Raw genomic sequence first — 72,089 nt, 5'->3', positions numbered from 1 at the left:
TTGCAGCTGCATCTATAGCAGGAAGAATAATAAGATAATAATTGGTCAAACATCAAAAGCACTTGGGTGGACCTTCTACAGACGGCTCGTCTTTCTCCCACTGAAGCCCTGCGCTCAGGTTCCCCACCTTATTAATGCATTCTCTTGATCGCTTGTTTCTTCTCGTTCCTTTCTCCTGAGTAACTACTATGAATTTTTGCCAGGTCAGGAATTTTTCTCACAAACAAACCTTAGCTAATAAAAAAAAGCAGACAAACAATGTCTGAAGACCAGATGTGAGGCCTTTGCAGGCACACCCCGCCCTTTGATTTCTTTTCCATATTGACAGGGATTCGTTGGTGGAATTGCACGTCCTTGATTTTGGACAAAGAAGAGGAGATTCCCCAACCTGAGCTATTCAAGGAATTTCCTACGAATTTCATGGCATGAATTTGGAGCTGTCCTTGCTGTCCAGGATTTGAAGTAAGAACTACACAAATTGCCTGTGTGGGCTGGGACTCTCACATGCGTATATACTTCCAGCAAATAATTCATGATGCTAAAATGTTAGGGACAGGAAAAGCATTAAAGGTCATTCAGCTTGACCTCTCTTTCATGTAGGAATGTTCCATCACTTTGCTGACCAGCGGTCGTCTGCTGAAGCTCCGTATTTGTTGTAACCAGGCAGACATTGCTGGACAGCTCTCGACACAACCCTTATCTCTGGTTGGACTTCCTGAGAGGCTCTCTTGCAGGCAATGTCTGCCTTTCTTGCACATCCCCACACTTTTGATATCTACCCATCTGTCCCAACTAAGTTATCACCAGGCCTTGTTCTGATTTTTCAGGTCACATGGAACGAATGTGTATATGTAAAAGGAAATGGTAGGTCAGACCTGGAAGTAAGATTATGGTTCTAAGCCAGAGGTCACAGATCAAACCAGCAATCCCAGCACTGAGGAGGACTGAAGCAGGACTGTCAAAAAATTTGAGGCTAAACTGAACTACCTAGTGAGTTCTGAGCCAGACTGGGCTATATATAGCATACTTTGTCTCAACTTATTAGCTAACTCAATTTAAAAACATGGTTTTGCAATTTTGTGTGTGTGTTTTGTTTGTTTGTTTGTTTGTTTTGTGATGGGGAATATTCTTCTGTATGCTGTGAAAATATTGGTTGATGGATAAAGCTGTTTCAGCCAATGGACAGGCAGGATTTAGCCAGGCAGGAAATCCATACAATGATAGAGAAAAGTAGTAGGCAGAGCCAGGGAGATGCCATGTAGCTGCCAAGGAAGTAAGAGACCCATGTAAGCCAAGACCACATGGAAATACACAGATTAATAGAAATGGGTTAATAATTAAGAGAGTGCTAGCCAGTAAGAAGCCTGAGCTATTGGCCAAACAGTTATAATGAATATAAGCCTCTGTGTGTTTATTTGGGAATGTGCAGGAATGTGCAGGACAGAAACTTCCATCTACACTTTTGGGCTTTCTATTTGTTTGTTTGATACATGGTCTTTTGTAGCCAAGGCTGGTCCAAAACTTACTATGTAAAAGAAGTTAGCCTTGAACCCTTGATCTATCTGTCTCCATTCCTACCAAAGTGCTGAGATAACTGGTATGCACCACCATGCTTGGCCCATAGTTCCATTTTTATTCCCTTGCTTGTATATAAACTCTGATTTTTCACAACAAATATTTAATACTAAAGATAATATGAAGTGTTTTTTGTTTCTCCTGAATGCTAGCAACTAGCATATATATGTATGTTTATATATTTTTTCATCCCCAACTTCCGATTATTTCTTTATTTATTTGCTTATTTATTTTGAGACAGAGTTTCTCTGTGTAGTCCTGGCTGTCCTGGAACTTGCTTTGTAGACTAAGGTGGCCTCAAATTCAGAGATCAGTCAGCCTTTGCTTCCTGAGTACAGGAATTAAAGGTGTGTGCCACCATACCTGGGTTTTTGTTGTTATTGTTTGAGACAATCTCTTTCTATGTAGCTCTGGCTGTTTTGGAACTTACTGTGTAGAGAAGACTGACCTCAAATTCACAGATATCTGCCAGTCTCAGCCTTTCAATTATGGGACACACCACCATGAACAGCTCAATATATTTTATTGTCTAAAACTATCAAGGTCGGATTGTAGATACTCCTCACTTGATAAGAGTTCTTGTATAAGATGCACAAAGACACAGGTTCAATTCCCAGGACCATACAAACCAAAAACATAGGGAAGTAGAGGCAAGAGAATCTGAAATTCAAGGTCATCTTTTGCTATTTCATGATCTTGGGTCCGGCCTTGGCTACAGGTCCATCCACAAAAGCAAGGTACTTGCTTGCAATCTCAGCGTTTGGAAGACTGAGGCAGGAGGGTTAGGAGTTCAAGATATCTACATAGTGAGTTTGAGGCCTGAAAACTGCAAAACAGGAGCAGAAAGATGTCAACAGGTAAAAGGTGTTGGCTGACAGGCCTAATGACCTGAGGTCTATCCCCAGATCCCACATGACAGAAAGAATTGATTTCCACAAATTGTTCTCTGACATCCGTACTTATGTGGCACATGAACCCTTCCATAAACAAATAAAATGCAAAATAATTTAAAACAAAATAAACAGAGATGCTAGTGCATGTAGATACAAGAGATGCCGGGCGGTGGTGGCGCACACCTTTAATCCCAGCACTCAGGAGGCAGAGGCAGGCGGATCTCTGTGAGTTCGAGGCCAGCCTGGTCTACAGAGCAAGTTTCAAAGCAGACATGGCTACAGAGAAATCCTGTCTCAAAACAATAAAACAAAACAAAAAAAGAGCATAGTCCATCCAGATGACTCAGAGCACAATGACAGTGCACAGTGCAGTGTCATGGAGGTACTTACCCATCGATAATGCTGAAGGTCATCAACAAAATGACAAAACACTTGCTATATTAGAGTTCTCCAGAAGAACAGAACCAGTAGAACGTAAACACAGTGATTTCTTAAATGGACTTCATGATTGGCTGGGTAGTATTACAATGGCTATCTGTATGCTTGAGAACCAGAGAACCCAGGAACTTCTCAGTCCAAGAAGCCAGGGGTTTCAGAACAAAGGAGACCAATGACACATCCCCAGTATGAGCCTGAAGCAATACTCCCTGGTGAGTTGTTGGTGTGAGTCCATGTTGAATGGTTGAAGAGACTGGAATCTGGTGGCTGTGGTAATGGCAGCAGTGGTAGACACACTGGTTCAGTAACAGATGAGCTTACACAAATGGGATGGCTTCCTCTTCTTCCCATTTTGTTCCATCCAGACTCCAGCACACTGGACAAACCTTTCCCCATCAGTCACTGTACCAAGTGTCAATTGTCTCTGGAAATACTCTCACAGACACACCCAGAAGTGTGCTTTACTGACTCCTTAGATGGCTCTTACACTTAACATTCACTAGTAGTCACTATCCTGTGTAGTAGGTACAAATATCCCCAACTTACAGCCCAGAATTGTTAGGACTCAAACCCAAGACAAAAGGCTACCTGAGGTGCCTATTAACATATCAAAGTGGGTGCTGGTCACCAGGTTCTCCCAGCATCCCTGTTACTGGGTCCTCCTGGCTGGCATTCCCCAACCTAAACTTCTCCAGCCCAGGAAAGGGCTGGGCTTCCCTTCCCCCAGCTTCTCTGATCCCTAAATAACCCAGTCATTTTGGCTATGGTGTCCTTTTTACCTTTGTCCTTTTGCCCTTTTGGCCACTGCTCCTGGTTCCCCTCCTCACATGGCTCAGTTCAGTTAGCTGGTCATGTCAATTCTGGACGCTCCCAGATGTCCCTGCCTCTGGCTATGCTCTCCCTCATATCTACAATGAACCTTCCCCTCCACCATACTTACGAGCAGTCATGTCCTACTTTTATTTCTTTTCTTTTTTTTTTCCATTCAAGAGTCACAGGCTAAGAAACTTGTCAAAGTCCACATGTCACTAACAGAAGCAAGATCAAACTTACCTGTCGACTTCAAGACTTTATTCCTCATTATTCTACCTTATTTCCTTATATTCCGATCTTAATTACTTACTTATTATTAAAAGGGCTAATTACATTCCATATTGTTTGATAAATGGCATAGGAAACTATGTAACATGCTCTGTGACATGTTAAGTTCAGTACATAAATGAATTTGGTGACATCTTAAGTGTTTGCTCAAGGCAGGGTGTAGTAATATATGCCTTTCATCCTAGCACCTGGGAAGCAGAGTCAGGCTGTGAGTCTGAGGACAGTTTGCAGATCTACTTGACAAGTTCCAGGGCAGCCAGAGAGACCCAATCATCATCTTCTTCTTCTTCTTCTTCCTCCTCTTCCTCCTCCTCCTCCTCCTCCTCCTCTTCCTCTTCCTCTTCCTCCTCCTCCTTCTCCTCTTCTTCTTCTTCTTCTTCTTCTTCTTCTTCTTCTTCTTCTTCTTCTTCTTCTTCTTCTTCTTCTTCTTCTTCTTCTTCTTCTTCTTCTTCTTCTTCTTCTTCTTCTTCTTCTTCTTCCCCTTCTTCTTTCCCTTCTTCGTTCTCCTTCTCCTTCTCTTCCGGCTCCTCCTCCTCCTCCTTGAAGTACAGATTCTCTGTGTAGCCCTGGCTGTCCTGGAACCTGTCTGTAGACCAGGCTCAGAGATTCACCTGCCCCTCCTCCCCAGCACTAGAATTAAAGGTGTGAGGCACCACTCAGCGTCCTCTGACTTTTCTGTTGTTGCTGTTTTGTTTCCTTTTTTTGAAACAGGGTCTCACTATGTAGCCCTGGCTAGCCTCGATCTTGCTGTGTAGACCAGTCTGACCTCAAACTCAGAGATCCACTTACCTTTGCCTCCTGGTACTGGGATTACAGGACTGTGCTACCACACCAGGCTGTCCTCTGACCTGTACTCATGCCACCACCGATCCAAATAAATAAGTGTGATAACACTAATTTAAGAAAAAAGTAAGGCTCAAGCTGGGCATGGTAGGCCAAAACTGTAAGGCTGAATGAAGCCGGTGGATCCCTGCCAGTATGAAGTCAGCCTGGGATACATGGTGAACTAAAGGCAAGCCTGGTCTACGTGGTGAAACCTTGCCACAAATGAATAATGAACAGACCGAGGATAAAAGCAGATATAAGGGCTTACCGAGTAAGCCTGATAAATATTCCCAGAACCCATGTAAAAATCCAGATACAGCCGGGTGTGGTGGCGAATACCTTTAATCCTAGCACCAGGAAACAGAGGCAGGCAGATCTCTGTGGGTTCCAGATTATCCTATCTTACATAGTGAGTGAAGGCCAGCCAGTACTACATAATAGACCCTATATTAAAAAAAATGTTCAAAAGGGCTGGGACTGTAACTCCACTGGAATAGTGTAATCTACCATGCACAAGACTCTGGGTTCAATCCCCAGCTCCCAGAATACCAGGCTTAGTGGCACATGCCTGAAACCTTGCCATTTGGGAGGTAGAGGCAAGAAGTTCATGGTCATCCTTAGCTACCTAGTGAGTTTGAGGCCAGCCTGGACTACAGGAGATAGTCTTAAAAAGTGAAAACAACCCCCGCAAAAAAACCCACAACATATCACAGATTTCATAGGTAAGTCTCCTGCAAACATTTCCAAATAGGAATAATATAGAAGCCTTCCAAATCTATTCCTTTAAAGGCAACAACACTTTCTTGTGTGTTTATTAAACTGTCAGATAGTTTAACTTGTTAGTCAAACACATAAGCTTTGGCCCGATTAACTCTCAGTTCTGGTTCTATTTCTTGCCAAGAGTTCAACTTCAGACAAGTTTATTAGTAGTTAGCACAGTGATAGCATCTCATGGGAGCAAAATGGAGAAACAGCTGGGTGTGGTGGTCCCCACTACTCAGGAGGCTGAGGCAGGAGGATCACTTGAGCTCAAAAGTTTGAGGTGTATGTCTAGGTCTGATTCTAAAATTAAATAAAGGGTGGCCTTTAATCTCAACCCTCTGGAGGCAGGGGCAGAAGGCGCTCTATAAATTTGAGGCCAGCCTGGTCTACAGAGTGAGTGCCAGGACAGGCAGGGCTGTGTAGAAAGACTCTGTCTCAAAAAGAAAATAGAAGAGCTAGTACATGCTGAGCATCTAGTATGTTAGGTACCACATGCAGTGCTTAGCATGCTGTCTACTGCCTCCAAAAAGTTACTCACACACACACACACACACACACCAGTTCATAGATGAGAAGAGACAGACAGAGAAAGACTAGAAGATTTGCTTAAAAAGAAAATGGAGGAAAGGAGGTACACAAAGTCAGACCTCAGACCAGGATCCCAAACACAATCATGTCCTGCTGGTCCTTGAACACTGAGGGCACCCTCACTGTGCCTGGGACTGTAGGAGTCAAACTAGCAATCATCCTGGCTACTGCCTAGTCAAAGACTTTCTGGTCCCTCAACAGGTCCTGTGTGGCATGATTTCACCACGGTGAGGTTTTGATTCTCAGTCATCTATGTTTAGAAATGCAATCTTTCTTACTGGGTATGGAAATTTATACCTGTACTTCCAGCACTTGGGGAATTAATGCAGGAGAATTGTTGTAAACTTGAGGCCAGCCTGGGACTGGAGAATGAGCTCTGTTTCAGAAAATGATGAAATTCAATCCGTTAACACATAGGCAGTGAATTTGTTTTCTAAACTGATTCAAAATGCCAGAGGCTAGTATTTAAGGTCATAATAGCCGTTTATTCATAGAATTACGAATAGATACAGAACGAGGACCAAAACATTCATGTCTCACAAAGCAGCACTAAGGAAGCCTGATGGCCAAAGTCATTTGTTTGCAGAGCTGGGAGTCAGAAGCAAGGGAATCTCTTTTCTCCTTTGCATCTAGGAAGTCTATGTTACGTCATGTGTGTTGCAGGTCATGACAGAATCAGGTCTGCTAACCCCAAGGTATCAATTTACTTGCCTTAAGAACTGAACAGGTGAAGACAAACACACTCAGTATTTACTCTGAGACCCTCTCTGTTCCTAAGCCTCCAGGTTCTCCACCAGCTTTGGTTCTGAGTGCTATGTTCTTTCTTGAATTGAGGTCAATTATTATCCACATTACAGCAGCATCTTGCTGGTCATGGGGCCATGCTTCCCCTTTACTAACACTCTGAATACTATACAGATCTATTCTGCACTGATTTTTCAGTTTTCTGGGCTTGAAAGGGCAAGTTAGTTCCAAGTTCTTGAGGCTCCAAACCCTGACAACAGCCTGAGAGACAGGACTGGCTGTCTGGTGGGTGCTGCTCCTTCATTTCTGAAGGCTTTGCTGGGTGGGCTCCCAGGCTTCAGAAAAAGACTGTCGCCATCAGATTTTTGCCTGTCTACTGAAAACCAAAGGATAACAAACACTGTTTCTGTAGCTACTGAAGAGACAGACTGCTTGGAGAAAGATTTACATGGCTCTGCAGACTCCCTGCCTGTGCCAGGCCCAGGGGAGTCGCTGCACACAGCAAGAGGAGGCTCTGGCTTTTGGCTCTTGGCCACAATCCCTGCAGCTACAACAGCAGTGGCAGCGGCTCCTGCTCTCATGCAGAGCTTCCAGCATGCTGGGAGTCTCCTGCTGACCCCCCAGTGAAAGACAAGGCTCCAAGTCTACCAGCTAAGGCAGCCAGGACTTAAAGGAGAATTGGCTGCTGCCAATTGCCTGGAACCAGGTCATGTCAGAGTTTAAAACACACAAGGAAAGGATGACCCCCTGCCTGCGTATGTTATACAACACTTGCACAGTGGGGAAATAGTATAGACAAACCCTTCACCTCTCCTGAACTCTCAGAGTACAGGGAAGGAGATGGAGACTCTGGGGGAGCAGATTTGCTTTTAGTTTTATTTTTTTATTCTTTGGCAATCTCATATATATGTTCATAATGAATTTTGGTCAATTTAATGTCTCATTACCCACTGTTTCAAAAATATTTTTTATTTATTTAACTAGTCTAATTTATTTATTTAATTTTGAAATAGGGCCTCACTATGCAGCCCTGGAGTCACTGAAACTTATTGTGTAGACCAGACTGGTTCTGTCTTAGGGTTTATCTGCTATGATGAAATACCATAGCCAAAAGCAACATTTCACAGTCCATCATGGAAGGTTGAAGTCAGGGTAGAAACTCAAGCAGGGACCTGGAGGCAGGAAATGAAGCAGAAACCATGGAAGAGTGCTACTTACTGACTCACTCCCCCTTGGCTCACTCAGTCTGCTTTCTTATAGTACTTAGGACCAGCAGGGTGGCTACATCCACAGTGAGCAGACTCACTCACATCAACCAACAATGAATAAAATTCCCCACAGGCCAGTCTGGGGAGTCTGGGGGGTCATTTTTCAATTAAGGGCCCCCTCTTCTAGCTTGTGTCAAGTTGACATAAAACTAACCAGCACAGCCCTCAAATGAAAGGAATTTACCAGTCTCTACCTATGGAGTGCCAGGATTTAAGAAGTATACCACCACTCCTAGATTTTGTTTTTATTCCTTTTAATGTGTCTGCTTGTAGGCACGTACACATTAGTGCAGGTCCTCCCAGAAGCCAGAAGAGGGTATTGGAGTCCCTGGAGCTGGAGCTACGGGGTTGTTTGAGCTGCCTGATGTGAGTGTTGGAAACCAAACTCAGGTTGTCTACAAGAGAAGCAAGCACTCTTCCACTCTTAACTGCTGAGCCATCCAGTTCAACTCTCTCTCTCTCCCTCCCCCCCCACACGGTCTCACTATGTAGTTTTGGGTGGTCCAGAACTCCCTATGTAGACAAAACTGGCCTCAAACTCAGAGTGATCTGTTTGCCTCTGCCTCCCAAATACTGGGAGTAAAGACATGCAACATCACACTCTACCATTATTTTTCTCCCATTCCCTCCTCTTTTCAAGTTGAGAGAGAAGAGAGAGAGAGAGAGAGAGAGAGAGAGAGAGAGAGAGAGAGAGAGAGAGAGAGAGAGAGAGAGAGAGAGAGAGTTTAGATAGGGTTGCTTTTATGAGCAAAGTTGGGTGAGCAATTTATCAGTGATTATATCACTGAAAAAAATGACTTCCTTCTCCAGCAACCATTAACTGCCAATAGTCCCTCAGGGAGTGACAGGGCCTCATGAGCCCTGGGGGAAGTTTTTTTCCTGCACTTTTGGGCTCTCACACAGGGCAGTGCAGTGGCAACCAAAGTCTTGCTGTGGTGGTTCTGTTCTGTTTTGCTTTGTGGAGGCATGGTCTCACTCACTATACAGTTCCAGGTGGCCTCAAACTCAACCCTCCTGATGCAGCCTGCATAGTGCTGGGCTTATAGCCCTATGTCACTATTCCCCAGTCAAGACCCTGCCTTTTGAGACTCATTCTTCCCAACTCTTCTCTCCAGGGTGGAAAGACTCCTAGGTAGATGCAGAGCTCCCAGTCACAGAATACTAAATACACTCCATTATCCACAGCCTGTTCTTGGAGAGATCTCTAGATTTTGCTGGGAGAAGCACTCAAACTATCCTCCTCACTGAAGCCCAAGCAGGGGTCTAGACTGTCAAGCCCACTTACTCAAGACAAGGAGACTTATTACCATTTCCTGACTCCATCCATCATCCACTACTATCAGTGCTCAAGGGTTAACTAAATGGGAAGACTTGGCCTCTTTGGGATCCTTCCAGTAGGTTTGTTTTTTCTGAGCATTCCCTACAGTGCACTCCTCTTCATCTTAATGGGCCCTGCCCATGGAGGTAGATTCCAGATTTTTCTCCTATATCTTTGGCTTGGCTCAAGCCTCTGACCCCTCCACAGCATCGTCTCAAAGCAGGGAGATGGCCAAAATAGGCAGTCAGGGAAGAGCACAGGCATTCCTTCCTATTCCATCTGCTCAGCCTCTCAGCAGCCCTGTCAGGGAGCCTCTCAGGGTTACAGGCTTCTTCATTCACAGTGTGAATGGGGTGAGATACAGAGCAAGGTCCTTCGGAGGTTGTCTGCTGACTGCTGAAAAGTCAGAGAGATGCCGCTGCTGGATGGGGGGCTCTGCACAGGCTCCTTTTGCTGTGTCAGTCTGAACTCGGATCTGACGACAGCGTTCTTCACACGATTCTTTACCCTTTCTCTCTGCTCGTCATCGGCTGTCAGCAGAGTTGTTAATGATTTATTACAAGAAACTACTGCTGTCACTTTTTTTGTCTTTTCTCTTTTTCTGGTGGAGTGCAAAGAGCACGTGCCACAGCACATGTGCAGAGGTGGAGGTCAGAGGATGACCTACTCTCCTCCATATCAGCTCTGGGATCAGACTCAGGTCGCCAGGCTTTGCAGCAAGCACCTTTATCCACTAAGCCCTAATCATCACTCTTAACTGTTAATGAGCTGGCATATAGGAACGATACATTTTAATAAAACCAGGCAATGCTAACAGAATATTCTACTAAGGTTTGGCCAATCGATTGACTGAATAAAAACATTTTGTTGAGCACTGGCATGTGTACTGCAGAATTTGATATGAACAGGGAATACATAAAAAAATGAATTCTTGATCCTAACTCTAAGAGTTTGTTTTTGGCTTTCCAGTGCGGAGGATCCTACCCAGGACCTCACATTTGCAAAGCAAGTGTTCCACCACCAAGCTACACCCAGAAGGCTGCATAGATACCCACACAAGTCACTGTACTACGGAGGGAGGACAGAGGGCAGGTCAGTGAGTCACTGGACGTGGCAAAGGTCAGGGAGAGCATTTTCACTTACCAGGCTACCAGGCAGATACTTAGACATTTCTTGGGGTGGCCTGATTCTCTTTGCACCTAAGAAGGCAAGGGGGCACATACAGTAAGCATTATAAAGTAAATACTTCAAAAGTTCCTGTGTGCACCTAACAGGAGCTTAGTGTGCAAGCTCTTCCTTCTCACTTGGTAAAACAGGTTGACTGCCAATCATTTCCTTTTAATAGCCGGAGAAGCAGAAGTTGCATTTCTTTCCCTGTTCCTCAGGGCAACTAGTACAAGAACAAACAGGGTTCAGTACCAGGAATAACGTTGACTCATACTCTCAGGCTTTCTCTCCTTTTAGAACACACTGATTGAAGACCTGGAATGGGATGGCATTCATTCGCATGGAGAAATGAATGAAGTAGCCGAAGGCAAGATGTCAGCAGGAAAGAGGAAAACAGGAGGTGAAGGGAGGCTTTGGCTACTGCCCTTTTCAGTTTGGATGGCTTTTGGTTTTTGCATTTTTGAGACAAGGTTTCACTCTGCAACAGTCAGTCCATGAACTTTTGATCCTCTTGTCTCTTCCTTGGAACTACAGGCATGCCCACCATTCTCAGATGTACTTACTGTCCTGTTTTAGGCAAAGCCAAGCCTCTTCCACTGAAAGGGTGCTAATGGGAAGGCCACATTGTAGGCAGAAAGTTAGGAATGTGCAGAAATAACATCCCTAACATCCTGGGAGCAGAAAGTGCACATTGATAACCCAAACAGCTTTTTCTTCTGTTGTGCCTTTTTGATCTCTTCTATTATTCCTAGTTGTCACTTAACTCTGTACTCATTATTTTGATATTCATATACCTGTTTTTATATCAATCCTGTACCACTTGAGGGTAGCAATAGTGACATCTTATCCTCACTGGTCACCAGTTTGGTGACCACTCTTGTTAAATCATTAGGCAATGTTGTTGGATTTGATGTTATAGGAGAATTGGGCTTCAAGGGTAAACAGCTGCAAGGTCTGGCAATCCATAGGTCTGGCCAAGAATTTCCACGAGGCAAGCAACATTTGGCAATGACAGAAGCATTCCACTGAAGTAGAGGAGGACGGGGTTATGCAACAGTTCTGCAAATAAAATGGATTTTCTGGAGTGGCTCAGTTCTTTGGAAAGTAATCTAGGATATCAGCTTTACAGATATCACGTACTATGTATCTCCTCCAGGTTTAAATAGGAAGAGGCACAGTTAGTTTTCTTTTCTGTTACATGGCATTATGCTACCTATTGTGCACATAGAAGATATTTATTTTTTATTTTATCACACTGAGGGGCTGGAGAGGTGGCTCAGTTGGAGAGTGCTTGCTGTGTAAGCATGAGGACTTGAGTTCAGATTTGCAGAACCCATGTAAAATCTGGTGTGGTCACACTATCTGTAACTCTATCACCAGGTGATGGAAGAGTAGTGACAGACGGATCCCAAAAGCTCAGCAGCCAGTTAGTGTAGCCAATTAGTGAGCACCATGTACAGGCAGGCTCTCTGTAAAAAGATAAGGTGAAGAACGGTGGTAAAAGATACTCAGTGTCAACCTCTGGCCTCATACATTCATACCACATATGTTCACTGGCATGCACACATGTACACAGAGTATGTGCACCCACCTATACAGATCTCAATGGGGAGTAGGTATGTCTATAGATAAAAATAACCAGAAAGTTGAAGTCAGTTACAAATGAAATATTACAACATTGTTATTGAAGATGTCTGGATATCCTAAAAGGCTCATGTTGTAAAGGTTTGGAACCCGGTTAGTGAATCTAAGCATTGACAGGTGTTTGGACTTGAGGACTTGGACTAGTCCATGGAATAAAATACTAATAGGTTTCTAATTCAGTGGCATTATCCATGGAGGGCATGTTAGCAGTGGAGCCTAGTTAGAGGAAGCAGGTTACTGGGGTCATGTCTTAGAAAGGACTGCCTTTCCCCGGGCCTGGTCCTGTCTCTCTTTCTGCTTCCTGGCCGCCATGAGGGTGAGCACCTGTGCTCTGCCTCTGCCTCCCCTTCTAGCATGATGCATCTATGCTGCCTTGGATCTGAAAGCTAGCTGACCACAGACCGGAACCACTGAAATTGTAAGCCAGAGTAATCCCTCCCTCCCTTTAACTGTTTCTCTTAGGTATTTGTTACAGCGATTAAATGTCTGACCAGAGTGTCCTAAAGAAGGCAGCTTTAAGATGGGTCTTTGGAGTCCTCAAATCCTGTGAAGTTTTGCTCCTTAACTCTCTGGACATTTGAAACAGTAAAAAGTCTGCATTTATTTACAGTATAACATAAATTGCCTCTTAGTTTGGATCTATAACCCTAATTTGAATATTGAATATTAAGTGTCATTCTTTTTTTTTTTTTTTTTTTTTTTTTTGGTTTTTCGAGACAGGGTTTCTCTGTATTGTTTTGGAGTCTGTCCTGAGAACTTGCTCGGTACACCAGGCTGTCCTCGAACTCACAGAGATCCATCTGCCTCTGCCTCCCGAGTGCTGGGATTAAAGGCTTGCGCCACCACCGCCTGGCAACATCCTGTATCTTAATGAGATTTCTAACCACATGGAAGCTTTTATTTTATTTTATTCTGAGACAGAGTTTCTCTGTGTAACCCTAGATGACTTGAAACTAGCTCCATAGACCAGGCTGGTCTGGAACTCAGAGATCTACCTGCCTCTGCCTCTGGAGTTCTGGGATTAAGGCGTGTACTACCACCCATCTTAAAATGGAAGGTTTTAATCACAGAGGAAACTGCCACACAAGAAACATGAGGAGACAGGTACTTGTTGCAGGTCAATCTCAAAGGCTCTTATAGGAGGAGGGAGGGCTCTGCTTTTACTTCTATATATGGTACTAGATTTCTTGTCAATAAATTTCCCCATGAGTAGACTTTTTTCTTTTTTAACCTTCCTTCCTTCCTTCCTTCCCTCCTCCCTCCCTTCCTTCCTTTCTTCTTTCTTTCTTTCTCTTTCTCTCTCTTTCTATCAACAGGGTTTCTCTGAGTAGCTCTGGCTGTCCCAACTTGCTCTGTAGGCTGCCTCAGAAGCCCAGAGCCTCCTGCCTCTGCCTCCCAAGTGATGCCACTAAAGGTGTGTGCCACACTATGGCTGGCTCTATAGTCAGTATTTTCTAGTCACCAACTTTTTGTGTTCACAAATCTTTTTATAAACTGTCTAAAGGCCTTTTAGGTCAGCATTCTGAATCACGGAGTCACTGTAGTTTATTTTGTTGTTATTGTTGTTGTTGGTGGTGGTGGTTTTTGTTTTGCCTTTTCCCATAAGTATAACCTTTCTTGGCTAGAAATGCTGCCTAGTTGGTAGGTAGACTACCTATCTAGCATGTGCAAAGCCCTGTGCCACACAGTGAGACTCTGTCTCAAAACAAAAACAAAAACAAACAAACAAACAAAAAACTTAGACCAGGTGGTGCACACCTCTAACCCCAGCACCCAGAAGACAGAGGCAGGCTGATCTCTGGGTTTGAGGCCAGCCTGGTTTACAGAGTGAGTTTTGGGACAGCCAGGGCTACACAGAAACCATCTAAAAAAAAATAAACAAAATAAAACAAAAAATAAATGAACAAAAAGATAGGAAAAAAATACCAGCAAAAACAAAAACTGTGGAGACCTGCCTGAGGAAGGTTGCCCCGATGGTATTCTTGATGGCATGGGTGGCACTGGGCTGAAATACAGATATCAGAGACTCAGAGACAAAAGTGACTCACAAGACAGGGTGGCTAGGAAGACATTTTGAATGAGCTCAACTGAGTTATTTCTTTTATATCTTGCTTTTACTAATGCAGAAGTATGATGTACGACAAAAAAAAAAAAAAAAAAAACAATGTACATAGGCCTGAGGATGCCACTCAGACAGTGTGTGCTTAGCATGCTTAAGCTCCTGGGTTTAATCCCCAGTATCACAAAGGATGAAAAGAACGATGCCAGTGTGTGTGTAGGTAAGTCTAAACAAGCCCTGTCAATAAAGGCCGAGTGACAAGAAGCAATAGGCCATCCTTTAACCTGCAGAGCTTCTCAGTGTGAGTAGTGTGTAACAGCACTTCACGAGCAATGATGTCCTAGTTCAGGGTTTCAGTTTATACAGTTAGCTCATTTAGATTATCATAATAAACTCGTGCTGTTAGTAGCAAAATATTATCTCCAGTTTTACTCACAGGAAAAAAGGCAAATTAAATACTCTTCCCTAATACCACAGACCCAGGGTCTGAATGACTCATGGATCTCTGTCTTTTAGCATAAACCTCCAAATCTTTGTTTTTCTCTCTAAAATGTCACAGTTTGCATCAAACTTAGAACTATTATTAAAAGAAAACAGAAGGAAGGATATCTGGCAAGGGTGGATGTAGCAGCTCATAACGAATATTGACTATGTCTCCTTTTGGCAAGAAAAGTGACTTTTCACAGCTTTGACAACAATAAATCACGATTACATATAGCCCAGTACTGTGCCTAGCACATGAAAAGGTGTTATAAATAACAGGGCAGAGAATGCTGGTCATCCCAGAGACCACAGCCTGAATTCCCAGCATCTTCAACAACAAAAGTGTACTTCACATGCCATCCATCTAGCCCAGATACCCTGGCAGTCAGAGCAGGGCAAGTGCTGCTGGATTTGAGCATCTTTGTCCTCAGAACTTAATCTGCAGCAAGATCTATAATATTAAGAGCTGGGCTTGTAGCCAGGTGTAGGGGCACACACTTTTAATCCCAGCACTTGGGAGGCAGAGGCAGGCAGATCTCTGTGAGTTTGAGGTCAGCCTGGTCTACAGGGCAAGTTCTAGGACAGCCAGGGCTACACAGAGAAACCCAGCAGGGAAAAAAGAGGTAGGCTTGTAGGTGATTACATCATGAGGATGGAAGACTGTGCTTTTGTGGACAGGACTAAGACCTTGCAAAAGAGGCTTCACACAGCATTTCATCACTTCCCAGTATGCCTCTCTTACTTTGTAAGCACAAGGAACCATCTTGGAAGCAGAGACCTGGCTCTTGTCAGACAACAAGCTTTTGAGCACCTTGTTCTTAAACTTCTCCACAGCTGTGACAAGTCGTTTCCATTATTTATAAATGACTCAGACTTGGATGCTTCATTTACTTATTTGTTTGGTGGTTTTATGAAAATTGTGTGTTTGATGTGTGTGCAACACTCGTGGAGGTTAGAGGACAATTCAGACTTGTGAGGGACTAGCACCTTTACCCACCAACACATCTCAATGTCCCTATTGTTTGATCTTCCTCCCAATCCCCCAACAGAGTTTCTCTGTGTAACAGCCCTGACTGTCCTGGGACTCAGTATGTAGACTGGTAGGCCTGGAACTCACAGAGATCCCCCTGCCTCTGCCTCCCAAATGCTAGGATCAAAGGCTTGCGCTGCCATCCTCGGCTTCTTTTGTCTCTTTGAAACAAGGTTTCACTATGTAGCCCAGATTGGGCTTAAACTTCTAGGTTATTCCCTTGCCTCTGCCTCTGTCTTAATTAGGGTTTCTATTGTTGAAATGAAACACCACCACCCACCGAAAAAGCAAGTTGGGGAGGAAAGGATTTACTCTGCTTACATTTCCATATTGCTGTAAATCATTGAAGGAAGTCAGGGCAGGAACTCAAACAGGACAGGGTCCTGGAGGCAGGAACTGATGCAGAGGCCATGGAGGACAAAGTGCGGCTTACTGGCTTGCTCTCCATGGCTTGCTCAGCGTTTTTATACAACCTAGGACCACCAGTCCAGGAGTGGCAGCACCCATAACATGCTGGGCCTCTCCTATCAATCGTCAATTAAGAAAATGCTCTACAGTCTTGCCTGCAGCCTGATCTTATGTAGGCATTTTCTCAGTTGAGGTTCCCACCTCTTGGATGACTATAGTTTGTGTGAAGTTGACATAAATCTAGCCAGCACAGCCTTCTAAGGTCTGGGATTACATATATATACAAAAACTACACCTCACTTTTTTTTATAAAGATTTATTTGTGTGTGTGTGTGTGTGTGTGTGTGCGCGTGCGTGCATGTGCGTGTACATGCATGCAGGTAGCTGTGGAGACCAGAGAGCCTCTGAAGTTGGAGTACAGGAGGTTGTGTGTCACTCATCAGTGCTGAAACTGGACTTGTGTTCTCTTCGAGAGTCTTAGACTCTTAATTAATGAGTCATTTCTCCAGCCCTACATCTAGCTTTGTATTTATTTATTTTTAAATAACAGCCCAAGGGACTGGAGACATGGCTCAGTGGTTAAGAACACTTTTTGTTCTTGTAGGTAACAGATTTGGTTCCTAGCATCCACATAGTAGCTCCAACAAGCATTCATTTGGTACACATATGGACGTGCAGAAAAAAATATTCATATCGAGTAAAATAAATGAAAAATAAAATAATAACAGCACAAATACATTTAGAGGTAAATTGGTATTGAGAGTAGAATGTTTCTAACAAATATCTGAAAATGGAGACCCAGCTACAGAAGTAGGTGAAAGGCAGAGGCTGGAAGAGTTGGGTGGATATTTTAGAAAAAGCCTAGCTTGCTGTGGATGGAGTGCTAAAGGGCAGTTCTGGTGAGAGCCAGAAGAGCCACAGTGAGAGCCTAAACCTTAGACATTGCTTAAGTGGTTGTAATCAGAATGCTGGTAGCAAAGTTGGCAGGAAAAGGTATTTTGATGAGGTCTCAGATGGAAATGAAGAACAAAGTATTGGAGACTGGAGCAAAGAGCATTTTGTTGTAAAGTGACGAAGAATTTGGCTGAGTTCTATCTTTGCCCTAATGCTTCATGCAAGGTGGGATCAACTAGATTTTTTTACATTTATACACATGTATAGTATGCTCTGTGTGTGTGTGTGTGTGTGTGTGTGTGTGTGTGTGTCAGAGAGAGAGAGAGAGAGAGAGAGAGAGAGAGAGAGAGAGAGAGAGAGAGAGAGAGAGAAGACACATGTGCGGAGGTCAGAGGACTGTGGAAGTCAGTCTGTTCTTCCCCTACATGGGTCCTAGGGATGGAACTCAGGTTGTCAGACTTGGTGGTAAGCCCCTTTACCCACAGAGTCATCTTGCCAGCCTGAACTAGAAAATTTGATGGAAGAAATATCTAAGCAAAGTACTGAGGAGGTTTGCATGGCTTCTATTTTGTTTGTTTGTTTGCTTGCTTTTTCCAGACAGGGTCTCTTTATGTAGACAGCCCTGGCTGTCCTGTAACCAGGCTGGCCTCTGTCACAAGAAATCCACCTGCCTCTGTCCCCTGAGTGCTGAGATTAAAGGTGTGTACCATATTGCCAGGCTGCCTGAGTTCTTTTGACTGCTTGTAAAATGTGAGAAGACAAAATAAAGATGGACTTTATAAAATGGAACAGAACTGGACTAGGCTGTAAAAGTCAGCTGGGAGGTTACCAGGGGTGTAGTCCAAGCAATTCTTTGATAAGAAGGGTTAGTGTGGCTGGAATGAGGCCAGAGGAAGACCAGTGGTGAGGCATTTCAGAAATCTTCCAGGTTGCTAGTCCTAGCACAGGCCCAGAGAGCCAGGGCCTTGAGGGCAAAAGAGTTAAGAAGGCTTGTAGAACAATGAGACCTCAAAGTCACTGCCCAGTACTGCCTCATCTCTACTCACATTCCAATGCAGCACTCCTCGGCCACCCAGGCTGGGACTCAAATGGGCCTAGGGGTGGTTCATCATGACCCTTTAGAAAGCACATAAACTTTGGCAGCCTTCTGCAGGGCCAGCCCTTTAGGTATGCATAGCAAGAGCTGTGAAGATGCTGCTTCACCCTGTGTCTCAGAAGCTGTCCCCAGAGAGCCTTGAGAACCATGTAGAGAGCTTTTCTAGGGGTGAGGCACTCAGTAAAGCAGGGAGGTTAGGGCCACTAGAGACAGGCTCTGTGTCTAGAGGGGTAATAGAGGCTGGGAGAGACACAGGGGCTCATCTTCAAGCAACTGCTCCCTAAGAAGCTGAGGAGGTGGAGCTACCCAGGGCCTAACCTCTGCTCCAGTGTGCCTGGGAAGTGGGACAGACAGTCAAGGATCATATCCCAGCCTCAGCCTCAAGGTTTAAGACTATTTTCTTAACCGGGTTTTAGATCTACTGAAGAGCCGTTTTTGGAATGGGGTGTGTTTATTCTCTATTTGTCTTATCTGCCTTAAGATACATTGTACCTTTAGCACCATCTGATTTAGGCTGCATTTGGATAAGACTGTGGACTTGGCTTAAAGTCATCAGTGTAAGTTCAGATGCCAGGGGCTGCTGAGATGGGATGAAGGTATATCCTACATGAGAAGGTTACAGACTTTGGAGGAGCAGGAATGGAATATTATGACTTGAATATTTGTGTTTTCTCCAAAGTTCATGTTGAAATTTAATTCCCATTACAATATTGAGAGGTGGGGCCTTGAGGGGCTTAGGCTGTGATTTACCAATCATTAATGGATTAGGGCCTCATAAAATGGCTTGAGGGAGCAAGTGCATTCCTCTGCTACCTTTTAAAATGTGAGGTCACAGTCCTTATTCCTGTTGGAAGATGCAGCCCTCACAGAATGCCAACCCGCCCTTATCTTATCTTGAACTTGACAGCTGTGAGCACTTAGAGAAATGAATTTATACTATTTGTAAGTTACACAGGCTCATTTTTCTTTTTTGAAACAGGTTCTTGGCTTTCAACTTGGAATCCTCCTGCCTCCACTTCGAAAGTGCTAAAATCACAGATACATGCCACTATATCCAACTCAAGCCTGAAGTGTTTTATATAGCTGCAAGAGTGAACAGAGAGGCCATGAGGCTCAGACTCTATCTTTGAACACATGGGCACTGAGAATACTGTGTTAGGGGGGGATCACATGAACTGATCCCTTCCTCGGCCTGAAAATTATACATGGCACTTCTTTCATAGGCTATAAGCCAGCTATAGTCACACAATCCTAAACTAGCTGCAAGAGAGGTTGTGGGAAGCAACAGAATTTGCTGTATAGCCCTGACTAGCCTGGAACTCAAAAAGTCTAGCCTGTTTCTGCTGGGGTTAAAGGCATGCTCCATCATGCTTGGTCTTACTGACATTTCCAAATACCTGGTGCTCCTTAAAAATTGTAAAGTCAATAGTCAACAAAGTTATCCTTTCAGTTATGAGCCTATTCTAAGAAATTTCTAACTAGAATGAGATATTCAGAGAGTATAGTAGTGTCTCATACCTATAATCTCAGTACTCAAGAAGCTGGACCAGGAGGACTCCTGATAACTCAAAGGCAGTTTTTACTACACAGTGAATCCAAGTTTATTGCAACAACAACAAAGCAAAAATTGAGTGAGTTCAGGTTGATATTTCAGAAACACCCAGAGTTAGTAAGTTATTTTAGTAAAAATTTATTGAAGTCAGTGAATTCATTCTCAAATGTAACTACAGATTATATGAAATATTTTCTTTAGTAACCTGATGGTTTGTTCTTGTTCTTATTGTATTCGTCTCTTCCCTTCTCCTCATCCACCTCCTGTTGTAAGATATTACTTTAACTATGTAAAGATGTGTTACATTTGTTTAATGATGTAAGGATGCGTTGCTTTGCCTGCCTGAGACATTTGATTGGTCTAATAAAAAGCTGACTGGCCAATGGTTAGACAGTAGAGGGATAACCCATGAGGCTGGCAGGCACAGAGAATAAGTAGGAGGAGGAATCTAGGCTGGAGAAAAGAGAGAAGGAAGAGAATGAGGGAGAAAGAAAAGGAGATGCCCAGGACCAGACAGACAGACAGCTGCCAGACAGACAAAGAGTAAGACTTACAGAATGAAAGGAAGTTAAAAAGCCTTAAGGCAAAACATAGATGCAGAGAAAGAGATTATATTGTTATAAGAGCTAGTGGGACACGCCTAAACTACAGCAACATATTCATAACTAATAAGTAAGTCTCCATGTCATGATTTGGGAGCTGGTTTGTGACCCAAAAGAAAGCCTACAGAATGGCTGTTCCCAATGAGGTTGTACAGGTGGGGGGGTACTCAGTGATTTATGTTTTCATATAAAAGTAGAGCACAGTCTTCTAAGACATGGTTGCTTACAGAGAGTTAGGAACAATTACTGTGACAGGAGAATTTAGATTGAATTGATGCAGAGAGGTAAGGAGTAGTCAAGGCAAGGAGAGCCATTCAACAAGCAGGATTCCTTTTGGCTCTTGTTCAATACCTGTTCTTAATTTTGCCTGCATGATCAGTATGGCACAGAGAGTTCAGGAGTGGGTTTTTCAACAAAGGCATCTCAAAGTGATTATAAGATACAATTTATCATCCATTTACTGACCAAAAGAAATTGGTGACGCATGGTACATGGTGCTGGAAGTCAAGGTGCAGAAAACAGGCACAATTTCACCCCTCATGGAGCTCACAATCTGATAGGGAAGATAAACATCGAGCAATTCTTAGGAAACAAGCACAACATTGGTTGTAAAAACCAAGACTGGGTGCTACAGAGTAACAGAGGGAACTGTCCTCATTTTGAGCAGTGGGATCAAGACAGATCTCTTCAAAAATACTTCAAAATTTCTCAACTTAAATTCAAAAGGGGAGGACTGAGTGATGGAAAAGTGAAGGGAAAAGAACTCAAGATGGGAAGAAATAGCCTGTTTCCCAGTCCTTTAATTCACACAGAGTTACAGGCTTAGCTGAACAACTGCAGATGTCGTAGGAGAAAGCAACTTGTTCTGAGTACATTGATGAACAGAGTTTAACGGGAACCACAGACTGCATTTTTAACTGTTCAGGGCAAATCTCTCCTAAGGTAAATCGTCCCTCATGACTCAAACTATAGTCGAGCCAGTTATTCTGATAGCCCCATCAGGCACATCAACCAACCATGAAGAGTCTGAAGTAACAGATACCAATTTGCAGGCTGCTTCAAAGCACGCAGGATGAGAACAGCAAGCCCCAAGTGACGACTGGCATGCAGGAAAAGGGTGGGGCATAGTGGCCGAGGGGGAGAGCCAAGCTCTACAACAGCTGCACATGACATTTCCGTCAGCAGCCTTCCCTCCTCATTGTGTGTGAGAACCAAATCAGATGTCCTGGTTTATGATTTCATCTTCAGAGTACATACCCTTTGAGATGTAAGCTCGTGTATCTCTTCCACTGGCTGGCGCCTGCTCATTAGCTGAGACTACGCTCCATCCAGAAGTGGCCATGATATTGAGACCCCTTTCTTCTGTCCTTGAGGGTAGGAAACCTGTGGATTGGTTGAGTTTCAGATGTCAGGTGCCCTGTCTCTGTATCTGCTAAAAAGTAAGAAAGTATAAGATTAAAGAAAAAAAATCCCACACAGGTGCCAGAATTCTGTCAGAGCACAAGGTCACACACCACACACTGCCACTGTCTTCCCAGGTCAGAGGACAGTATTCCCTTTCTTTTGGAAGGCACATTAGAAGCTAACACTTGGAGGTTCCAAGTAGCATTGCTTTATCTACTGGGGGGACTGGACTTAGAGAGGGCCAAATCTTTGCCTTTCGATGTCATGTTTACTTTTCCAGACAAATTAAAGTATTAGAATTTATTGTTTCTTAAGGGAAATAACGGAGAAAAGTACTTACAAGATTTTACTTCTTTGGCTCGGTTCCACTGCATTGCAAATGAAAAGGCAGGGTTGAATAGCACTTGGTCTCCATGTCTGTGGATGTCTGGTCATCTAAAAATGTGTTACTTGCCAGGTGGTGGTGACGCACGCCTTTAATTCCAGCACTCAGGGGGCAGAGGCAGGCGGATCTCTGTGAGTTCCAGGACAGCTAATGCTGTTACCCAGAGAAAAACAACAGCAACAAAGGATTCCTGGGGCTGAATAGACAGCTTAGCAGCTGAGAGCACTTTCTGCCCTTGCAAAGGACCTAGATTCAGTTTCCAGTACTGACATAGTGGCTCACAGTCATCTGCTTTTCTAGGGAATCCAACACCCTCTCTGGCTTCAGAGATCAACAGATACATACATGATGCACATACATGTGTGCTGGCAAGACAGTCATACGTATAAAATAATAGTTATTTTTTTTTAAATATACACACACACACACTTGCCCCTGGGCTTGGATAAAGCTCAATGGTAGAATCCTTGTCTAGCATTCATGAGACTCTAAGGTCAATTCTCACCATGCAAAAATATATGTATAATAAAGAAATAAGCGCTGGGCGGTAGTGGCACATGCCTTTAATCCCAGAACTCAGGAGGCAGAGGCAGGCGGATCTCTGTGAGTTCGAGGTCGTGCTGGACGGACAGCCTCCAAAACAATACAGAGAAACCCTGTCTCGTAAAAACCAAAAAAAAAAAAAAAAAAAAAAAAGGAAATAAGCATAAAAACAAATGTATTCATGCAATTTTAGAGAAGTATGTTAAGTATTGGTGTTGGAATCTGGAACTTCCAAAATTACTCATTCCTTTAATCTCTCTGATTATATACCCAAATTATCTCATGCAAACTATGATAACTATAGTAAATACCAAAGTATTTCCTTTTTAAAGAGCAAAATTGTAACCATGACGACAATCTGTTCACATCTAAATGACAGCAGCATCTGAACACCGAAGCTTTATCATCAGTTGGCCACGTTCAAATGAATTTTGTGTCAGGAATCTTTTCATAGCCAGACATGAGACTCAGTTCTAGGTTAGTTGAATTGGAAGGAGCCTGGTAAAATTCAAAGTCACATCATAGCTGGTTAGTCTACATTATTTCCCAATCTCACAAAGTGTATGTCTGAGTGGTAACCACTTAGTTCACGGCAAAGCAAGTATTCAGAGAAAACCTACTTCATGCATTGTACTGAGAAGACATTAATTCAGCCTTCTGAAGTACAACTAAGCAGAGAATCACACAGTAGAGAGCACAGAGTCAGGTTCGTGATAGGAGCTCAATAAATAAATACTGGTTGAATGACTAAATCTATCAAAAAACATACATGATGTTCATTACCATTTTTTCTTTCTTTTTAACATTTATTCTGTGTGTAATGTGCATGAGCATGCATGTGCACGGCCACATGACAGCAGAGAACAGCCTGTGGGAGAGTCAGGTGGAAATCAGGCTTGGCAGCAAGCACTGAGCTATCTCACTGGCTCTGAGAAGTGAATTTTTATTCCTTGTAGTCTCTGTACTTAAGGGATGTTAACAATACTAGCTGCACACAGAGCCAGATATTAGAGGAGGATATTGAAACCAGCATCAGCAGGCTTTGTTTTCAAATGGGCTAGTCTGCCTAGCACCATAAAGTGTGGATTTTTTTTTCTTTCTCTTTTTCTAAGTATCAATTCAAACCAGAAAGCTGTGTTACAACATTACTTAAAATGTTACTGCTTTTATCTTCAAGCTTTCTACTCCTCTTTTCAGAGGCGTAACTGCTGCTGCCAGCCACTGAATTATACATAAATAGGAAGGAAAAAAAAGGATACACTAGAGATCCTGGGAATTAAACAATTTGGCTGTTTGAGTTGGAAGCGCTGCCCTGTGTGGCCTCGGATAAACTCAGACTTTTCCATCTGTACAGTAACAGGACTTGGTTACAGTGTTTTCAACTCATCCTCTAGTTTAGTGTTCTGTGATTTCCTCCATGTTTTTGCAAATATATATGAAACAATTTTTCACTTGTAGTGTTTTTTTTCTTTCTTCTCATGGTTTGTTTTCTGTTTTTGACAAAGTTTCACCATGAAGCCTTGCCTCATCTTGAGTTTACAAAGGTTCACACTATCTCTGCTTCCAGAGTGCTGGAATTAAGGGTACGTATCGTCATACACAGTGCTTTTTTAAAAAATCACCTACCACAGATGCTTAATATAAAATAGTCATTTCTGTAGAATGGCTTCCTTTTTTCCTTCTGATAGTCATGGTACCACTTAAAAAAATCGCAGATAAACAAAAAACTAACCAACCAACCAAGCATCCAGATGGATTTAGGGTGGTGCACTCACGTAATCCCAGAATGCGGGAGGTAGAAGCAGAAAGACCAGCAATTCAAAATTATCCTGAGCTAGTACTGGCAATTCAAGGCCAGTCTGTTCTACATAAGATCTTATTGGGGGAGGGGGCAACAAGTTACCAAAGAAACCCAAATAAAAAGAAAGTAAACTGTCTATAGCCCTAAAACCAATAAACACCTTCAAATTTTGTGTTAGAATGTGCTTGTGTGCCCAAATTTTAATGGATATCTCCTTTTTGATTTTCAAGATGAATTTTTAAAAATTATGTGTGGGTGTATGTGAAGGTATGAACACATGTGAGTGCCTCTATAGTTCAGAAGAGGGGATCAGAGTCCCTGGTACTGGTATTGCAAACAGTTGTCAACCTCTAGGTGTAGGGGCTGGGAACCAAACTCCAGTCTTTTAGGGCTTCACTATGTAGTTCTCCGGCTGTCCTGGAATTCACTATGTAGACCAGATTGACCTCACTTACAGAGACCTGCATCCCTCTCCCACACACTATTGTGTGATACTATTCTCGGAGAGTTGTAAACAAATATATACTTATCCTAGATTGGAAACCAATGACAGACCAAAAAATACTACCAAAGAGGTGAACCAAGGGGTTGTGGGTCAGGTCTTACTTAAAGGAGCAAAAATGACTCAAAGACAGCTGTATCACCAAAGCCTTCCCTCGAATGGGTGACAGCTCATGAAGGCTGGTAACTAAAGCTCACTGCACAACTAGCAGGCAGCTCAATGGGTTGGAGAATGTCTTCTGACTAGCTTAGTTGGTCTGATTCTCTTCTAGCCATCTTGACTGGTCTGATCATCTCCTAGGCAATTCAACTTGTCTGTCTCTCAACAATCCTCTTACTGTTTCTATAAACTTGGAGAGGGAGGGGGATAGTAAATCTGATCAGTTTCAGAGATTTCCTGAATCTACTAAGTTGTTTACTTCCCGTTTGTTGTTGTTTTCAGTTTTTCATAACAATGTTTCTCTATGTAGACTAGTCCATCCTGGAACTCCCTTTATCGACCTGGCTGACCTCAAACTCACAGAGATCCACCTGCCTCTGTCTCCTGGGTGCTGGGATTAAAGGCATGTGCCACCACCAACAGGTTTAAAATTGTTTGTTTTTTAAAAAAAACAAAAACAAACAAAAACGTTATGTGTATTGATGTTTTGTCTGCATCTATATCTGTGTACCATTGTATGCCTAGTACCCTTGGAGGCCAGAACTGGTGTTACAGATGGTTGTTAGCTACTATGTGAGTGTTGGGAATTGAACCCAAGTCTTCTGGAAAAATAGCCAATGCTCTTAACTGCTTAGCCATTTTTCCAGCCAGTGTTCCCTAATTTATTTTTAAGTTGTAATAGTGGCGGTGGTAAGTCTGAATTGGCAGAGGGCAGTCAATTTGTTGATGATTTTTTTTTTTTTGGTGTTTTGAAACGGGGTTTCTCTGTGTACCTTGGAACCTGTCCTGGAACTCGCTATGTGGACCAGGCTGGCCTGGAACTCACAGAGATCCACCTGCCTCTGCCTCCTGAGTGCTGAGACTAAAGTGTGTGCCCGATAACTTCTGTTTTTGAGACAAGATATCATTCTGTAGCTTAGGATGACCTGGAACTCACTATGTAGCTCCAAGCTGATGGCTTCCCAAGCACTGGAAGGAACTACATGAGCACAGGTGTTGACACACGCTGAGCATTTTTTTTTTAAAGACAAGGTCTCTTTAAGACAAAGTAGTAGTGACATACACCTTTAATCCCAGCACTTGGAGGTAGAGGCAGGATATCTGAGTTTGAGGACAGTCAGGTTTACAGAGTGAGTTCCAGGACAGCCAGGGCTACACAGAGAAACGTTGTTGAAAAAACAAAACAAAAAATACAAGGTGTCTCCAAGTAGCTCTAGCTGTCACAGGACTTAATATTTAGACAAGGCTGGCTTGAACTCACAGAGATCTATCAGCTCCCCCCTCCCTTCAGGGCTGAGATTAAAGGCCTATGTGTGCTACCGTACTGAGCCAGAATCAAGGCTTCTATGAATAATTTCTTTTTATTTTCTTTTCTGCTTGTGTGTTATAAGCAAAGCACCTGCCTGTTGTGTGTTCAGATCAAGTCTTGGAGCTGGCTGGCATGGATGTACAAAGTTTCTATCTCCTTGGTGTCAAAACAGTAAAGAGAAACACTAGAATTCCAATTATTCTGGAGGGAAAGGTGAAGATTAAATTGCAAGAATTATTGCTGCTGCAGAGCCTATCGGGAGAAAAAAAGACAAGTAGATAAAAAGCACTTTCCCACTGAGCAGTTCTAGGTAAACTGTATCTTAACAGTGCCTGGTACAGAGGCATTGCCGAGTGTTAACTGCTGTGTGCCCTCACTGTACTACCCTGAACCCAACACTTGGAAATAATCAGCAATATTTAGTGACCATAACACTTACATCAGTAGAAATCAATGAGATACACTTTGAGAAAGAAAAGAGCATTAAACTGTTAGGGAAAGCAGTATTTTTTTTTTGAGACAATATCCTTCCTGAGTCAAAGGTTGAGGCAAGTTCATAGCCCAGTTGCCTAAAGGCCTTCCTTCCTGAGAATGTCCTTAGCCTTCATCCATACCTTTTTCCATTTCTGAATGTCTTTATTTCTTGGATGGCTTCCAGACTATAACCACAATGGAAGGAGAAGGAAATGGAATCATACTACAGTTGTACTGGATAATAAAGAAGTAAAGAAGTAGAAAGTAGAAGTAGAAGAACCTCTCTCTCTCTCTCTCTCTCTCTCTCTCTCTCCCCCCTTCTCTCCTCTCCCCCATCTCTCTGAGACAGAGTTTCTCCATGTAACAGTGTTGGCTATCCTGGAACATACTTTGCAGACCTGTCTGACCTTGAACTCACAGAGATCTGCCTACCTCTACCTCCTGAGTGCTGGGATTAAAGGTGTGCACCTTCATTGCCTGGGATGGAAAGTGTTCTTTTGTGAATTAAAACTGTCCTGCAATCTTCTAGAAAAGGAGCAAAAGACTTGTTAGAAAATAACCAATTTCTAGTTGAGGTTATTTTAGAAAGACTAGCTTTCCAAATTGGCAGGAAACATACTTAACACTGACATAAAATTTAAATTTCCTGCTAAAATATAGCGATGGTGTTCCTGGCATATGAGGCTCTTTTTGTTTGTTTGCAAACAGGGTTTTACTCTGAATTCCAGGTTGCATTCTGCCCCCCAAGTACCTGGATTATAGGCATAGGCCATTACCACACAAGACCTTCCTACCTGTCAGCACTTCCCTTTCTTTTTGTGATATTACAATCAAACCCAGAACCCCTGTGACTACTAGCAAATTCTCTACCACTGAGCTACATTGCCAACACTCAAGTCATCAGCATACAACTACTTGGAACTCCTGGGGATCTGACTCCTTTGGCCTCTGTGAGCAATCTGCACTCATGGGCACATCCCCTACAAGATACATATACACTATTTAAAAGATAATTTTTTAACAAGGGCTGGAGAGTTGGCTCAGTTATTAAGAGCAATTGTTGCTTCCTACAGAAGACCCTAGTTCAATTCCTACCACCCACATGGTGGCTCACAGCCAACTTTAACTCCAGTCCCAGGTGATTCGATGACTTCTTCAGACCTTGGTAGGCACTAGGCACATACATAATATACATACATATATGCAGGAAAAAGACTCGTATACATAAAGTAATTTAAAAAGCTGTTTTGTTTTGGTTTTTGAGACAGTTTTCCTCTGTGTTGTCATGGAATTCACTCTGTAGACCAGGCTGGCCTTGAACTCACAGAGATCTGCTGACCTCTGGCTCCTGAGTGCTGGGATTAAAGGCGTGTGCTACCACCCAGCTTTTTTTTTAAATAAATCTTTTCAAAATGATAATTTAAAGGGTTCTTTTAATATAGAGTCTAGCTGACTGCTCAGGTTAGCCTCAAACTTACCATCTCCCTGCCTCAGTCTCTTGAGTAGCTAGGACTACAATATAAGAGTGTGCTACCATCTTGGGCTTCTTATTTATTTATACTTGTATTTATTTATGGGGGAGGGCATGTGTGTGAAAGTCAGAGAATAACTTGTAGGGGTCAGTTCTCTCCTTCCACCTTTATGGTGGTTATTCTACTGGGAATGGCATTTTTGCAGACTGGTAAAGCTTATGAATATGTAATACTAAAAAACAAGACAAAATAAAGACAAAAACAGGCAGAGCACTGGAGAGATGGCTCAGAGGTTACAAGCACTTGCTACTCATGCAGAGGTACAGAATTTGATCCCCAGGTCCAAGGAGCCCTCTTCTGTTGTTCATAGGCACCCACATGTGTGTACACACAGACACACACACAAACAAGCAATAAAGCAAAACAAATCCCAAAAAGCAAAACCAAAAACAGGGTTGGTGGTAAGGCCTATCATTATTGAGGCTAAGAGAGTATCAGGGCAGTGTTGAAAGCCTTTAATCCCAGCACTCAGGGAGGCAGAGTGAGTTTGAGGCCAGCCTGGTCTACAGAGTGAGTTCCAGGACAGTCAGAGCTACATATCCCTGTCTCGAACAAACAAAAAACCAAACAAACAAAAACAAAAAAAAAAAAAAAAAAGAAGGCTGAGACAAGAAATGTGGGAATTCAAGACCAGTCTGGGTTTCCACAGTAAGACTATCTTAAAAACAAACAAGCCAACAAGGCCAAACCAACAAGAAAGAAATATGTCTTTTACAGGAGAAAGGACAGGATGAACTTTAATTTTCAAGCTAACACTTTATCTAAAATAATTAGCCACTCCTGCTAAGGAAATAGGAAATGAAACATTGAAAATAGCTTTGATTTGGAGGTGGCCTTCCTAGGCTTCTTATTAGAGGATAAAAAAGCAATTATGTAGAAGAACCTCAGTGGCAAATATAAAAATTATGAAATCCTATTAATTCACAATAATCAGTAAGAAAGCTAAGTTGAAATAAGAGCTTTGAATTATGTCGCAGAATCACTGAAACTCCCCTCTCAGTTTTCCAGGTACAAGGACGAGGTACCCCAGCCCTTTGCTCAGAACGAACCCAGGACCCTATATAGGCTGGGTAAGGGCTCTGCCACTGTCTTAGTTTTAACCCCTGTCACTGCAATAAAATAAAACCCTCTGATAAAAACAACATAAGGGGGAGAAGGTTTATTTGCCTCCCAGTTCCAGGTGACAGACCATCACTGTGGGAGTTGAGGTAGCAGGAACTGAAAGCAGCCAGTCACATCACAGACAACGGCGAGCTAATGCACACATGCTAGTGCTCATTTCCATTTTCCCACTCTTGTACAGTCCAGGTCCCTTGCCCAGGATGGTGCCACCCACAGTGGGTGGGTGCCCGCCTCAGCTAACATGATCAAGATAACCCAGCACAGACCCATGTGCTGACAGTCTCACACTGTGAATCCAGAGCGTGTCAGACTGAAAACACTAACCACCCTACCACTGAGCTCCACCTCCAATTTAGGAAGAGCTCTCTGCAGAGAAAAAGAACACACAGAAGCCAAAAGGCTGAGGGTTGGGACTAGGAAACACGCCTGCATTTTCCTTCTTGTTTTCCAGCTCTCCATCCCTTCCTATGACAAAGAGTTAGAAGAAAATGAATGAATAGAAATAGTCAAATGTGGTGGTAGACACCTGTAGCCCCCAAACTGGGGAGGCTGACACAGGAGGAGTCTGGACAACAAACAGCAGTTTTCAGGCTAGCCTCAGTTACATAGCAACACCATTTGTTTATTTATCATTATTACTATTGGTCTTTTTTTGAAGTCCTGACTTAGTCTTGCTACATAGTCCATGGTGGCGTGGAACTCATGAAATCCACCTGCTTCTGCCTCCCAAGGGTGGGAATTAAATAGCATTGTTTTGTTTTGTTTTTCTGAGACAGGTTTCTTGGCTGTCCTGGAACTTTCTTTGTGTACCAGGCTGGCCTTGAACTCACAGAGAGTCATCTGCCTCTGCCTCCTGAGTTCTGGGATTACAGGTGTGCGCCATCACCACCTGGGTAGCAACAGCATTAAAAAAAAAAAGCTTAGTGGTAGTACATAATTATAATCCCACTCATGAGGTTGAGATAGCAGCTCAAAATCAGCTTGGCCTACAGGGCAAGAGTGTTTCAAAATAAAATAAAAACCTAGTATAAACTGAGTCAGGCAGGCCTATATTTAAATCTCCCCTCTATAACATTTTAATTAAAAAATATTCCATTTATGATTAAGTGTAAGACTACCTGGTGATACACCTATGACTTTTGGAGGACAGGATTATCCTAGGTTCTCTGGAAAAGGCCTTTGTTTAGCTTTATGGCTGCAGAGACTGGGAGTCCCCTGAATAACTCCTGGTATCCATACTTCCACTGCTGTCAGTGGTCTTGGTACCTATCACAGTTTGAATTATGTAATATTGTAGTTAAAACAGATTTGGCTGTTTCATGGTATGGTCTTGTCTGAGCTGGTCGAATGGCTAGTGAAACAGAAAGAGTACAGATGATAGAGTTAGAAAGTTCTACTTTTACTAATCTTTTCATTGGAAATAAAAAAAAAAAACCATTATCTAACCTGTCTGAGCCTGATGCAGCCTGAGGTGGTCATGCCTAGTGCTCTACTTGGCCACATAGATGCATTGCTTGTCTGCAATTCATGGTTTTGTGCCTCTCATTGGCCTCTGGCATGGTATGCAATTTCTCCTGATTCTAGTACCTGCTGTGGCTAGTGTACTAAGGCAAAATAATGAGGCACGTGTGCATATGGGTGGAATTCGGGAGTGGTGAAAAATTGTAACTCTAGCCAACGTAGTCTGAGCTTGGAGATTATATTTTAAGCTTATAATAGACAAGCTGTAGGTAGCACACAGAACAAAGGAAATTCCACTACTACAAGATATCCCAGCTTTTTCCTGTTAGAGGTGGTTAAAAAAAAACTGTACATAGTGGTGCATGCCTGTAATCCATTCATTTAGGAGATAGACGCAGGGCAAGTAGAAGTTCTAGGTCAGTGGTTCTCAACCTTCCTAATGCTGTGACCCTTTAATACAGTTCCTCACGTTGTGGTGGCCCCCCAACAACAAAATTATTTTTTTTACTTTTTATTTATTTATGTATCTTTTTAGGTATCACTTCTCTGTCTGCATGTATCCCTGCAGGCCAGAAGAGGGTATCAGATCCACCATGTGGTTGCTGGGAATTGAACTCAGGACCTCTAGATGAGGAGTCAGTGCCCTTAACCTCTGAGTCATCTCTCCAGCCCCCATAAAATTATTTTTGTTGCTACTTCATAATTAATTTTGCTACTTTTATGAATCATAATGTAAATATCTGTGTTTTCCAATCTTAGGTGACTCCTGTGAAAGGGTCATTTGACTTCCAAAGGGATTGAGACCTACAGGTTGAGAATTGCTGTTCCAGATCATATCTGGCAACATAGTAGCTTGAGGCCAGCCTGGGATACATGAGACCCTATCTTTAAAAAAAAGGTGGTAGACAATAGGAGAAATGTGTAGTATATAGGACACTAAACAGCTCTCAAGCTTTCAGTCTTAGAACAAGAGTTCTAAGACACCAGAGAGAGAAAAAAAAAATGTCCCTTTGGCTATGGAGTTAGAGTCGGGGCTATTCCAGTCCAGTGCAAAAGATGAAGTGTAGCCATGGTGATCAAAGGAAGCACGAGTCTTTTTAAGGGGAGCACTGTGCATGAAGCTGTTAAAGAACTATTCTTATTTGAATCCTCATCTGCCAAAGGTGACAATAAAAGCTCTCTATGTGGGGAGGGAGGGATTGCCAAGTCTTGTTACTATGATCCCTGTTCTAAGATTAGGCTTCTCCTTGGATACCTTTCAAGTCACCACAGGTACCACTGAAGACATCTTGCAGAAAAAGCACTTTTTTTTTTCTGCCATGTAAATACCAAATCAAAGACCCAGCTGAAAAGAATCAGTCTACTGAAATACTGTTTGGCCCGCTCTCTGAACTTGCTTGCTCATTTCTCATTCTACACCCCCACCCCCCACACACAAACCAACATCTCACATTGTGTTTCTCCTTTATACTGATTGAAAACAAGGGCCAGGCATGGCGGTGCATGTCTTTAATCCCAGTGCTCAAGAGGCAGAGGCAGGCAGAACTCTGATCAAGGCCAGCCTGGTCTACAAAGCAAGTTCCAGGACACTCAGAGCTACACAGAGAAACCCTGTGCCAAAAAAAGGGAAAGAATCCAAAAACTAAGTCTTTCAAGTTTTATGTCTTCTTCCTTTATTTTGAAAAACAAAACAAAACCTTGTTAGATATTTATTTAGCACGCAGAGGTCAGAAGACAATTTACAGGAGTCCATTCTACCCTTCCACTCTGTGAATCCCTGAAAATTAAAATCAGGTAGTCAAGCTTGGCAGCAAACTCTTTCCCTGCTGAGCCATCTCACTGGCCTCCCTTTTTGAACTCTTAATCTCAGTCTCTACCTCTGAAGTGCTATCTTAAAACAATTTTTTTTCAATCATTAAATACAACCTGTGTGTAGTGAGAGATCTAACTTAGCACCTGTGGTGCTGACCACTCCCGTTTGAGTGTGGTCACAGGTGCATACATGAGCGTGTGGGATTTGGTCTGGGGTTCGCTACAGGTTTGCTCTTTCTTCGTTCTAGTCGAGTCACAGGGAACAACCTGGGTGGATCCTTGGAGCTGGAACCTGTAGCAGTCACCCACCTCTTGTATACGTGCATTCTCCCCGAATAAACTTCACTTAACCTGTACTGAGTCTAGTGAATCTTGAATCCCACTCAACACATGTGCTTCATGTCGTGCCTTTTAAACATTTGAATTTGGATGCCTAGAGGGTTTGGTGGGCTCTCCATCCTCACATTAATCATTTACCATTACATTGGGCTGAAGAATCTTCATGATCCTTCAGGCTTTTCAATTTGGACACTTAAATTTTAGGGATAAGTAATATACTGACACATACCAAGCAGAAGTGTTTGTTCTCCAGGAATAGGCAGTACTGTAGCAGAGGCCCTTTTCCTGTCAGTGAGGCAGCCCTGAGTTTTTTGTGTGTAGTATGTTAGTGCATGCTGAATGGAGCTAGGGGACAATACTGACTGTCTTTTCTGTGACTCTCCATCTTACATTTTGAGAAAGGGTTAGAAGCCAGAGCTCACTGATTGAGCAAGAATAGACAGTCAACAAGCTCCAGAGATCTTGCTGTCTCTGCCTCCCCAGTGCTGGAATTACAAGTGTGTCCAAAACCACAGTCTGCTACATGGGTGCTGGAGATCCATCCTTAAGTACTCATACGAGCACAGTGGCACTTTGCCAACTTTTCCTCCACGCCCAGCTTTCTGAAACAAAAAATACATCGAGTGTGTGTGTGTGTGTGTGTGTGTGTGTGTGTGTGTGTGTTGTGTGATGGTGTGAACACATAAGCCAGAGGACAACTTTGTGGAGAGGATTCCCTCCTGTCATCTTAACCGTTTCTGAGGATTAAATTTGGCCAGACTTTCACAGAAGTGATTCACTCACTGAGCCTTTTGGCTGGAAACCACCCCCAGTTCATAATTCCTTTAAAACAGCACTATAAAATGCCGCTTTCCACGCCCCAAGCTGTTTCCTGTGAAAATTGTTCATAGAATGACAAGAGCATCTACCAGAATGGGGAAACCTTTACATTTTTACCCAAAGTGGGATGTTGCACTGTAAGACCACAGAAAGGTACCCAAATCAGAGCAAGCACAGTCACAACATCTGAAGCTACTTATTTATAGACAGGGCCTAACTGTGTAGCCCAAGTGCTGAAATCTCCTGTGTCTGCCTCCAAGACTGCTGGGATCATAGGTACATGCAGTGCATGCTTGGCTATAGAGACAAGGAAGGCTACACTGTAGGTTTGATTGCTTCTGGACTTCACCTAGATACAGGCATACAGGCAATATGCTATGCCAGATCTCATGGAAGATTTGGGGCTCTTGCATATCACTACAAATACGTCTATTTATTGTGGTTCTGGGAATGGAACACAGGGCCTTGTAAGAGCTAGCCAAGTGTTCTACTACCATGTCATGCTCCATCTCTATAGGAGACCTTAAAATCAAGTTCAAAATCCATGTCCAGCATCTCTGCCTCCAATTTGGCTGCCTATACTCATAGTACTCCTAATTCAGATGGGAAAGAGGTAGTAGTCAACAGTGACTTTCTGCTGTTAAAGGCAGGTTTCATGGTCAACAGTTCTCATAAAGGTTGTTTGGCTCTACCAAGAGGCTTACTGAAGATGACCTCAACACTGCAATTTCTCCTGTGGTATTAATAGCTACATATGGCATTTTTTTTATAATTTGTAAATTATTTTTGTATGCATATGAGTGTTTTTCCTGATAAAAATAGAAAATAGACACAATATGATTCTTTGGAAAAATATTAGTATATGGACATACCCTCTTACCCCCACCCACCACCACAACCCCCACCACACACACACAACATTTTTGCCCAGGCACACATACTAAAAAGTATTGTAAGTAACTGTTTACTACTTTATCACATGGAAAAAATTTTTATTGCGGGCAATTTGTTTTCTGTCAAACCATTTTGACCAAATTATCTCCTGTGAGCAGGAAGCCGGGGAAGAGGCAGATCGGGATGCTAAGCTGGTGCAGGCTGGTGATAAAAAGTTCCAAATAGCAAGAGCTGAGGAGACAGAGTACAGAGAGGGCCTTGAGCACACCTTATGGTTACTGCGTTACTCAAAAAGCTTAAGAGATCCACAAGAAGGCTTTGGGAAGCAGCAGGACCATAGCTGACTCACAGCAAGCAACTAGATGAGGGTGCCTGGAATGAGTGCTCTCATCTTTAGAGTCTCCGGGATTAGTACTTTCAGGGTTTGCTCAACCAGCACTTGTTTCATGCATGGTTCAGCTCTAGCCAACTACAAGCTCTACCCTTCCCATTTCTCCCTCTTCTGTAGTTTTACAAGGATAAATTATGTTTACTCACAAATACTTATAGATGTTTCCAAGAATCATCAATCACTTCTATAAATATGGTCCACTGGATTGTTTACTTGGCCTAGTAATTGCAAACTTCATTTTCCATATTAATTATAAATTGTGTGGGGATGTGTTCTTGTCTAAATAAGCTCTGTGCTTAAAAGTATTTTTTCTGTATTGTTATTGTTAGTAAAATGGGGATAATACAAACTTCCTGTTTTCTGTATCAAAAAAGTGATCGAATTGAAGGAATGTAAGTTAAGTAGTTCCAAATTTCCAGAGGAAAATGCTGTGATTTTTTCCCTTTCCAGATGAAGTATATTGTCAGTGCTTCTCAGTTTTGCACTTCTTATGCTGTCACTAATTTATGAAGTTGTAACTCTTACCTCAAAATATTATTATTATTATTTTGCTTACTTCGACAAGTTTGCAAACAACAGTACAGATTCCCAAATCACCATCCCGTTTACCAAACTAAAAGTAGATATGGATTCTGGGAAACTTGCTATAAAATAAAAGTTATACAGAGCATCACTCTTCCTCTGCTTCAATATAAAGATTTTGTAAGTCTCCATGAAAAATTACTTTGATTTTTTTTCCTTTTTTTTTTTTTTTTGGTTTTTCAAGACAGGGTTTCTCTGTAGTTTTTGGAGACCAGGAACTCTCTTTGAAGGCCAGGCTAGCCTTGAACTCACAGAGATCTGCCTGCCTCTGCCTCCTGAGTGCTGGGATTACAGGCATGTGCCATCACCGCCTGGCTTTAAAAAATACTTTGATCCAGGCCGGGTGGTGGTGGCGCACGCCTTTAATCCCAGCACTCAGGAGGCAGAGGCAGGTGGATCTCTGTGAGTTCGAGGCCGGGCTGGACGACAGCCTCCAAAACAATACAGAGAAACCCTGTCTCAAAAAACCAAACCAAACAAAACAAAACAAAAAAACAAAAAAAAATATATGCAGGACCATCAGATAGCATTAATTTGTCAGATATGATGTTAGGGCCTTCACAGTCACCATGGGCTGTGTCCTCTCCATCCATCATGTTCTTATAAAATTATTTTTCTTTTTCTTTTTAAGTCCCTATCTGCCCCGTCCAGGTTTTATAGGGTCTGAGATATCTTAAAAACCAAAAATATAACATACAACAAGAATATGATCCTGCTCAGTGCCTTGGAAGTGGGGGCTATCCAAGGGAAAGGGACCTTCAGAATTTATGATTAGTTTTATGGAAAAAAATCCATACTTTAATAAAGTCATTTATAATGTACTCTTGATCATATTTCCCCTTCATCAACCCCTCTTAGCCCCTCCTGCTGAATCCTTTCTTTGTAACAAGTCTGTCTCCCACTTTCCTGTCTTTATGCCCTACTGCATTTAATTAGTGTTGCTTCTGGTGAGAATGATTGGCAGATTTCTGCTCCCCCACCCCCAGACATGGTGTCTCTAGTTTTGCAACCTGTCCTGGAACTCACTCTGTAGACAGAGATCTGCCTTTTAATTTTTTGACTTTTTTATTTTCGTTATTTATTTTTTACTTGAGACAAGGTCTCACTATTTAGCCTTGGCTGGCTTGGACCTAGCACACCCATCTTTTTGCCGTGGTGCTGGAGAGCTAACTCATGCACATTAGACAAGAACTGTACTTCTCTAAGCTCCATCTGAGGCCTTGAAAAACCAGATTTTTCAGAGATTTTTTTTTAATGGAGAAAAAAAATAAGTGAAATAAAAAAACGAGCTGGAGAGAAATCTCAGTAGTGGAGCGCTTACCTCCAGCACTGGGGTAGGGGTGAGGTCTCCCTACCTCAGTCATAGTAACGCTATGAGGTTATGAGGTAGGCATTAGCTTTCTTATACAGACTGGAGAATAAGACTTGACTTGCCCAAGGCCACTGTACAATTAAGTTGTCAAGTATCAAAGATAAAACTCAGGAGACCTGGCTCCCAGGATTCTATTGTGAACTCATCACTCTGTTTTCCGGCACATTCCAGAGTGAATACACTTAGGAATTCACATCTGAAATTGGGTGCACACCTACAATCTCAATGTGGGGAGGGAGAGAAAATCACAGGTATAAGAGCATCCACAGCTTTGAGGTCAGCACAGGGTGAATGAGACCCTGCCTCAACAACAAAAACAACAACAAAAAACCCTCCAGGTTCTAAACCAGATTCTTCGCATCTCTCTAGCTCACCTTTTCAAACCATGTCCCTGAACACTGTATCACCAGAAAGTTCCAAGTACCCCCCCTTTCTTTTTTTGGTGCTGAATATCAAACCTGGGACCAAACTCTTGAAAACTAAAAGTTGTAATACTGAATAGCCTAGCCTTACACTAACAATCCTAAAACATGACTATTTTAAGTTCCAACCACCCTGCTGGTGTCGCACGCCTTTAATCCCAGCACACGGGAGGCAGAGGCAGGAGGATCTCTGTGAGTTCGAGACCAGCCTGGTATACAGAGTGAGTTCCAGGACATCCTCCAAAACAATACAGAGAAACCCTGTCTCGAAAAACCAAAAAAAAAAAAAAAAAAAAGTTCCAACCACCCCAATGATCTGAAGAGCTTTTCCCTTCTATTCTTTTATCGGATATAAAAGGAAATTATTGCTCATAAGCAGTACTTGTCAGTGGATTTCATACGGGATCCCACGAACATGAACTCTTACTGACAGGAAGCAGAGTAGGTGACAGCACACAGGGCCCTCTCTTCAGTCTCTGTTCTTCATCCACAGACACTATAGGGCCTGGTTCAGAGAGCTGGGAAAACTGTGTAGGCGAGGAGAGGCTGGAGGAGGAAGGCAGGGCTCCGGCGTGCATAAGAGTCTAGGAAGACTGGAGGCCAGCCCTCTTTAAAAATTTTCCTCACCGGGTGTGTTGGCGCATGCATTTAATGCCAGCACTCGGGAGGCAGAGGCAGGAGGCTCTCTTGAGTTCGAGGCCAGCCTGGTCTACAGGGTTCCAGCACAGCCAGGGCTACACAGAGAAACTCTGTCTTGAAACCTACCCCTCCCCCCTCAAAAATACTAATTTACCACTTCAACATATTTCCGTGTCTGGGGTTAGTCAAGACTAAAAATGGCTCTTGTGACACATCAGGCTCAGTAGTTTTTATTTTAAATGCCGGCCACTTCCTAGCTTGGCGACTTCTGCCAGTTAACCTCTTGTAGCCCGGGGTTCCTCATTCACAAAATCTTCTCAGTCAGAACCTACCTCATCAGGGTTTGAGGATCATACAAGTGAATTTCGGTGCAGTGCTTAGCATGCAACGGTCCCGACTCCACTAGCTATAATCCCACCCCGTCCCCAAAATTCAAATTGTACATAGAAGTCTGGCCTGAGAGCATGCTCACATCTGCGTTTCCGACGTGCATACCCTCTGCCCCAGGGCGAGTCTCTTCTGACCGACTGGTCCTTAAACTCAGCGTTCATCAAAAGCCACAAGTCAGGCTCTGTGACGAGAGACTTGCGTAAAATTGCACATTAAACTTCCTAACGCCTCCACAGTTGCTAATTTAGCGGGAGGAAACAGGCCCGGAGCATTCCAGCAACTTCCCCGAGTCTCCGAGCCCGGGTTCCAGGCCCACACTGGAGTCCACCAGCGTCGGAGCTGCACCCGTCGTCCATTCAAACGCTGCCCACGCCCTCGACTCCGCCTGTCCATCATCCTCCGCACCTCAGGGTCGGCCTCAGGGCAGCTTTTCCCTCTCCTCCTGCAGAGCCTGAGGGGTGAGGCCCGCGATGGCGTCCCGGGCACGCGCGAAATGCAGCTACCCTTCAGAGCGCTGAAAAGTGCCCAGGGCTGAGAGGGGTCGGTCTCCCGGGCCCCGCGCCGGGTCACGTGGCGGGGAGGGGGGCGCCGGTGCGCGCGGCCCGGCGAGCGGGCACGCGCAGCCGACGGCGTGTGGAGGCGCGAGATGCAGAGCAGGGTGTATGTATGGCAGGGAGGGGGCGGCGGCCGGGAAGGCCGACTCCACCCCCTGTGCGCATGCTCCGGCCCCCGCGGGTTATAAGGCAGCCGCGCCTGCCCCGCCAGACAAAGTGGCGAGCTGCGACGTGACTGGTCGGCCGCGCGGGTGCTGCAGCCAACGAACCCGGCGGCGGCAAGGGACGCGAGCAGGACCCCGGGCTCCGAGGAACTGCGGCCCGCGCCGCCGCGTCACACACACACACTCCGGGCGCCGCGAGACACGCATAACGGTTAGTCGGGACGGAGCGGGCAGAGCGCGGCACGGAGTCTGCGGTGCCCTTGGTGCCCTGGTGGGGTCGCGGAGTCCGGCGGGCACGCGGAGACTTTGGTCCCCGGGTCAGGGGGGGCAGCCCGGCAGAGGGCATCCTGGGCGCGTGGAGCCGCGTGCCCCGGAACGTGGCGTGGGTGAAGGGGACCTTAAGGCGCTGGGTACAGTGTCTTCCCGGCCGAACCGCGCGGGCCCGTGGTCAGGTGTGGCCGCCGGGCTGCGGGAGTCGGGTCATGGTGCCCGGTGACCTTGTGGGAGACGCTTCCACTCCCGTCTACAGTAGCTGCCTGGAGAGATGCTTAGGTCGAAAGGGGGACGACCTGAGGCCGGTTCACGTGGTGCACTCCTGCCGCCTTCTGCTCGGAGGGAAGGGACTGGGGCGGGAGTCATTTAGGACTCGTGGCATGTCCGCCCAGCCTCCCCCGCCTGCCAATGCGTGTCCCACCTGGTGACTTGCTAGAGTGGTGTGAGGAGCTGCTTTACCGGCCGCCCTAACGAGACTGCCGGGTTCGAGTGAACCTTGAGGAAGGGGCGGGAGGTTGGGATAGGGGCTCTTTGAGGTCCAACCTGTGGCTTCGGTGCGTCTGCTGGCGGCCACTGGGGTCTCAAGGCATCCCTGGAGAGAAGACTCAAATAGCGTTACATTTGGGTGGATGCTCGCTTTCTGTGCCAAGTACATCCTTTTTCCGAGTGCGTTTTAGCCTTTCTTTATGGTGGCGTATTTGGTGCAACCAGCAGTTGCGAAAACTAGTTTCTGATCACTCAACCAGGAAACGCACGTGTTACTACTTCAGTCTTTTCCCTTTTTCCAGTGGCTCATTGTAAGCCGGGCGTCTCCAGCCAGTAGTTACACAGTGACAAGCTACTGTTTTTTTTTAATTAATCATAACTAATTTTCAAATCTTCAGGCATTATTTGACATAGGCTGGAGGTGTGTGTAGAGTGAGTACCAGCCTGGCCTGCCATGCCTGAGGCCCCAAAGTTTGACCGCCAGCATTGAAAAAAAATTTCTGGTTTTGTAACAAAATGAATACACGCTCACGTGTGAGATTAGTAATTGTACGAGAGTTTGGACAAGGGTGGATAGGAACTAAATCAAGCAGGGGTGCTTTTTTTTTTTTTTAATCTCAGCTGCCAACTATTCAAGGTAAGAGAGACAATCTCGGTTTTACTTATTTTAGTTAGTTGCTAAGTGGTGCTCCTAAATCCAAGTGTTTGGCGATGTATGTGTGAAAGGTAAGTCTCACTTTGTGGCCTTAGTCTCTCATAAATTAAATCCAAGGTGTACAGGCAGAAGGTATAAGCTTTACATAGTTGGACCCTTCTCAAAAATAGAAAAAAATCCAAGTTTTACAATTTTACCTTCCAGTTACCATGAGAAATGACCAGTATTCCAAGTCTTTCAGACTGTAATTGCAAGATTATTTATCTGCTTAATTTTGGTGTGGGGGGCGGGTAGAGACAGAGTTTCTCTGTATCTCTGGTGTGTGCTGCCATCCCCAGCCCAGGATTAATTTTTTTTAATTGAATGTATCTCAGTAATTTCATTGTGGGTTTAAGTAGGTACTGTTGGCTTATCAAATTACACTGACCTTGTTAAATATGCGAGTTCTTAGTTTGAGGAGCATTTTGAGCGTTTTAAAGATTTAGCTGTAGATTTACATAATCCTGAACACATTAAGAGGGGTATGTCCGAGAGGTGTGATTATGGATACCTATAAACTTAGGCCAAAAAATAGTATTAGATTAATATTTTCCCAGTTTCTTAAACCCTTCATTCCCATTGCGTTCCAGTTTACTTCCTATTATGTATTTGTATTCCATTTGAGGTCCAGATCCCTGTATAATGCCTACTGTTCTTGTTACCCGTGAGGACTGGGAATATATACTTGGAACACAAGGAAAACAAAGTTGTGAATAGAAAAATTTAGGGTTCAGCAGTGTATGGATTCTTACCCTTGGGGTTTGTAGTCTAGCTGGACAGCAGATAAAGTATTCAGCAGTTACTGAGTTTTAGGGAAAGTGTAAGTTACCATGGGGACAAATACCAAATTGTATAAGTAAGTAGAAGAAGATGCTCAATTTAAGGAAACACTGGATATGTTTCTCTGAGGAAATACTATTTAATCTGAGGTTTGACAAAGGAGTTGGGAGTTAGTTGTACAGAGGTGGTGATAGGTTGAAAGGTCATTTCAGACAGTAGTGGAGACAGTGCTGAGGGCTATGAAGAAGCTGAATTTCACCAAAAACTACAGAAGAGAAAGATCAGAAAGAATGAGAGGGATAGAGGTATCAGTCATTTTAGGACTCGGGAAGAGACTGAACAGGTTGGAATTGTACTTTAGAAGTTGTTTGAAAGCTGTTTAAGGATGTGACTAAGCAGATCTGTGTTTTGGGAATATCATTCTGGATACCGGGGAAAGAGGGCTAAAAGGGAGTTCTTAGAGTGTGACAATATGGGAATACCTAGTGGGAATCATCAAGGGAGACAATTGGTTTTGGGTAGGGACTAGGTGGTGAGTGGAGTTCAGGATGTGGCTCAGGTTGCTAGCTGGAGCAAATACAAGGTTTATTTTCATTTTAACCAGTGGGAATCCTGAGGTAGTGTGACTACACCAGAACTGCCCAACTTTTAAAACTTATAGATAAAATTCAAAGCTATTTCTGCCCTCTTGTCTTTTTATTGGTGAAGCTGAAATTTATTTTCCTCTTACCCTTCTCTACAGTTGGGTATGGAAATTTTAATTCTTTATTTGTTATTATTGGTTTTTCAGGACTGACTTGCTCTGTAGACCAGACTAGCCTAGAACTGAAATCCTCTTGCCTCTGCCTCCAGAGTGCTGGGCTGGGATTAAAGGTGTGTGCCATCACCACCTGGCCTAAAAATTTTTTTTAATTTATTAAATTATTTTTGAAATCTAGGTTCTCGTGTAACCCATGCTGGTCTGGAACTCACTGTGTATCAAAGGTGACCTTGAACTCCAGATCCTTCTGCCTCTGGGATTATAGGTTTGCACCACCACACCCAGTTTCTGCAATGCTTTGGATCAAACCCAACTTGAGCCATAGTTATCTAGAGGGTAGTCTTCAGAAATCCATAATCACATTATCCTACCTTTAAAAAATTAGTATCATAAAATAACCATCAGTATCCAGATTTTCCCAAATTGAATAATTGGTTCTCTTGATCAAGAAGACAAACAAGGTCATATGTTATATTTAGTTGATGTCTGTGAAATCTGTTGGTTCCTCGTCTAGATAATTTACTCGAAGGAAACAGGCCCTTTTTCTTCTAGTTTTCCCCATGTGGGATTTTGGTGAATTTATCTTCATGGCATAGTTTTAACATGTCCTAGTTTTGTATGTCCTGCTGTCCTTTGTATTTTCTCTAATTGGAAGTTCATTTGAAGACTTTCCCAGACTTTAAAGGTTTAGGAAAAATCAAGTGTGTTTCATTTTTGCTACTTCAACTTGGAGGCTGATGGGTTTTTTTCCTCTTTCTGCTGTATTCACAGCCTATTCTATTATTTCACTGTGGTTTGAAAAGGCAGTAATTTAATTGTACTTTAATTTTTACCATTCCTCCTTAATTTACTAGCCAGAACACCTTTACTAAAAGGTAGATTGAAACAAGGGACACTAAAGCACAGTGCAGCATGTGTGTGTTTGAGACCCTCTCTTAGAGCCTCTAATCCTAGCACTCAGAAGGTGGAGGAAGGCTGATCTGTGAGTTTGAAGCCAGCATGCTCTTCATAGTGAGTTTCAGGACAGCCAGGGCTATATACAGAGAGCCCATCTCAAAAAACAAAATGAAAACAAACTGGAGTGGTGCACACTTCCAATCCTAATGCTAGAGAGATGGAAACTTGAGATCCTTGAGGCTCTCCAACCTTGCCTAACCTGAGCAAGATCAAGGCACAGTGAGAGACCTTGTCTCAGAAACCATGACAGATCTCTGGCTTCCACAGGTACATGCACCTGCATGCATGTGTAAACACACATTTTCATGGTTTCCCACTTCCCTGCCTTATTAATTTGTCTGGGTAGAATTAAGTCTTTTTGAGTTAGGGTTTAATGTACAGCAGTCTGGCATCTGGAAATCCACCTGCCTCTGTATCCTGAGGACTAGATCAAAGATGTACACCATCACACTTGGTAAATTAAATCATCTGAAGTATATTGTTGTAACTAATCTTTAGAATTCTGTATGCTTTTTAATTTATCTAACAAAGTGGCATTTTCCCTCCCTGTTGATTTAATTTTTTTTCTTTTTGGGGGAATGATGAAGGGTCACAGGTCATAGATCTTACAGTAGATCTGTGTTATAGTGAGTCCTGGTATCGTGCAAAGCTCTCAGTTCACATGGTCACAGAATGAGCTCACCTTCACCACAGTAACAAGGGCTTCAAAAGCTAAGCTTTTGAAGGGTAGCACTGACCATAAATAGACATGCAGGATCCATTTTGTTTATTTTATGCTACCCTGTTGCTAATTAGAACCAATAATAGTCCATTTGATTTGACAGATTTAGCCTTTGCAGAGAAAAGAACTTAAAAATGTTCTGGTATTCTAAATTGCATAAGGGATGATTGAAAATTAAGACTTTGCCATGATTCTGTTTTACCTATATAAATCCTATAGGGGTATCTGTGTGAGGATTTTGGATACAGGGGGTGTGTGTTGGTTATTTTGCTCATAGTTGTGACCAGATACCTGACAAGAAGCAACTTAGAATAGCTTTATTTCAGCTCAGGTTTTGAGCATTACATCATGGTGGGGAAGGCATGGCAGCAGGAAACTGGTGGCAGTGACTCACTTCTGGGCCAATCAGGAAGCAGAGCTGGATTACAGCCCTCTAGGCCTGCCCCTAAAACCACTTCCTCCAGCTAGGTCTCACCTCCTAAAGGACCACCCTGGTCTCTCAAAACAGTGCCACCAGCTGTTGACTAAGTGTTCAAATACATAAGCCTGTGGGGAACATTTTGCTTGAACCCAGTATACATTTGCATGAACAGGAACTTGGGCCAGCTGGTAAGGCAGTTCTTTGCAGGCCTGACCGGGTGACTTAGATTCCTGGGTCCACAAGGGGGCAGGAGAGAACCCAACTCTGGACAGTTCTCTGACCTCTGTGGAGTTTGTCCACACCTTCACACATACATTCTGTCTCTTTAAAGAAATAAAAAATTGTAAAAGAAAACATGATACAGCTGTGTTTGTAAACTGTCTTGGAGAGTGAAGGTTTTTTTAACTTAGTTACTGAGTTGAAGGTAGGTTTTCTCTTTTTTTTTTTTTTTTTTCTTTTTGTTGTTTGTTTGTTTGTTTTCCAAGACAGGGTTTCTCATTGTAGCCCTGGCTGTCCTGGAACTTGTTCTGTAGACCAGGCTGGCCTTGAACTCTGGTCTGTCTGCATCTGCCTCCCCAGTGCTGGGATTAAAGGGTATGCCACCACTCCCTGCTATGTTTTCTTTTCTTAATGGTTAAATTTATTTCTTTAGAGAGAAAGGAGGATGTGTGTGTGTGTGTGTGTGTGTGTGTGTGTGTGTGTGTGTGTGTGTGTGTGTGTGTGTGTGTGTTGGGCGTTCCTATGGAGGACAGAGGACAACTTGTAAGAGTTGACTCTAGCAATGTGGGTCCTCAGCATCAAACTTGGGGTGTCAGGCTCAGTGCCTTTACCTGCTGAGTCATTTTGTCAGCCCAGTTACTGGGTTTTGAGAACCAAAGCAATGTTGTTCCCTAATTTCTCTTCTGTTTTCCTATGTTTTTTTTTTTTCCTTCTGTTCTATCATTTAAACTCACAGTCTGCAGGACTAATCTCCAAGGTGTGTGGAATTCAGGAGGTTTGTTAATTTATTGGAATTTCAACTATGGTTGTAGACTCCATGTGTTAGCAGTACCCATGACTTAGAAATAACAGCAAAGTTCATATACTTTATCATTAGCTGTTAGACACACACTGAAATTGCCACCATATTTAAAATTACTGTGGTTGAGCCGGGTGCTGGTGGCACATGCCTTTAGTCCCAGCACTGGGGAGGCAGAGAGGCAGGTGGATCTCTGAGTTTGAGACCTGAAACCCTGTTTCGGAAAAAAAAATTTCTGTGGTTATTCTAGTACCTCAAAATGTCCAAATAAAATATTTTGACAGTCTACTTTTGAATTTTATTTTATGCATTTGTACATTTACTCTTTTGGTTTTTTGAGACAGGATTTCTCTGCATTGTTTTGGAACCTGTCCTGGAACTCTGTAGACCAGGCTGGCCTCGAACTCACAGAGATCTGCCTGCCTCTGCCTCCCGAGTGCTGGGATTAAAGGTGTGAGCCACCAATGCCTGGCTGATCCCATCACTTTTTTGTGGTTTTTGTTTGTTTGGTTTTGTATTAAAGGATTGGTTCAGGTCTCCAACTCACTATGCAGATTATACTGACCTCAAATTTATGGCTATCCTCCTGCGTCAGCCTCCTGAGACTGGGATTACAGGTGTGCCCTGCCACACCCAGTTTTCAAGTGTATTCTGATGAATTGCACAGGCTTTACCAAACTGCCACAGGAACCTGACACTCCTTATAGGAAGGGTGCCTGCTTCTGTTCCTTCTGCTCCCCTGTGAGAGTGAGCTAGCCAGAGACCATAATCTATACAGCAGATATATCTTGTTGTCATTTGATAATGTGTATATAATCATGATATCACAGGTTAAGGAAAATTTTCAGCCACATAGAGTGATTTTCACAAATTCAGGCAGAATACTTAGACTACCAATTAAATGGGTATCTTAATTTGACTTGGATTTTCTGGCCCTGTTTCCCAGTAGGTTCACATCAGTAAATGTACTTAAAATTCATTCAAACCTGTCTTTAACCTCTCAGTCTGAAGAACCTCTAAAGAGGTCATTAAACCTCAGGTCTGAAATCCTTGCAGATTAGAAACACGTCCTTACATCAGCCTCTTGTGATTATAATATTAGTACTTACTCTATTAGCACTCTGTCACCTAGAAATCTCAATTGAGTAGAAGGGAAGCAAGTGGTTTAATAATTATTCTAATTTGAGGAAAATCAAGTACTTATTTAGAAACTGTATATTCCTAATAAAAGACCCAGTAATTATTTTAATGACCACATAGTATAAAGTTTATATCACCAGCAATTAGGAAGGCTATTTAAAGACTGGGCATGTGGTTCAGTGGTTGAGTGCTTGCCTAGGGTTCAATGCATTTAGCAGTAAGCCCTCTACAAAAAGCTACACACAAGATAGAACAGTATCACACTTGAATTGACACATAGAGTACAGCATTTACCTTTTCTGAGCCTGGTTTATTTTATTCAGCTAATGTCCTTGGGGTCCATCCATATTGTCACAAATGACCAGATTTTCTTTATTTAGGCTTAGTAATACTCTTCTGCATTAATAGACCTTTAGATTGTTTTTATGTCTTGATTATTTTAATTTTTAAATTATTTGTATGGAGCCGGGCGTTGGTGGCGCACGCCTTTAATCCCAGCACTCGGGAGGCAGAGGCAGGCGGATCTCTGTGAGTTCGAGGCCAGCCTGGTCTACAGAGCGAGTTCCAGGACAGCCTCCAAAGCCACAAAGGAAACCCTGTCTCGAAAAACCAAAAAAAAAAAAATATTTGTATGGGTGTGTGCATGATGTGTATGTGCAGGCCTATGTGCCACAGCATTCATATGAAAGTCACAGACCATCTTACCCTTGAAGATTCCAGGGATCAAACTGGGTTGGCCAGACTTTCTTGAAAGTACCTTTACCCACTGAGCCATCTCACCAGCCCATTTCTTGCCTATTTTTGACTAATACTGCAAAGCATGTAGAAGTACAGATACATCTTTGACCCCCAGAATCCTGTTCTTAGAAGTGTACATGCAGAGGTGTGATGGTTAGATCAAATGGTAATTGTAGTCTTAATTTTTATTAGTCTACATAATATTTTCCTTAGTAGCTAAACCATTAATAATAGTGTCCCATTAATATCACCTGGGCTTGGTGGCATGTGCTTTTAATCCCTGTATTCAGAAGGCAGAGGCAAGTAAAAGTTTGTAGAGATAAGTTTACATTTTGTGGTGTTTATGTGGTATGAAAATTGTACATTTTATATATTTCTGAGTATTGTATTAGCTCTACTTTTAATCAGAATTTAATCTACTGTTCACCAGAATTCTACTTTTCATAGATGCCCCCCTACCTTTCTTGGGGAGGTGGGGGAGAAGTAGTAACTACTGGAAACTAAACCTAGGGCCCTGTGCATGTTACATTATACATTCTGCTACTGAGATTTCATTTCCAGCCAAATTCTCTCTCTCTCTCCATCAAATCAGCTCTATGACTTTGAGTGCCTGAGTTTGAAGCCTAAAACTAGTTTATGCTTAGCAATGTACACTGAACTTTAGATACTTTCTTTTTTTAAAGTAATTTTTAAAATTTATTTTTATTTTATGTACGTTGGTGTTTTACCTGCATGTCTGGAACAAGAGTTACAGTTGTAAGCTGCCATGTGAGTGCTGGGAATTGAACCCTGGTCCTCTGAAAGAGCAGCAGTGCTCTTAATCATTGAGCCATCTTCAGCCCTGGATACTTTATCTTTTACATTCACAAACTGGCTGTTGTCCCCTTAGGAAATGGAAATTAGGTTTATTTTACATGTTAGTATGGAGAGTACAGGGAAATTAATACTGTTTCTTGGGGCTTTTATAACTTCTCTCTGAGGAGAGTCCAGGGCATGGAGCTGGAATATAACTTTGGCTTTCTAGATTTGCTTACTAAAATGCATTCATAACCCCCCCAACCCAAGTCTGTATGAGAGAGTGTGATGTGAGTGTGGATGCCCTCAGCTGGATAGTTTAGTGTTTATGAACCAACCACCCAGTGTGGGTGTTGGCAACTGACCTCAGGTTTTTTGCAAGAGCAGTATGTGTTCTTAACAACTAAGCCATGTTTCCAGCACGCTGGTATAATTTTGTTGTGTCTTTTTGTGGGGTGAGGCAGGGTCTCGCTATGTAGACCAAACTGGCCTCAGCGATTCATTTGCCTCTGCCTTCTAAGTTCTGGGATTAACAGTGTGAAATTAGGCCTAGGCAGGTGGATCTCTAGGAGTTAAAGGTCAGCATGGTCTACACAATGAGTTCCAGGACAGCCAGACCTACATAGTGAGACCATATCTGGAAAAGAACAATAAAAAAAAATCTCTTATTTCTACGGTCATTTGAAAGTAGTTATGTAGAGCTTATTTCCTAGTGTCTGCTTTTGGTGTTGCTGTTTTTATGGTCGGTCAGTCACAGCCCAAGCTTCCACCTCCTGAGTGTGCTGGTGCTTCTGGCAGCCCCACTGTGCTTGGCTTCTGTGTCCTTAGAAGGCACTTCCTCCCGCCACTCCTTCACGTGCTTTTTAAGCCCCTGCTACTTTTAAGGCAGTAACATGCAAGCTGATGGGACTACTGCACACTGTAAGAATAAAATCTTAAGAACTTGTTCTGTCGTTTTTAGTATATGTCTTCCCTTTTCCTAAACTCCAGGTCTAGTCCTGGAATTTCCTTTGGGGATAGAAGAGAACTGCTGGTGTAAGACAGGATTTTTTTAATCAGAATTTTTGTTAGTTGTAACATAATGGTTGTGATAAAATTTGTGTTGAATCTGTTTCTGGGTTTTTTTGATCCCCCCAAGAACTATTTTGGATACTCGTTTACTTGTAAATCTTCTTAAAGTTACTTAAGTTGAAAATCTAGATACCATAGAAAAGGTATTATTAACTTGATGAGGTAAGTCTTGGTGACTAAAAATTAGAACTGTCTTTTAATTGACAGATCCTAGCTGGCAGCTAAGCACAAAGTTTAATCACCACGTCCAGCACGTATTGCTGTTCTAGTCGGGGCTTGATGTGTTAAGCAGCTCTGCCCTATGTGTAGGTGTTATTCTGTATATGTAAATGCTCTTCCTTGAAATGAATTACTCTTTTTCAGTAGTTCTTTGGAAAATTTTTATGCTTAGAAGAAAAAAGAATTGATACCCGGAGTACCCATACTTAGCAGATTTAAACCCGATAGCATATCTAGCATGATGCTAAGTAGCTTTTTATTTTTCAGTCCAGTACAATTTGTTTGTTTATTTTGTTGTTTTGTTTTTGAGACAAGGTTTCTCTCTAGTCCTGGCTGTCCTGGAACTTACTCTGTAGACCAGGCTGGTCTGCCTCAATTTTTAAGAAACTTTAGCTTGTAAAAATGTTTTTGTCTGGCATGAGTGAAATGTCCTACATCAAAGATTTTTCCTCTAGGTTATTTTTTGGGTTTTTTTTTTCTCTCTTTTAAAAAAAAAATAATCCAGAGGCTTATTTAGGTAGGATTTTTAAGTAAAAATGGTATTTTCTAAGAACAGGTACCTGAGGTCTTTCTCAATCCACCCCTATTACAGAAGTGTGTGCAGCTTACTCCTCCATGTCTGGCTGGAGTAAAATTTTTGGGCCCTAAAGGAAGGGAAAACTTGTGAATGCATAGGCCAGAACTCTTTGGGGAAAGAGAAGGGAGGAAAGCAAATCCCATGTTTTTCTCTCTTAGCTGAATTCTTTGTTTGTTTGTTTGTTTTTCGAGACAGGGTTTCTCTGTAACTTTGGAGACTGTCCTGGTACTAGCTCTTGTAGAACTCACAGAGATCCACCTGTATCTGCCTCCCCAATGCTGGGATTAAAGGCATGCACCACCAGCATCCAGCTTCTTAGCTGGATTCTTAACACACATGTATATGTGCATAAAACATGAAGGTAGGGGCTGGAGAGATGCTCAGAGGTTAAGAGCATTGTCTGCTCTTCCAGAGGTCCTGAGTGACCCCATGGTGGCTCACAACCATCTGTAATGAGATCTGGTACCCTCTTCTGGCATCCAAGCAGAGCCAGATAAATAAAGAAATCTTAAAGAAAAGAAAAGAAAAAACATGGAAGTAGAATGGAAATCATCTTTTTAGTTGTTATTTGGAAAAATGTTATACTTGGAAAGAAGGGGACTGGCTGACAAGGGAATGGGGGTACAACTATGAGCAAGTTGTGTGAGAATGTTAGTGAAATTTACTGTGGATACTGGTAACAACTGAGTGTAGAAAATAATCCTATAATTCCAGCACTTGTAAGATAGACCCAGAATCAGGGAGTTTGAGGCCAGCTTCAGCCATGTAAGAGTTTGAAGTCAGCCTGGACTGAATGTGCAATCATCACTCAAGGCAACCAATATTTTAAAAAAAGATACTGGAAGGGCCACTAACCTTACTCCGCATGGGCAGTTCAAACTGTCTTTTCTGTTTTCCTAGTTAGAGTTAGGGTGGTTGTCACACTGATGGGGATGGGTATCTGCACATTTACTTCAACTGAAATCTGTTTTACTTGCTTGGTTATAGGAAATAGCCATTTTAGAGTATGTGGTGTTTATTTTCCGTAGAGTGAATTGGTTAAATGTTTATTGCCCAATATTGCTAAAGAGCCATAAAACACACACACAAACAAAAGATTGGAAACCAAAAACAGAAGACTTAAGTAAGAGTAGGTCCATTGGAATTGTGGGAGTGACAGGATCTCAGTATATACCCTTCCCTGACCTAAAACAACAAAACCCAACAAGATATTTCCTTTGTCAGATGGTTAAAAGGCATTCAGTGTGGCTCTGTGTCAAGAGCCAAGCAAATATGTCTGTTATTGCAGAAAAAGGATTTGTGGAGGCTGTTTTGTTGCTGACATTTTTTTCCCATTTTATATCCTTCAGATACTAGATTTGCACTGCATTTTGGGATTCATCTACACTTAAAATGCCACCTGCAATTGGAGGACCGGTCGGATATACCCCCCCAGATGGAGGCTGGGGGTGGGCAGTGGTAGTTGGAGCTTTTATTTCTATTGGCTTCTCATATGCATTTCCCAAATCCATCACAGTCTTCTTTAAAGAAATTGAAGGTATATTCAATGCTACTACCAGTGAAGTGTCATGGATATCATCCATCATGTTGGCTGTCATGTATGCTGGAGGTGAGTACTCACAATGGCCTGTTCTTTAACTTAGGTTAGGCAGCCAGAGTCTACTGTCTGTTTTTTGTTTGTTTGTTTGTTTGTTTTTGTTTTTGTTTTTTTGTTGTTGTTTTTGGTTTTCAAGACAGGGTTTCTCTGTGTAGCCCTGGATGTCCTGGAACTCACTCTGTAGACTAGGCTGACCTCAAACTCAGAGCTCTACCTGCTTGTGCCTCTGCTTCCTGAGCGCTGAGTATGTATGTTTTAATATCTTACTCTGTGAGGCAGGCATGTTGAAGCTGTGCTTACTGAGGAGCAGGCTTTCCACCCTGATAATGCTGGCAACCCTTACTCCCTTCATCCCATTATATTGGAAGAGAAATGAAAGTATAAGGAGCTTGACGTGTGAACCTTGTTCCTCTTGTGCTCTCTAGCAGACACTTGAAAAGTAAGCATCTTTAAATATTGAGTTGCAAGATTTTAAAAAGTTACTCAAGTGTCCGGAATAGTATAGTTCAAAGTCTCGGGTAAGTAAAATCTATAAGGACTGGGCTTGTCCCACAGGCACAAAGAGGTGAAGACAACTGACACCCTATTGGCTGGCATATATACATGTACAGGTGCTCACACACCAAAAAAAACAAAAACAAAGCTGAATAAAATCTTCCCTTGTTCCTATGATATAATATGAGTTCTAAAAGCATTTTGGCTATACTTAAACTTGAATTTTATCATTTCCCCCTTTTGTTTACTTTTTGGCATGGTGTGGAGGCTATGTAGAAACTAAATTGCTTGTTGAAAACACTGTATATTTTGCCTGGAAACATCAAACCACAATTAAGCATTAAAGTTAAATCTACCATAAGATTTAAGGTTGTTTTGTAGACATTCTGGAGCAAAATAACAGTTTAGTGTCTTGGATTATATTCACGTGGAGCTCTTTAACAGCCAACACAAAGATTCTATTCTACATTTCAATGGTGAATAACTTAGTTGGTAGCAGCTTCAGCAGTCCTTACTAAGTCTCTTGGGTACATTCAGCTCTGGCTTCATGTTGTGAATGATAGAGAACACAACATCTGGTGTTCTTTTTGATGTAATAAGCCCACAAAACAGCACTGTGTAGTTGAAGTCATAATTTAATTAAACATAATTAAGTTGGTAGATTTGAAGAGGAATAAATGGACAGGAGTAGAATTCTGAAGACCTCAATTTTCCTCCTGTATATATATTTTTTGTCTTAAAAAGAATTTTTTTAAGTGTGTGTGTGTGTCTGTGTGTGTTTCCTGCGTTTGCCTGTGTATCATGTGAATGCCTCCATGGAGGCCAGAAGAGGACTTCAGATCCTCTTGGACCGGAGTTACAGTTGACTCTAAGCTGCCATTGGTGCTAAGAACCAAACTCAGGATCTCAAAAAGAAGCCAGTGCTCTCACCAAGCTGTGCTCTCTCTAACAGTCCTCCCTCATTCTTTCTTGGTTGGTCAATTTTTTGAGACAGTGTCTCTGTGCAGTTCTAGCTGCCTAGAGCCTTCAGAGTAACCTGGCTAGGCTCAGATCCTCCTGCCCTTGCCTCTTTTTTTTTTTTTTTTTTTTTTTTTTTTTTTTGGTTTTTCGAGACAGGGTTTCTCTGTATTGTTTTGGAGGCTGTTGGTCCAGTCCAGCCTCGAACTCACAGAGATCCACCTGCCTCTGCCTCCCAAGTGCTGGGATTAAAGGCGTGCGCCACCAACGCCCGGCCTGCCCTTGCCTCTTAAAGACCGGTTTCACTCTTGTCTTTAACATTGTTAGCACAGATCTGTTTGGACTACTTAACTATGTTTTAAGATAAATTTTCAGAGCTAAATTATGTTACTTTAAGATTTTCATTTTTATTTGTGTGTTTGTGTCTCTGATTTTGTGCATATGAGTGTAGTGGCCTCAGAGACCAGAAGACAGTATTGGATCCCTTGGAAGTTGGAGATGTGGATAGTTGTTAAGCTGCCTAATGTGGGTGCTGGGAATGGAACTCCGGTCTTCTAAAAGAGCAGCAAGTGCTCTTAGCCACATAGCCATCCCTCTGGTCTCAGACATTATGGTTTTCAATGGACAATAGTCTTTAGGGCTTGGATTCGAATCTTCCAGGATGGCTATAAGCAGATTTTGATTATGGCAGCCAAAAAAAAATTGGTATAAACATCCAGAGCACACCAGTGCTTTGCATGCTAAAGCAAACTGCAAGCCCGAGTGTCATTCATATGTTGTTCTTAGCAACCAGAGCTTGGGTGTTGCTTGCATTTTCTCAAAAGTCCATGTCAATTGCACTAATTGCACATGATGCCTTCCTTTGGGATGGTTCCTTCTTTGTTCTCACCCAGTTACGTTTCTCTAAGTTCATGTGACAGTGAGCCTATTAACTGCTCGTGTGTGTGTGTGTGTGTGTGTGTGTGTGTGTGTGTGTGTGTGTGTGTAGACAGGGTTTCTCTGTGGCTTTTGGAGGTTGTCCTGGAACTAGCTCTTGTAGACCAGGCTGGTCTCGAACTCACAGCTATCTGCCTGCCTCTGCATCCTGAGTGCTGGGATTAAAGGTGTGTGCCACCAAAGCCCGATAGTTAATTAGGACCATTCTTTTCTGAAATAACTGAAAGACAGATTGCTTGTCATGAACTTTGGCAGGATTCTTATGAAATGGGTTATTTTGTTCAATTGGTTTCTAAATCCCATACCCCTAAGAATTTTCATTACTTTATTTACAACTGTTAGTCCTTTAACCTGTGCATTCCTGTTTTTTTGTCTGCTTGTCAAAGCAGGGACTCTATAGCTGTGTAGACCAGGCTAATCTTAAAGTCACAGACATGCCTGCCTCCCAAAGACTGGGATTAAAGGTATGAGCTACCATACCTGGCCAAATAGAAAAGATCTTAGTGCTTCTGTTTTTCCCTTTTTTGATATTTTAATACTATAAAACTGATAACTCCGCCGGGCATTGGTGGCACACGGTCTACAGAGTGAGTTCCAGGACAGTCTCCAAAACAATACAGAGAAACCCTGCCTCGGAAAAACAAACAAACAAAAACTGATAACTCTAACTTAAACTTCATAGAACAACAGTATGGCAAAATATTTATATAAAACCTCATGAGTGATTCATATGAAAGTATTATACAGATATTATGTCAGTGTTCCGTATTTCCATCCTATATAAACTGTAAACTTGAAAGTTTTCAAATGACCTGTGACTTCATGATGGCTCTTTTCATTAGGGCCTCTAAGGGTCTGTTCTTTGTAACCAGTGCCTTCCAGCTGCCTCACGTGGCAGAAGGGAAGATATGTTCCCTCGGGCCCCTTTCATAAAGATACTTAGTAGATTCATGAGACTCTGGCCTACTTATTTCCTAAAGTTCCTGGCTGTCAATACTCTTGCTTTTGGGTTGAGTTCTAACAAGAATTTTTCCCCCTACATGTAAGGATGGAACCAGAGCCTTGCTTATTTGCAGTCATCTGCTGTAAGCAGGCAAGTTACAGTATCCTGCAGTCATTCTTTCTATTTCTTGCCTATTAAGTGTGAAACTCAAGTGCTTTTATAATTATAAATGAAATTGAATACCATTATTTTATAATCAGCAAAAATTATAGCTTCTTTTTGTTGCAGTTTACATAAGATAAGCAAAACACCAACACATGGCAAAGTTTGAAGGAACCATGCCTCACACAACAGCATAAAATGCAATAATCAGGCATATGAACTGTGGGAAGATAGACATCATTAGTTTTATTAAGAATTGTGTCAACTGGGCTTTGGTGGCGTATGCCTTTAATCCCAGCACTCAGGAGGCAGAGGCAGGTAGAACTCTGAGTTCGAAACCAGCCTGGTCTACAGAGTTAGTTCCAGGACAGCCTCCAAAGCCACAGAGAAACCCTGTCTCGAAAGAACAAAAAAAAAAGAAAGAAAGAATTGTGTTAGGACTGGGGGTGTGACTTAATGATAGAGTCCCTACCCAGCATGTGTGATAGCTTATGTTTCTCCAATACTTAAACATGACAGTTTTAAAATACTGTTTAATCTGTTCTGGTAGTTAGCCTATCATTTCATCCCTGTCCCCTCATATTGGCTGTTACCTGACGTGATCTCCTGTAAGCTTTATTTTTACTCCTTTTGGGTTTTGAGGCAGGGACTCATAGCCTAGTCTGGCCTTGAACTTGCTATGTAGATGAGAATGACTGGTTGTCCTGTCTGTCTCCATACTTCTGTAACCACAGAGGTACTGCTTGCCATTGCAGTTGCATCCGTAGCTACTATACCCATCCTCCTTAAGCATATCTTCACGTTGGGGCCATTCAGGGTTAGAACCAAGTCATTTTAATATGCTCAACTCAGTACCTCAGACAGCTAGATATATAGGAAATTTTTTTCCTTGTTTGTCTTTTCTTGTATATGAGAGCTTATATTACTCCATTTTTTAATTTCCTCTTAGGTCCTATCAGCAGTATCCTGGTGAATAAATATGGCAGCCGTCCAGTAATGATCGCTGGTGGCTGCTTGTCCGGTTGTGGCTTGATTGCAGCTTCTTTCTGTAACACAGTGCAGGAACTTTACTTGTGCATTGGTGTCATTGGAGGTGAGTGGCTACTGATTAACTTCATATATTTATTGTCACTATTTGATAATACACTTGTCATTTTAGAGAGCTGCTGATTAACTGAGTAAGATGGCTTCCTGGGTAAAGGAAGAGCCTGGGTGTTCCCTGGACCCACATGGTGTAAGGAATGAACCAGCTCCACAAGGGGTGGCCCTCCACTCTCACTTCATGGCTTGCACACACACACAGATTATTACTTATTTGGTTGGTTTTTCGAGAAAGGGTTTCTGTGTAACTATCCTAGCTGTCCTGAACCTTGCTTTGTAGACCAATCTGGCTCTAAAGTTGTTTTTTTGTTTTGTTTTGTTTTTTGAATAAATTATTGCCATACAGCATGTGGTTGTTAATTTTAATTTAATTGTGAGATAATGGTAGCAGGACAGGGTGGTGTATACACCTTTATTTAGTCCCAGCACTACAAAAGACAGAGGCAGGCAGATTTCTGTGAATTTGGGGACAGCCAAGTCTACACAGAAAGCCCCATCTCAAAACCAGAAAAAGAATAGACAGGGTGAGATTAATTCATGCCATGATTCATGGTTCTCTCCTTGCTTTCTTTTTCCCAAGAGGAGTAGAGTTTTTGTTTTTAAAGTTTTTCAAAACTGGGTTACTCTGTGTAGCCCTGGCTATTCTGGAACTCGCTCTGTAGACCAGGCTGATCTTGAACTCAGATCCACCTGTCTCTGCCTCCTGAGTGCTAGGATTAAAGGTGTGTCCAACCACGACCAGGTGGGAATAGGCTTTTATTGAAAGAGTGTGCTATGCAGGTAATACTTCTGAAGGTAAAGAGTATTCTTGATTAGCCTACATTCTAGGACAACCAGGGATACACACGGAAATCCTATCTTGAAGAACCAAAAGAGCAAAAGAAAATGAATATTTTGATATTCAAATGTATACTGTTTCTTCAGTACAAATGTAACCTTTTTGTTTGTTTAGACCAAGAAAGATGATGTTTTATTTTATCATCATTTTCTTTCTGTTAATTGTATAATGAATAGCTTTTCATGTCATTCAATATTTGAGGCAGAACAAAATTTGCTATGTCCAGCCCAACTTCAGGGATTGATCTGATTGGGGCATTGAAGGAATGAAGAAAGGACAAACACATACAGAGGAAAGCTGAGATGGGCAACTCTGAGAAGCTCAGCATGGTTATCAGTTGAACAAGGAGGCTTGGGGTTAGTTGTACACAGCTGAATCAATGAGACAGGATTTATGTTGTATATAGCTGGATCAAGGAGACAGGTTTAGCTAGGTCACATGCATCAGATTCCCTGGAACTGGAGTCAAAGGTGATTGTGAGCTTCCCAGTATAGATGCTGGGAATCCAACCCAGTTCCTCTACAAGAGCAGTGCATGCCCTTAGCCACTGAGCCATCTTTTCACCTCACTCTATGTCTTTGCTTGGTAAGTAACTCCAAAGATACTTCTATTTATGACAGTGTTTTCTTTGTTCCTTTCCTAGGTCTCGGGCTTGCTTTCAACTTGAACCCAGCTCTGACCATGATTGGCAAATATTTCTACAAGAAGCGACCATTGGCCAATGGATTAGCCATGGCAGGCAGCCCTGTGTTCCTGTCTACCCTGGCTCCACTTAATCAGGCTTTCTTTGGTATTTTTGGCTGGAGAGGAAGCTTCCTGATTCTTGGGGGCCTCCTACTAAACTGTTGTGTAGCAGGATCCCTGATGCGGCCAATAGGGCCTAAGCCCAGCAAGATAGAAAAACTAACGTCCAAAGAATCTCTTCAGGAAGCTGGAAAATCTGATGCAAACACAGATCTCATGGGAGGAAGCCCCAAAGGAGAAAAACGATCAATCTTACAGACAGTTAATAAGTTCCTGGACCTGTCGTTGTTTACCCACAGAGGCTTTTTGCTGTACCTGTCTGGGAATGTAGTCATGTTTTTTGGACTCTTTACCCCTTTGGTCTTTCTTAGTAATTATGGTAAGAGTCAGCATTACTCCAGTGAGAAGTCAGCCTTCCTCCTTTCCATTCTGGCTTTTGTTGATATGGTAGCCAGACCTTCCATGGGACTTGCAGCCAACACCAAGTGGATCAGACCTCGGATCCAGTACTTCTTTGCTGCTTCTGTGATTGCAAATGGAGTGTGCCATTTGCTAGCGCCTTTGTCTACAAGCTACGTTGGGTTCTGTATCTACGCAGGAGTCTTTGGATTTGCCTTTGGTTGGCTCAGCTCCGTATTATTTGAAACACTGATGGACCTCGTTGGTCCTCAAAGGTTCTCCAGCGCTGTGGGCTTGGTGACCATTGTAGAATGCTGTCCTGTCCTCCTGGGGCCACCACTTTTAGGTATAGTATATCTCCCTACATTTTTAGTCCTGTTCGGGCTATAAAAGTAACATGTGGAAAGCACAAATGGAGAATGCATTTTAATAATAGTGTGTTTTAGTAGTAGTGGGGCAGAAGAGTAGCTCTTTCATAAGATCAAATTACATGGGCGATTGTCCTAACCACTGTGTGTATCTTGGAAAGTCAAAAGCTTTAGGAAGTGAGATAATTTGGCTCAATTGCATTAGCATATGAATCATTATATAATTTGAGAACTCAGGTCACTGAACACCTTTGGTTTTTTTGTTTGTTTGTTTGTTTGTTTTTTTGTTTTTTTCAAAGAGGTTTCTCTGTAGTATTGGCTGCCCTGAAACTCACTCTGTAGACCAGGCCTGCCTCTCCTTCCCAAGTGCTTGTATTAAAGGCTTTGAATTCTTTATCTTTTAAATCCATTGTTGGACTGATGGTGTACATCTGTTATTCCAGTGCTTGGAAGTTGAGGCAGGTTGATTGTGACTTCAAGATCCATCACTGACCTACACAACAAGATCCTCTCAAATAACTATTGCCACATATGTTTCAGCTCCTTTTAGGTGTTCATGGTGATTTATTTATTTTGGAGATAGGATCTTACTCAACCTAATTGACTTTAAACTTGTTATATAGCCTGTCCATGTCCTCCCCTCAAGTGATGGGATTATAGGCAGGTGCCACCAAACTTACTGATGGCTTTAAATAGTGCTCCTTTCCAGATCTCCCCAGGGGACTGCTAAATCATGTCAGTTTTCATCTCCCACTTTCTAATCTGCCCCCTTTCTATATCATGACTGCCACCCTTCCACAAACAGTGTCCCGTTCCCTAATGTGGCTTTCATGGTTGCAGAGCTTAGCCCTACCTGTCTCTCCAACCTTGCTTCCTGCCTTTGACCTCTTGCTCTCTGCTCCAGGACCCAGCCCTTGCTTTCCTGCTCACACCCTGTGCCTTTGCACTGGCTGTTCTGCCCGGGTCCTCTCCACCCTCTTGTTCTTGACAGCTCTGTCTTCTCTATCTCAGCCCCAGGTGATACTTCAGGGGAAGCAGCATTCCTCACCCACTCACTAGTGTCCACAGCCCTCCCTGTAGCTCATGTTGGTTTATATAATAGTTAGCCCTATTATGGAGTTCCATTCACATTTGTCTGGTGGCTAGGTTTCTTTAACATCAGACATCACAAACTTTTGGGAGAGGATATTATGCCATTTTTCAAATTGATTGATCTCAAAACAGTAGAGAGGCTTCCTGTAGCACAGAGGTAGCTGTGCAGGCCCCAGCTCAGGCTCTGTTCCCTTACTAGCCTTGTGACCTTGAAGAAGTTACTTAACATCACTGTACTTGAATTTCTGTAACTGCTGGAAGATACATTGGGGATTTGGTGCTGAGAGAGTGGTGTTGGCTACAGAGCAAGTGTTCTCCAGAAGTGCTGATAAAGCATGTTGGCCTTGGTGACTGGCGTTGCTCTGTGTGGCCTTGGACACTCTCAAACTTCCTTTGAATTAGTTTTTCATTGTGTATTACGAAAATGGGTTATAATCCCCATCCTCCCATTCAGATTTGCCAAGAGTTAATTGTTTCCAATTAGAAAATAGAAAATACATGGCCAGTCAAAGTCAGAGACACTGTAAATAGAAACCTTAGCAATTCATTTTTGTGCTCATGTGTTATGGGTTCTTTAATGGTTGGTTTGGCTTCTTTCTGAGAGGATCTTTACACTTTTGAGAGAGGTGTCCTTGTTTGCTCTTACTCATGTAGCCTTGTCTTCTGCATCTTTAGGTCGCCTCAATGACATGTATGGAGACTACAAATACACATACTGGGCTTGTGGCGTGATCCTCATCATCGCAGGTATCTATCTCTTCATTGGCATGGGCATCAACTATCGACTTGTGGCCAAAGAACAGAAAGCAGAGGAGAAGCAGAAAAAGGAAGAAGGTAAAGAGGAAGAGACCAGCACTGATGTTGATGAGAAGCCAAAGGAAGTCACAAAAGAAACACAGTCCCCGCAGCAGAATAGCTCCGGAGACCCCGCAGAGGAGGAGAGTCCCGTCTGAACTGAAGCATGAATAGAGCAGTGTGTGACCCAAGACATCTGAAACCATTCTGCTGGCCTCTAGTCTACCAGTGGTGCTCAATGCAGACAGTGGACATTTGTGTGGAAAACCTACCAGGTGTTCATTGGTGGATTTTTGTTTTGTTTTGTTTTGTTTTTGTTTTTGTTCACTCCTTACCAATGCCGGAATTTAAATTTTACTATGCTTTAGGTAGGGAGTGGTTGGAAAAGGATATGGGAAAGAAGTAGGGATTTGTTTTGTTTTGTTTTAATCTTAGCTTTTAACAGTGTCATGAAGATTATAATATGTGCCTTAAGTTTTAGTTTTAGAACTCTTTAGAGAGCCTTAACTTTTAAAATCATTCTGCTGAATTCATCTATTTTAAATGTTTTAAAAGGAAAAATAACAACTAACTTGCTTAAGGTAATCCTAACCTTAATCTTGTTTTGTTGTTTGTAATGCTTTGTCAGAAATTGTTACTGGAACATTTATGAATAGAAATATTAGTTAAAAGTTGGAGGTTTATAAAATACTGACTAAAGTATTTTTCTAGTATCATAGTTAGTTGCCTGGCGTAGGTGCCTGCTAGGTATATATTTAAGAAATTTAAAGCATGAAATTCTGGAAACATCTTGGCTGTTGTAGCCACAGTCTGTCTGTCACCTGCTGGGTACTTCTCAGATGCTTAACTGCAAGCCTAGTGCTAAAATGTTGTCACTAAATTGCTACTTTTGCTCCTGTTCAGAGACATTAAGTGGTCAGAGGTCATTGCCATTTTTGAAATCTACTGCAAAAAAGTTAGTATTAAAATCTATAAAACATTCAACACAGTCTGATTTAATATAGACAGGTATTTCAGGCATCTGCTGAATTCAGCTTAGTTTTCCAAAACCCTAGTTATAGTATGAAACTCTTGTAATCTTTGAGTATGTGTGGGTTTTGGGGGGCTTGGTGGTTCTGAGGATTGAACCCAGGGCCACAAGCATGCTAAGCACATGCTATACCACTGAGCCATATCCCACCAGCACCCTGGAATCCTCCTTAACCCCAAGACCTCTGCTCTTTGATTTTTGATAGTTCCATTTATATTCTAGTTTAGAGCTGTATGTGAGATATTCAGTATGGACTAAATGTGTGTGCTGTTTTGTTTTTTACATTGTTTTTCAGTATTTGCAAAACCAAGAGGGCCAGAGTTTGGCCCCAGGGAAGCCAATAAAGATAAAATAGGGAGGGAGTTTGCTGAGTTCACTTGATTTCAGTAAGTACCCACCTCCCTGCCACATACACCAAGGCTTAAAGAGAAACTTATATCATGCTTAGAATTATTGGACATAGCCTTACCTCCACAAACCTTAGCTTTCATGACCCTTTTCACTTACCTGAAGTGTAGAAAATGGGTTCAGTGGAAAGCTGGGAGGAAGGATGGGCTGGTTTGGAATTGTAGTATTTTTTAAAATACTTCTAAATAGAGGCAGAAAAGATATATACCACTGAATTGTACTCAATGCATTTAAAATACCATTGTAATTGACAGGGTGAAAATATCCATTTAAAACCTTGTAAGAAGCTGACTTTTCCAAATAAAACATTTATTTTATTTTTAGAAAACAGTTCTCCCACATTTATTTAAGAGACATATTGTGTCTTCATTTTTATTAGAGAGGAAACCTTAAGGGTTTTGATAGACATCATTCCAGTTTGGACTCTACGTTGTCTTCACTGAAGCTATGTTGAACCTCAATGAGCCTTTTTTAACCCCCTGTGGTAGCATATGCCTTTAATTCCAGTACTTGAGAAGCAGAGGCAGGTGCATCTCTGAGTTTAAGGCCAGCCTGGTCTACAGAGTGAGTTCCAGGACAGGCTCCAAAGCCACGCCACACAGAAACCCTGTCTCAAAAAACCAAAAATAAATAGATAAATGAATGAAAAAAGAAAATGAAAGTTTCTATCAATGGTGGAATTTAACAGGCTCCAAAGCCACACAGAAACCCTGTCTCAGAAAAACAATAAATAAATAAGTGGGGGGAAAAGGTTCTGTCGGTGGCGGAATTTGAAGCCATGTCTGTACTATCTCAGATGCTGCAGCTGCAGTTGTAGGATGGGTGTGCTGCATGTGCTCGGGGTTGAAACCCAGGCTTTATTTGTGATGCACACTCATTGTCACCCTTCAGAAAGGGGTTCTGAGTTGATAGTCAAAGGCCAGAGCTGCTATAAAACTGGAACTTGCAACTAAACTATTTGCTAACTATTCAGTTGTTCTGTCACTGGGCTATAACATAATATTGGTGTTAGCAAAGCCTGTGTGACAATTAGCACAGCCCTCCTCTGTCACTTCCTCATTGGTTCCCTGTGTATTTATTGGCTCATCAGCTGTGCTATAAATGAGTTCTGGGGGCAGTAGGCTCTCTGATTCTTGTCCATTACTCCTTTTGATGTTGACTTCATTTGGAGTTTTATTTCAGTTCACATGGTCATATTGGCTGTTTGATAAGACGTGAATATAAACATGAACCATCACATATAATAGAGAGGGAAAATCATACTGTAAACCACATTGCACAGGATGACACTGTAGGCAGGGCTGTTGGAACTTGAGAATATCTTCAGCTGAGATGAATAATTTGCACAAAATTATGGGATTTTTTTTAGTTTATAATCATTTTTACCCTTTCTTCCTCCAACCCCTCTCATGTACATCCTTATTTGTTCTCATTCAAATTCATGACCTTTCCTTTATAATTGTTACATGTATATGTGTACAAAATACAGACTGCTCAGCCCATATGATACCATTTGGTATTGAATAACCAGTTACTGTGCTCTTCCCATATTAGCATGCCTACTGGTGTACTTGTTCCTGTTTCTTACAGTCTCATTATATAGATAAGGCTGGCCGGGAACTCAGATCCACCTTCCTCTGCCTCCCATGTGCTGGCATTAGAGGTGTACACCATCATGTGTTGAATTCCAGAGTGACAAACTAGGTATTGGTTGCATGTTTATCTGAAAACTTAAGTGTCTTGAGTTTCACCCTCCCTAGCACATAGTTTACAATACAGCAAATCAAGTCAGGCACAGTGCCTGGAAGACATGAAGAAAGAAGTTAATGATAGACTTGGGTAACTGAATGTGTGAATTCTTGACTGGAAATGACAACCCAAGCTTGCCTGGCCTGAGGCCAGGTTGTATCTGGGCTAGTGGGCGTGTAGTACATTGCTTTTTGACACAGGGTCTCTATGTAGCTCTGACTGTCCTGGAACTCTCTTATATTGACCAGGCTGGCCTTAAACTCAGAAGATATACCTGCCTTTGGGATTAAAGGCTTTGCTCTAGGCTTTTAGATTCAGTCACCATTTACTCCTTCTCTGGGCCATGATAACAAACTCAAATGTGCAAACAATAGCACTTGTGTGAATATAGAATATGGAGGTTGGTGGGTTTTTGTATGTGTGTGGTGTGTACACTTCGTGTGAAATCTGGAAATTTGGGCTCACGTGCTCAGGCTTGCTCATCAAGCTCTCTTACAGTAAGCCGTCACCCCAGCCCCATAAAAGTATCAAATATACCTTGTACTGACTTTTAACACCATCTGGGTTCAATTTGAAGCTCAAACAAGTTCCTCACCCACCTTGAGCATGAGTATCTTACATCAAATATTAATAATTGGTGTCTACCCCTGGGCGTTGTAGGAAACAAGTTCTTTGCTGTGTGAATTGGCTCCTTGTTCATCTGTACTGATATGGTTCTCCCTCCACGGCAAAAAAAAAAAAAAAAAAGGAGTAGCTGGGCTGTGGTGGCGCACGCCTTTAATCCCAGCACTCGGGAGACAGAGGCAGGCGGATCTCTGTGAGTTCGAGGCCGGACTGGACCAACAGCCTCCAAAACAATACAGAGAAACCCTGTCTCGTAAAAACAAAAAAGAAAGAAAGAAATATAAGGAGTATCCCTGGCCAAGTCCTAAAGTCCAAATTCAAAGATGGAAGGACTTATTCTCCCTACTACCTTCATGGTTTACTTGTCTTGCAGTACTGGAGGTAGGATCCAGAGTCTTGTGCTCGCAAGACAAACATCCTACCACCAGGTTGGGTTGGATTGGTTTTGGCTAGTTTTGATTCTACCCCACCACCATGCTGGATTTTATTTTCCATACAACTCATTTCCTTGCTATGATGTTATGTTGGGGAATTGAACCCTAGGTACATGGTCTACCACTGACCCCTAACCCTAGCCTTAAAAGAAAAATGTAATATGGTTCTGGCTTTCAAGAGGGGATTAGAAAGAAGAGAAATCCTAATACAACAAGAAAACAGTTGTCTCACCCGGGCCTTGTTGGTGCATGCCTTTAGTCCCAGCAGGAGGCAGAGGCAGGCGGATCTGTGAGTGAGACCAGCTTGGTCTACAAGAGCTAGTTCCAGGACAGCCTCCAAAACCACAGAGAAACCCTGTCTTGAAATACCAAAAAAAAAAAAAAAAAAAGTCTCTGAGCAAATGAAGCCAGAGCTAAGTATTAGAGGCAGTAGAATAAAGGGTTTGAGCATCCAGGTCGGGTAGCTCACAACTCTACCTCCAAGTCTAGGGGATCTCACACCTAGAGAGCCTCTTAGGTTACTTGAATTTATATAATACGTAATTAAAAATAAAATACTAAAAAGCTGGAGGTCAGCATTAGCTTTAATCCCAGCACAGAGACAAACTGACAGGTCTCTGAGTTCAAGGCCACCCTCCTCTGCAGAGCAAGTTCCAGGACAGCCTGAGCTATACAGAGAAACCCTGTATTGGGGGGGAGGGGGCCACCTAGGCTACATGAAAGCCAACCTCAAAAAATTTTGGAGACGGTTTCCTCTGTAGCCCTGGCTGTTTTGGAATAGGCCTTATACACCAGGCTGACCTTGAACTCGGAGATCATCCTGCCTCTGCTTCCCAAGTTGGTTCTGAGTGTTTGTTTAAACAGGCTGGAGTTGAAGTCCACATCCTGGCCAGTCAGGTTACTCTTTTCCTTCTCCAAGAGTTGCAGTTTGGGAAAATGAAGGTGAACAAGTTGACTTGGGACCGAATGAAAGCTGTGGAGTAGAGTGCATTATCAACCTCCTAGGCTGACCCCAAGACCTCCTTCCTGCAGGCAGATGTCTGCATTCCTCTGGTTCCCTTCTGAGCAGCCAGCCCAGGTGGATGATTAACTCAGGAGGCCAGAGGCCCACACTCACCCCCTCAGTGTTGAGCATTGCTACCCTGAGATCAGCATCAGAAATAAACACTAATAACACAAAAGGGTAGGGCTGAGAATAGCTCAGTGATAGAGTTGCATGCCTTGCATACAGAAGGCAACAGGCCCAGTCCCTAGGACAAACAAAAATATCTTCACAGGTATTCTACAGCCAACTCCCCCGCCTCTTTTTTTTTTTTTTTTTTTTAATTATGAGAGGATCTCATGTATTCCAGGCTGGTGACCTCACACTCACTGTGTAGTGGAGGTTCACCTTGGAACTTCTGCTGCTCTTCTCTCTAATCCACACTGGGATTACTGGCATTTGCAATGTCTGGTTTATGTAGCACTGAGGATTGAACCCAGAACCTGGGTTAGCACTCTACCAACTGAGCTACATCTGCCCAAAAGTGCTTTTGAGAAAAGTCACTTGAAAGGATATTGCTGTGAGGAGTGTGAGAGCATGCACATACTGTTGCATGTAAAGTAGCTTTAAAAATCTTGGCGCTGGGCATGATGACTCATGCCTTAAAGCCAGCCTTTAGGAGGTTTTGGTGGGGAGGATTTTTGTCAGCTTGAAGCCAGGATGCTGCAGAATAAAATAGTAGGTAAAGTGCTTGCCTCACAAATAGGACCAGAGTCTGAGCCACAGAATACATTTTTACTGGTCTGCTTGCAATCAATCCCCAGTGCCTGGGAGGCAGAGACAGTAGGAGCGCTGGGCTCACTGTCTATCCAGTTGTAGTCTAATTGGGAACATTAACGAGAGACCCTGTCTCAAGGGAAGGAGATGGTACCCTGAGGATGCTGTGCGACACTGTCCTCTGCATCCATGTGCATGTGTGCTCACTCTCATACACAAAACGTAATTGTCTTTTTAAAAAGGAAAAATATGTAAATCTGAATGTACTTGAATATTCTGCAGTGTTATGTAGTAAATCATCAGTCAAGAGCCCGAGAAACAATGAATAAAGAGCAACTGGTAAGGACTTTCCAAAGATATTCACCCTCTGAAAGTGCTGAGTCTGCATCCTGCATGGTCAAGCATCTCCCTCCTCAGAAAGGGCCAGACCAGAGCTGGGGGTTGTGCCTGACAGAGGTTCTGGAAACAAACAGAAACAAAATGAGCCAAATCCTGGGCATCTCAGGGCCAATCTCCAGCATCCCACACAAAGTGAATGAAGGGGATTTCTGTCCCCAGCGATTCATAGTCCAGCTTGTGGTCCTTCCCCTCGGCTTTGAAATTCATGATTGTTTTTTATTTGTGGATTTCCTTTGCTAATATGCTTTACTGATTCCAGAATTAAAACTTAGCATTTCCTGAGCTTATGCTGGCCGGATCCCAAGAGGAAATAGCTAGAAGCCATTAAGAGAGTCAGGGGGAACTGGACTGGGATTAAAAGTCACCTGGTGTGTTGACAGTCTGCATGTCACCTGGTATGGATGTCATAATTATTAAGAGGTCTGTGGCTGCTGTGGCTGTTCCCTTCCCTCTCCTCAATCCTTTTCAATGCCTGTGTGCTGTTGCCAGGCTGTTTGTGTGGAGTTTTTAGAATGGGAGCTGGGTAGGTGGTAGATAACATTTTTCCTTTTAAATTCCAAGTACTGGGCCCTGAGATGGCTCAGCAGATGAAGGTGCTTGCCACCAAGCCTGACAACCTGAGTTCAAACCCCAGAACCCACAAGGTAGGACAGAACTGATTCTGAGCTCTGACCTCCCTCCCTCTCTCTCTCTCATACACACACAATGTAAATTTACAAAACTAAATTCTCCCTTAATCCCAGCACTCGGGAGGCTGAGGCAGGCAGACTTCTGCAAGTTTGAGGCCAACCTGGTTTACATAGTGAGTTCTAGGACAGCCAGAACTACATAGTGAGTCCCTGTCTCAAAAAACAAGGAAATGAATGAATGAATGAATGAATGAATGAATGGATTCCAAGTACTATTTTGTTTCTCAGATGGTCTGAATGAGTCCACAGACCTGCTGCAGTAGCAGCTTCCTAAAGCCAGGAGTCCCACCTTATCTCCCCACAACTCCCCACACACCTATCAGCTTCCAGGCCTGACACTCCATCCCTCCCTGCTCTCCCTGCAGTTGGCCTGGGTCTTAATAACCTCCCTGGCTCCTCCCCTCTTAATTCTGTACTTTATCCCCCCCACCCCAACATGATTGCCAAAATGACATTTCAGACAAGGACCAAATTTCTCATCATTGTTACTTTACTTAAAAAAAAAAAAGCTTTTCAACTTTATAACTTTAAACAAAAGCCATAAAGATAAAAATAATAAAAATCATGTCACTCCTCTACCTAAATAAAACCCTACTACTGCCTGAGGAGAAAGTCCAGACTCCTTGGGCTAATCCATGGGGCCTCTCCCCAACAGCTCCCGTCTATTGGCCATCTTCCCAGTGCTAGTTCTCAGCCTGCTCTCCACCCCAGCTGCCCCATCCCACAAGACCTGTTCCAGGACACCCCGCCCTCTGTCCTAGGCCGCCCCCAGTGTGTCCTTTGCTAGTGCTGCCAGGTGAATTACTAGTTTGGTTTTTTGTGTCTCTACCAGACGAGCTTGAGATGAGGAGTCAGGAACAAGAAGCAAAAAGAGAGCTAGCTGCCTTTTGATTTTAGAGTCTAACGAGGTTTCTGCAGGAGGGCATGTGTGCAGAGAAGGCAGGGTGGCACCACACTAGGAGAAAGCTTGCAGAGCAATCTGAGTTCAGACTAGGGGTGGAAGTGATTGGCAAAGCCATCACTCACACTATAGGCAGACCCTGGGCTAGCCTGATCTCTGTTTCCAGCAGCGTTCAGTCTGTTGGGAGCTATAAAAGGAAATGACTGCAACACTGCATAGTGAGGACCATAAATCCACAGGACAATGTCAAGCAGGGTCAGGTCAATGAGTCAACCGTGGGCTTGTGGGCAGCTACATAGGAGAACAGACTGTAGTACTACATGTGCATACTCAATACAAAATAGCTCTGGGACTAAGTATGTGGAGTTCCTTTTTCCCCATACCAGAATCCTGCAAAGAACTTAACCCTGACACCAGCTACTGTATAGACCCACACTTCAAGTGGTAGGTTCCAGGGTTACCCCCAACTTCTCTGATTGACAAAAGAGAGACAGAGATAACAGTAAGTGCTCCCAACAGGACACCTAATTCCTAATTTGGTTGTGAGGAGGTTTCTAAAAAGCTGTCAAGAAAATCTGAGCCTTTTTCCAAAAGATAAATGAAAAGTTTATGCAACTAATTGGTAGAAAAAAGCTGAATATGCCCAGTTGACCTTTCTACCATAAATCTTTTTTTTTTTTTTTTTTTTCCGAGACAGGGTTTCTCTGTATTGTTTCTTTGGAGACTGTCCTGGAACTACCTCTGTAGGCCAAGCTGGCCTCGAACTCACAGAGATCCACCTGCCTCTGCCTCCCAAGTGCTGGGATTAAAGGTGTGCCCCACCAATGCCCGGTGTCTACCCTAAATCTTTTTGGTTTTTTGAGACAGGGTTTCTCTGTAGCTTTGGAAGCTGTCCTGGAATTCACTTTGTAGACCAGGCTGGCCTCGAACTCACAGAGATCTGCCTGCCTCTGCCTCCCGAGTGCTGGAATTAAAGGCGTGCGCCACCAACGCCCGGCTTTTACATGTTTTTTTTTTTTTTTTTTTACCCTAAATTTTAAAGATGCTAGGTATGGAGTTATAGCTCCAACCTGAGCTGTGGTCCCAACCCCGAGGGGGTGGTGTTTACAGTGGGAGGGGATGGTACAGTGGGGGTAGGGGACCATTAGAGGCCAAGCAGGGAAGGTGGGGAGGAAGTGTGAGGAAAAACAATAGGGAAGTAGAGGCCTGCTGGCTGGAGATGGAGTTGGGAGATGGAGAGCTCCTCTGAATGCCTAAGGTCCTGGGTTGAATAAAAAAAAGCTAAATACTTGGGTCAACTATGCTTGCTTCACTGTCCTATCCAAGGCCCCAGTTTTTTATTCTTCCCTCCCCAATCCCTCTTCCATCCCTCCCAGCAGGTCTAGGGTGGAGCCCAGTGGTTTTGTCACATCCCAGCCTCTGGTCAGGGTCTTAAACTCACGTTTACTCTTGACATAGACAGTATTTTGGCTGTCTGGGGTTGTAGCACAGTTGACAGAGCACCGGACTAGCATGCATAAAGAGCTGGGTTGATCCTCAGCCCTGCAAAGGTCAGCTACAGTGGTGTACACCTGTAATCTAACACTAAGGAAGGGAGGGAGAGAGGGCTGCCTACATAAGCAACCCAGTAACGCGTCACATGTAGTTCCCCTCACCGTCTCTATTTGTTGGGGTTTCCCAGGTGTGCCACCACACCTAGTTTATGCCAGGAGTGCTGCCCAAGCACTCTACCAGCTAAGCCTATGTCTCCGGGCACACTTCTGCGGAGTTTTTAATACTTGACTGATTTGGCACCAACACCAAAATAACTTAAGATGATGGTGATGGTTATTTAATCTCTCTCAAAATTTTCATGAGATAGTCAAGTTATGTCAAGAATATTAATGGTTGGGCAGTAGTGTTAATCCCAGCAGAAGCAGTTGGATCTCTGTGAGTTAAAGGCCAGACAGATCTACAGAGTAAGTTCCAGGACAGCCAGAGCTACTGAGTAAAACCGCGTCTTGAAAAACAATCAAAATAAACAAACAAAAAAGAGCCAGGTGTGGTGGCTTGGTGAAAGCCTTTCATCTCAGCCCTGAGGCAGTGGGTGGGGTGAGGGAGGAGGGAGGGGTGGGATTTGGAGGGAGGGTCCCAGCAGGTAGATTTCTGTGAGTTCAAACTCAACATGGTTTATATATTGAGTTCCAGGATAGCTAGGACTACACAGTGAGACCCTGCCTCAAAAATAGCTAAATAAATAGGAACTCTAATTAATAAATAGTATTTAAAAGTATTTAAAAGGCAAAGAAATTTGCATGTAAAATATACAGGAGCAATCAATAATGTTTTGGGGTTTTTTTTGTTGTTGTTTTTTGAGACGGTTTCTCTGTATAGCCCTGCTGTCCTGGAACTCTCTCTGTAGACCAGGCTGGCCTGAATCTCAGAGGTCCACCTGCTTCTGCCTCCCGAGTGCTGGGATTAAAAGTGCATGCCACCACTGCCTGGCAATAATGTATCTTTTGGGGGGCATATTTAAAGTTACAAGTATAGGATGCTGCTGACAGACCACTGAATGAAAAAATCATTTTGTCCTGTTTTAGAATCAGTAAAAAGACAGAGCAAAGGCTGACTGAATATAAAAACGGGGAAAAGGGAGAACCCAGGGTGGTCAAACCAACTAAAACAATGATTTTTTAAATTTATAATTATTGTATACATGTGATAAATGATGGGTGTGCATATGAGACAGTGTAGGCATGCCTGGCACACATGTGGAGGTCAGAGGACTTTAGGGCGTCTGTTCTCTCTTTCTATCACATGGGTCCCTGGGGTCTGACTCAAGTTCTTAAACTTCTGTAACCTTACCTGATGAGTCATCTCACCGGCACCAAAATTTTTTAAAAAATAGTGTAATTGCTTCATCAGTTTCTTATAATCAAATACTATCTTTCACCTAGCATTACTTCTATGCAGACAAAACTTAAAAAAAGAATATTGCCTCAGTTTTTTTCAAATAATGCCATTATGTAATAAACAATGGTAGAACTTAAAATATATCCTGTCTACTTGTATTAGCTGGGTTATTACTGTTTAAAAAGGCAAAACTAAGGCTGGAGAGATGGCTCAGGGGCTAAATGTGCTTGCTAGAAGGACCTGAGTTCAATTCCCAGCACCCACATTTGGCAGTTCACAATCACCCATAACTCCAGCTCCAGGGGGAATAGGCCTCCCTGACCTCCACAGATACCTGAACTCATATGCAACCTCCCCTCCCCACACATCATTTAAAGGAATAAAAATAAAATATTTTAAAAGGCAGAACCACCGGGCGTTGATGGTGCACGCCTTTAATCCCAGCACTCAGGAGGCAGAGGCAGGCAGATCTCTGTGAGTTCGAGGCCAGCCTGGTCTACAGAGCAAGTTCCAGGACAGCCTCCAAAGGACAGCCTCCAAAGCCACAGAGAAACCCTGTCTCGGAAAAAAAAAAAAAAAAAAGGCAGAACCAATGCTTGTTTTCATCATA

At 42.9% G+C, this 72,089-nt stretch overlaps 1 protein-coding gene across 1 annotated transcript; it reads left to right on the top strand.

The window, feature by feature from the left end:
* Positions 1–39,575: 39,575 nt before the first annotated feature.
* On the top strand, positions 39,576–62,355 carry Slc16a1 (solute carrier family 16 member 1). Its single transcript, XM_005076560.4, has 5 exons — positions 39,576–39,728; positions 51,517–51,776; positions 56,207–56,350; positions 57,840–58,685; positions 60,475–62,355. Exons 2-5 carry the CDS (start codon positions 51,560–51,562, stop codon positions 60,750–60,752), a joined length of 1,485 nt encoding a protein of 494 aa, XP_005076617.1. The 5' UTR covers positions 39,576–39,728; positions 51,517–51,559; the 3' UTR covers positions 60,753–62,355.
* The last annotated feature ends 9,734 nt before the right edge of the window (positions 62,356–72,089 follow it).

Source organism: Mesocricetus auratus, unplaced genomic scaffold (genome assembly GCF_017639785.1).
Source record: "Mesocricetus auratus isolate SY011 unplaced genomic scaffold, BCM_Maur_2.0 Super-Scaffold_100009, whole genome shotgun sequence".
Taxonomy (NCBI): domain Eukaryota; kingdom Metazoa; phylum Chordata; class Mammalia; order Rodentia; family Cricetidae; genus Mesocricetus; species Mesocricetus auratus.
Note: the sequence above shows the minus strand (reverse complement) of the source record. Positions and strands in the feature narration are given on the sequence as shown.

Excerpts from the sequence above, each read along its gene's own strand:
- Slc16a1 (XM_005076560.4), top strand. The coding sequence starts at position 51,560 with ATGCCACCTGCAATTGGAGGACCGGTCGGATATACCCCCCCAGATGGA. Across the intron at positions 51,777-56,206 it reads GGCTGTCATGTATGCTGGAG|GTCCTATCAGCAGTATCCTG; the intron begins GTGAGTACTCAC and ends ATTTCCTCTTAG. Across the intron at positions 58,686-60,474 it reads CCTGGGGCCACCACTTTTAG|GTCGCCTCAATGACATGTAT; the intron begins GTATAGTATATC and ends CTGCATCTTTAG.